This window comes from Mirounga leonina, unplaced genomic scaffold (genome assembly GCF_011800145.1).
Source record: "Mirounga leonina isolate KUSES-001 unplaced genomic scaffold, KU_Mleo_1.0 Mir_114, whole genome shotgun sequence".
NCBI lineage: Eukaryota > Metazoa > Chordata > Mammalia > Carnivora > Phocidae > Mirounga > Mirounga leonina.
Window position 1 is genome coordinate 26,905,927 of NW_023270265.1, and position 70,080 is coordinate 26,976,006.

A 70,080-nucleotide genomic window follows, 5' to 3' on the forward strand; every position below is an offset into this window, starting at 1 on the left:
GGTCCTGGGTCGTAGGCTGGGGTGCTCTACTGGGGTCCAGTGGTGGGAAACTATACTTGGTGCCCAGGGAGCCCTTCAGGAGCTGTCAGGGGATGGCAGCGCCGCAGAACTCTGTCCTCCCCTGAACCTCAGCCCACCCCCTGCCCAGCTCTATCCCCATTCTGGCATCCTGAGAGAAGACCTAGCATCAAAGATATACTCTGTCAAGGGCACCAGTTCTAGATGGTAGTATCTGGGGGTCTCCAGGCCTCCTTTGGAAGGGAGTTGGTCAGTGAGAGGCCTGAGGCCCTAGCTCAATGCCCAGAGGTGATGGGGCCAACAGCTTCCTTTGTGTCAGAAGCCAAGAAGGGGAGCCTTACAGGGCAGGGCCTAGACTTAATGACCCCATTGCTCAAGCAGACCTTCGGGTAGGGGCGGTGGGAGGAGAAGAAAGGTGCTGGCTCCTAACCTCGGTGACAGCTGAGATGTGTCTTAGAGCAAGAAAGGAGGTCTGTCCCCTGTCCCTCTGTTCTCAATCTATTTGGGGTCCCTCCACTGATGAAATGTATGCCTGTCCTTCCATGTTGGAGAGATCCTCAGTCCTTGTTACTCTAAGGATTGGGTAGGAGCACCTGGGGCTGGCCCTGGACAACCCCTACCCCCAGCCCTGAGAAATCACTAAGTTGTGTAGCTGGAACCAGCCTGACCTGCTCACCCCCCACTTCCTCAACCTAGCTTCCTAGAGAGAACACCCTCCTACCCTGGAGGTGGAGTGCCTTTTACTGGGTCTCTAAGTGCTTATGTCACCAGCTGCACCTGCCCCTCCATTTTCTGCCCCCTTTCCTGAGGCAGATGAGCAAGGCAGAACTGGCACCTTTGGTATTGGAAATCCAGATCCCAATGGCCCCACCATGAACTGCTTCATCTTACATATCCCCTTACACATTTCTCAGTTTGTTCTACCCTTTCCCTGCTGCATATCTATTGGGCATATCCTGTCACCTCCTTTCCACACCCACAGTCCCACATATGGCCATTTCCCTGACAACTACACTAGAAAATAAGACACCTCTCCCACAGATACCGACACACACACATCATGATTACACTCGTACAGTAGCTGAGGGATACCCTCAGCCCGTCATATATGCCCATTAGAACAGTTAGAGAGACACACTATCTGTTACAGAAAACACACATTCACTTGCATTCTTACACAGACAAATCCAGTTGTAAAAACGACCCAGACTCCCTTCCTCTCCCCCAACCCCCTTACAGACATGTTTTGCTTGCAGTTGAATCCCAACAGCCTAACGCTAGTACATAATAGACACCCAATACATATTTGTTGGGTAAATTTAAAAAATTATTCCTCAGAGACACGCCCAGTATATCTGCATGACCATCCTCACTGTCACCCACACTTTCACATCTGGCTTTCCCCTCATGGACACACAGTCCCACAAACACAAAGTAATTAAGTTATCACACACACACACCCCTAAGCTAAAGGACAACCCCTGGCCCAGGGGTCTCTCCCAGAGGGGCGGAGGGAACCCTGTGGGATCCAAAGGGGCCGCCCTTGGTGGCTGAGCCCTCCTGTTTCTCCTCCCCCAACCCCAGCCTCAGCCCCAGCTGCTCCTCTTTTAATTGGAGGCACTTCTTTATTCTGCAGGCTAGGAGAGTGGATGGTGCATGGGGAGGGGGGGGTGGATTACCAGGTGGCCTTAGGGCTGGAACTCACCTAGATGTGTGTGCAAGATACTCCTGCAAAGCAAGGGCCACATCTACCAAGTTTGATGTCGAGAAATCAGCTTCTAATGATTGGAGTCAGAAAAACAGCATTTGAGTCTAGTTCCTGTCCCTTCCTGGCTTTCAGTGCCTCAGTGTTCTCATCTGTGAAATGGAGATAACATCACAGGGTTACTGGTGGACAACATGAGATAATCACCGTGACTGAGGGTGCCTAGGATGTCACTGTGCTTTGTCCTCCAGCTTTCTTTTCCTCCCCTACTCCTTCCTAACAGGGCTACTCTACATGGCATGCAGAAACACTGGGGAGATGCAAATGCTGCACCACAGGAGGTAAGCTCCATGTGAGTCTCCTCCCCGTTCAGAAAAACTTTCCAACCTGCAGCAGTGTGCTCAGGGAACACTGCTTCCAGGAGGGGCGGGGGCCAGAACCCAGTGACTCCTGACCCTCTTGTCTCAACTTCCTAGGAAGAGAAGGGACTGAAAGGGTACCCCAGGCCCTCAGCAACTACCTCATTGGAAAACAAAGGCTGAGGTCAAGTTGGACACAAAGAACCTCATCTTGGGGGAGGCCAGCACCTCAGAACTGGACTGGGAGAAAAGTTGACTCTGATAAGTAGGAGCGATGGGGGGTGGAGGGGAGTATGGAAGAGACCGGTGAGGGGAGTATGGAAGAGACCGGTGAGGCGAACAGATGTAAGGGCAGGGGAAAGTCAGGATGTCCCTGGGTTGCAGGATTTTGATGAGAAGAGCATCCCAACAGTCTTAATGGGCCACTAGGCAGCTGTGACCTCTGCCAACCTTGGGCTAGGCCAGCAAGGGTGAAATCTCCTGCCAGGGACCCTGGCCAACTGATGCCAGATCTGAGGAGTTCAAGATGCAGTAAGTAAGGCAGGTGCCCAAATGGGCAAGGTCAGAAAGACATAGGTACTGGAAAGTTTCATCCAGAGGAGGAGGGAGGGAGGAATGGGGAGGGTGTTAGGAACATGCAGGGGGTTTCCTGCATGGGCCAGAGAGTGGCAAAGGGAAGTTGTTCTAAGGATAACTTAGAAAGACAGGGTTTTAATTGCAGCAGGCAGAACTGTAGTTAGTCATGAAAAGGACCAGGGCCACTGCGATTCAGCCTCAAAGGAAGCAGAAGCACCTCTCTCCATACTTTTCAGCCTCATCCAGGGAAAAGAGTTCAGATTTGGGGAACGCAGATCAATCTTCTTCTGTCTGTGGAACTTTGGGCAAGTTTGTTCATCTTACCAAGTCTCAGTTTTTGTTTTTTTCTTTTTAAAAATGAATATAATTCATATACCATAATATTCCCTTTAAATCATAAATTCAGTGGTTTTTAATATATTCACCAAGTTGTGCAACCATTATCACCATCTAATTCCAGAATATTTTCATCACTCCAAATAGAAACTTTGTATCCATTTGCAGCCGTCTCCTACCCTTCCTCCTCCAACCCTTGACAACCACTAATCTACTTTCTGCCTCTATGGATTTGCCTATTCTGAATGGTTCATAAAAATGCAGTCATATAATATGTGGCCTTTTGTGCCTGGCTTCTTTCACTTAGCATCATCTTTTCTAGGTTCTTCCATGTTGTAGCATGAATCAGGACTTCCTTTTTATTCTTTTTTTGGATGAATAATATTCCATTGTATGATTATACCACATTTTATTTATCCATTCATCACATGATGACCAACACTGCTATGAACATTCATTCAATTTTCTTAGTTATTTAAAAATGGGAGATTTTTCCATTAACTTCACAGATTTGTTGTCTTAAATGAGATCAGTGTGGTATGGTGCCTAGCACATAGTAGTTTCTCAGTAAAACACTTATGTTTATCTCTGCTTTGGTTCCCCCAAGACAAGAGGCAGGAAAGAGACAAATTTAGGTTCAAACAATATTTTTTGAAAGTTACAAAACCTTCCTTTATTGGCTCTCAAACTGAGTGAAGCTCTGATCTGTTGAGATGATCTGACGTTTACAGTGGACAGGTTCAAACAATTTTTGATAAAAGTTATGGCATCTCCTGGGTAGAGGTGTAGAACCTGGAGTGGGTGGATGGAGAGGAGCAAACTGGCAAGGGAGTAGAGCTCTCTCCTATTTCTGCTTAGTGTTTACAAACCACCACCTTCTTCACATCTGGCCTTGCTCTGAGTGGGCCTTTGTCCACCTGCCTGGAGCCCAGACAAGGTTTTCCGCACAGAGATGTGCTTCCAACCAGCAGCCAGGTTTCCAGACTAACCTATAAAAGCAAGTCAAATCCAGCTCCTCTGTCTTGATCAGATCACTTAGCCTCTCTGAAATTTGCTTTCTTACATCTATAAAATGGGGATAATACTCATCTTGAAGAGTTAGTGAAGTTCATAGTGTTCTCCATAATACTTATTGCCATCTGACGTAATGTATTTGATTCTTTGTTTATTGTCTAACCCCTTCTATGGAATGTAAACTCCATGAGGGCAGGACCTTTGTTTTATTTACTGCTATTTTCTCAATGCCAAGAACAATGCCTGACACATGGTAGGTATTCAATAAATAATTGTTGAATAATAAGATTCATTCTTTCATTTTTCACCCAGGATGAGTATATCCTGCGGTTTGGGGCTGTACTCCACAGCTGGGGAGGGGGGGGACTGAGATGAGCAAACCATTCCCTGCTTCCAAGGAGATCTCTTCAAGTGGAAATAACAGACATGACCAAAGCAAATAGACTGTAACGAGATTTGATGAGGAGAATGCAAACCTTCATATTCTAGCATCTTGCCTGATAGAGACAATCCCTCCTTGAAGACCTGTTGAATCTGATATAGACCAGAAATAGATCCCAAGTGATCCAACCTGCACCCTTCCCAGAGCTTGGCTCCTTCAAGGGAGCAGACCTTTCCCTACTGAAGAGGGAAAAGAGAGGAAGCAGAAAAAGGGAGTTTCCTCCTTCTCTCCTGGGCTCTAAGCCAGTCAGCCACAGGCTGACTTTAAACTTTAAAAGGCCTCAATTTGTCCGGATGCACTTTCCTGATCTTGGTCCCACCAAACCCAGCCCCCACTGCCTTAAGTCCCCTACGCCTCCCTCCCAGGATTCCAAAAGTAAGAAAATAACTCCTTCCTCTCACCACAGTCCAAGGGTTTTTTGCTTGGAATAGCCAGCCCTGGGCTAGTTGCTAGGTGAAAGCAATCTGACTGAATTCATTCACACACTGTGGGAACTGCTTCTTGAGGCTTCTATTTAAAAGGAAAGGGGTATCTTGAGGCATGGGCACCCTGGCAGCAGGCCGCAAGCCAACTCCCTTGACTTGTGCCTGCCTCTCAGGAAGTCTTCCTTTCCTCAGTTTCTCTAAATAGGCTGAGTTGGGGGTGGTTGTTGATTTTTCCAACAACATATAGCCAGTTGTTCATAGGCCTGTGTTTTAAAAAAGGACAAGCCTGAACTCACCTTCCCGCCTCAGGGGCCTGGGCTCCATACCTGGGGAGTAGACAGTCTTCTACTTTCTAACAAGCCAGACTTGAAGTTTGGAGTAAATCCTCTTGTGGAAGGACAGGTGCTTCCCAGCTGAGCCCTTGGGGAGGTTCTCCAGTAGCTCACGGACACCCTTCCCCAGAGGCCTAGCAAGCTGGACCCCTTTGGCCCAATTCAAAGTGGGGAGACTCCTGCCAGGCTGGGAAGAGGTCTCTGTCCTCCACCTCCTTGGGTCCGTCTGTTTATGGGTCTCTGGGAAGGGCCGCCTCCTGTTCTTTTTCTCCTTTTAAGTCTCCGAATCCCTTCTTCTCTCTCTTCCTGAACTACTTCTCCGAGCCTCGGTCTCCGTCCCTCTGTGTCTGGCTCCTGAATCAGTCTCGGCTCCCGGCCTCCCTCTCCCCCTCTCCGCCCCTCCCCCGCGCTGTCATTCACCCCGCTCCTCTCCACGCACAGCCAATGGAGAGACCCGGCCGAAACGGCTAGACTCGCTCGCACCGGGCTTTTTCGCCCGGTGATTGATGTCCCAGAGTCAACATCTAGCAAGCAGCCGGAGAGGGGAAGGAGCAGCCGGAGAGGGGAAGAATACGGCGCCCCCTCTCCCTTCCCCTCCCCCCTACTTTAGCCCTCCGCGCACTTCGCCTCCAAGTCGCCGCGCAGCCAGGAGCCGCTGCCGCCTCCGCGCCCCTGCGCGCTGCCCCCCGAGCCAAACACAGCAAACGCCGCCGCCCAGGCCCCCCCGCGGGGCCGGGGCCGGGGGCCAGCATGGAGCACCTGGGCCCGCACCATCTCCACCCGGGCCATGCGGAGCCCATCAGCTTCGGCATCGACCAGATCCTCAACAGCCCGGACCAAGGCGGCTGCATGGGGCCCGCCTCGCGCCTCCAGGACGGAGAATACGGCCTTGGCTGTTTGGTTGGAGGCGCCTACGCTTACGGCGGCGGGGGCCCCGCAGCCGGGGCGGGGGCCGGGGGCGCGGGGGCCTATGGTGCCGGCGGTCCGAGCGGCCCTGGTGGCCCCGCGAGCGGCGGCGGCGGCGGCGCCTGCAGCATGGGCCCGCTGGCTGGCTCCTACAACGTGAACATGGCCTTGGCGGGCGGCCCTGGTCCCGGCGGCGGCGGCGGCGGTGGCGGCGGCGGCGGCGGGGGGGGGCCCCTGAGCGCTGCGGGGGTGATTCGGGTGCCGGCGCATAGGCCGCTAGCTGGAGCGGTGGCCCACCCTCAGCCTCTGGCTACCGGCTTGCCCACCGTGCCCTCCGTGCCTGCGGTGCCGGGTGTCAACAACCTCACCGGCCTCACCTTCCCCTGGATGGAGAGTAACCGCAGATACACAAAGGACAGGTTCACAGGTGAGTCCGGCCCGCGCGCGCCCCGCCTGGCCGCGGCCCGGGCTCTGCGCTACCTTTTCCCCGCCCGGTGGCTCCCGGCAGCCCCCTCTGTGCACCAGGTTGCTCAGCTCCTCTCGGTGCTTCCCCCAAGTGCAGCCGCCCGCCACCTTTCCACGCTCGCGGAATCGCCATGCTCGAGAAGAATTCTCCCAGTCTGGGCCCCTCTCCGTTTCTCCCACAGGACCCCCACACTGAAAAGCGCTCCCCGATCCCCTCTCGGAGTCCCTGGGGCTCAGTCAGGCGGAGGAAAGGGGGATGTAGCTTGGGGACTACCTTCGCCGACATTTGGGGCTCGGTAATCTTGGAGAAAGGGGAGCGATGTGAACAAACTGTTTCTTCCGTCCCGGCCAACGTTCTCTGGCTGAGGCTGCGAGCCCCAGAATCAGACGCAAGGGAAGAACAGGTTCCCCACCTCTCGTTCCCTATACACAGACACACACACACGCACACACACACACGCGCACGCGCGCACACACACACACACACACACACACCACTTCGCGCTCGGAGCTCCAGTGCCCGTTGCCCTTGCCCGGCCCAGCAGAGGCCCCGAGCCTGAGTAAAGCAGCAGAGCTGGCGGGCCCTTCTTCCCGGACTGCGGGCTTCGTCCAGGTCGGTGGCAGCGTGAGGGTGAGCCTCCTGCTTCATTTTCGTTCGGTCGTGGCATGGCGTCCTCCCCTCGGGGCCCAGCCCTGTTCCCTCCAGTGTGAATAATGCACCGGCCTGGCCGGCGATCGATCGGCGGCGGCCGAAGGACAACTCCTGGGACGATTACGCACTCGGCGGCGGCCGGCTGCCGCCCTCTCGGCTGCCAGCTCCGCGCCTTCCTCCGCTCGCCGCGGCTCCCTCCGCTCTCGCCTCCGCTCTCGGCACTCAGCTCTCGCTCACGCGCGGGCCCCTTTCTCCGGCCTCACTTAGCCCCTTAGCACTCCTAGGATCTGAGGCTTGGATCCTCGATCCTCCCGCCCAGCCCCGCTCCCATGCCCGCTGAGAAGTAACCACGAGTTGAGCCTGGGTTCCTGGCCGGGACTTAGAGAGAGGAGGCGGGAGGTACGGGCCGCTGCGGATGGCGACGTGGGACTCCCATGGGGCTAGGGATCTGGGCCCAATGGTGGAAAGGAAATAGGCAGCTTAGAGCTACACTTTCAGGTAGGCGACCCCAAGGCACCCAGGCCCCTTGCTCCCAATCCGGCCTTGGAACCTTGGCTCACAGGCTAGGTCTGTGGCAAAGGGGGGCGGGGGCGGGCAGCAGAGGCAATACAGGCATTCTGCTCTGGGCCTCCAGGAAGGACCCTGTACTCAAGGGACCCCAGTCCCCACCCCAAGTCTTCTCAGGCCTGGGGGGCAGAGCCTGCTGCTCATTCCCCTCCCCCAACGCAGGCCAGGCCAGCCTTGAAGGGCTCTAATGGAACCCTCAGCCTAGAACCCACTGGTCTTGGGTCTCTGGTGAAAGAGTTCCACATAGGCCTAGGGGAGCCACAGCGCACCCTAATCTTGCTTCAGGCTTGAAGAAGGTTCTGAGGAAGTGAATAACTGTCACTTGTGTTGCCCCCTGTCCTGTATGTGTCTGCCTGTGTCCCTGTCCCCGTGTGTCAGACTGGGTGTATGGATCTGTAATTTACCCCCGTGGTATGTGATGTGTCTGGGGATGTTGCTGCGTATGGGTGGCTCAGGTCAGGACCCAGGGTCCACCCCGCTCCCCCCCCCACACTGACCCTTGCTGCTGGGCAGCTTCTCTGAGGCCGGAGGCCTGGGGCAGTGGGGGCCTGCGGCCTTTAGCTCGCCTCAGACATGCCCCTCAAGGAGACTGGGGAGGCGACTGCATGGGTTCTGGCTGGGCACGTGGGAGCCCCGGGCTAGAGAGGCCTCCGCGGCGGCGGCCTGGCGGGCGGGAGGGGGCCGTTGCCCGCCGCGGGCTTGGAGCTGAGGGCTGACGGGAGGATCACGGCCCCGCTCCTGGGGCCTGGCCGCTGCGCTCGCTGATCGCGGGGAGTCGGGCCTGGGACGCCTCCTGACGCTCTGCCGCTTGCCTCTGCCGTCTGTCTGTCTCCCGCTCCAGTGGCCCTCTCACCCTTCACTGTAACACGCCGTATAGGTCACCCCTATCAGAACCGGACGCCCCCCAAGAAGAAGAAGCCGCGCACGTCCTTCACGCGCCTGCAGATCTGCGAGCTGGAGAAGCGCTTCCACCGCCAGAAGTACCTGGCCTCGGCCGAGCGCGCAGCCCTGGCCAAGGCGCTCAAAATGACCGACGCGCAGGTCAAAACCTGGTTCCAGAACCGGCGGACGAAGTGGAGGTGAGCGCGCTGGGCGGGCAGCTCTCTGTCCCAGGGTCTCTCCTGGGGCGCTCACACCCCCTCCACTCGCCGGCTTCTGATCGGTTCCCTGCTAGGCTGGCCGGGAACGGGGAGCAACCGAGCTGAGGCTGGAGAGCGCCGGCTCTGTTTTACGGGAGGCTTCTTGGCTTTCTGGCCGACACACTCAGTGCCGGTGTAGAGGCGGCTGGTCTCTGCTGCTGCTTGGGGAAATGGCGGGGCTCAAGCACAGTCCAGGCAATCCGTGCTTTGGGGATCAGTGAGTCCTGAGGGACTTTCTGTTTGCGCAAACTCGCGCTTACAGAGATGTCTCCTCCAAATGAGACTGGAGGCCGGATGGCCCGCGCCTTGTTTCTGCGCCCCAGCCGGGGCTCCTAGCGGAGCCACCAGGCTCCACCGGCCTGGGTCCTGCTGACTCCCTCTCCCCAGGCACTCCGCGCGGCCCTCTGGCAGCCAATCCCCGACTCTGGAAAAGGAAAATCAATCCGCACCGGCTGTAGCGGGGTTTTGGAGAGTCCCACTGAAAGGGGGATCAATTAGGAGCAGATGGGTGTGGTGAGAGAGAAGGAGACACACACATTTACCCTTCTCCCGTCACACACCCACAACCACACTAAAATCCCCCCCACATACCTCTCTCTCTCTCTCTCTCTCTCTCTCTCTCTCTCTCTCTCTCTCGTAACGCGAGTCCCACACTCTGGCAGACTTATTCACCGCAACTACCGGCGCTTTCTCCAGCTGCACCCACTTGCACTCCTGCACCCTCTGGCACATATGGCTCGCGTACTCCGTTCTCCACACTTGAGAAGTTTCTCGCTAGTTCAGGCCTTAGGGGGAGAGCACAGGAGGGTCTGGGCGAAATCCGCAGCTCCGGGCCAGAGGGGCCTAGAGCTGGAGGAAGGAATTGGAGTTTCCTCTTTTTCTGAATGAAGGCGAGGAATCTGCCTGGGATTCTGCCATCGTGGCCACAAAGGAAGCCACTGCCCCACCACTCTGTCCCCCCATTCCTGTCTCTGGGGAAGAAATGGGGGTATGGCTTCAGACCTCTGGAAGGCTAAAGAGGTAGCAAGGGCTAGCTGAATAGGGTTTGGGGCACTAGTGTTCCCAAGGCCCCACCAGGCTGCCGCCTAAGCAAGGGGAGGGAGCAACACAAGCCCCTGGAAGAGAGGGGCACAGAGAAAGACAAGAGAGTGGCAGGCAGAGAGAGGGGAGGGGGCAAAGATAAATAGCCCACCCTAGGAAGAAAAGGAAAAACCAGGCAGCCTGGAGAAGTCTTAGGATAATAAAGGAAAGCAATGGATGATTAAATCTCCATTTTCGTTTCAAACAAATTCTCTTAATTCTGAGAGAACGAAGGGAGTGGGGGTGAGAGAAAATGGGAGAAAAAGACACAACGCCTAAAAGGAAGAGAACCAGTCAGGCAGTTTGAAATGCAGGAGAGAAGGGTAAGACGAGAGACGGAAAGACGCTTGGAGCAAAAGGCAAGAAGGGGCGGCGGGAAGGAGGCGGGAGTCCACCGCTGGGAGAGGCCCTTGCCGGCTTCGCCCGGCTTCATCGATCGCCTACAAATTGCTTCTGGAGGCCCCCGGGACTCCCATTAGGTCTGTCCACCTTAGAGACAGACGTTTGATCTCAGTTGACGGGGTGGAGGGAAGGCATTAAATGGAATAAGTGAGTCATCGCCTCCCCGGACCGCCTCGGAGGAAGGCGGCTGGTCCAGCGGGAGTCCCCGCAGGGCACAGGGCTCCGCGCAGGAGGCAGGAAGCCTGCGACAGGATCGCAGAGAAAAGGGCGAGAAGAGAGGTCAGGCAAGGCAGCTCCTAATCCGCCGGCCCTTGTCTCTGCCCTGGGCTGGTGGGGAGGGTGGGGCACCTCAGGCTTGGGACGGCAGAGCTGGGGAGAGGCAAGATGCCATCCTACCCCTGGCTGCGCCTTCCTAGGCTAGTGGGAGACGGAGAGCCCCAGATGCTTGGGCCTAGCGGAGTTTCCCACAGCTCCCCCGGGATGCCCGCGCTCCATTTACTTTTGGGGTTTCCAGTCTTTGTCGGAGTAGGACCCTCAAGATAAGGGTGTGTGTTAAAGAGGCCCAAGCTGGAGTTGGGAGCCGTGAGGGGGGCAGGGCTCCTCCAGGCTCTTTCCCGGGAGTACACCGAAGCGTGGGTAATGGCTTGTCCCCGGTACAGGCGGCAGACCGCCGAGGAGCGTGAGGCTGAGAGGCAGCAGGCGAACCGAATCCTCCTGCAGCTGCAGCAAGAGGCCTTCCAGAAGAGTCTGGCACAGCCCTTGCCCGCCGACCCGCTGTGCGTGCACAACTCTTCGCTCTTCGCCCTGCAGAACCTGCAGCCCTGGTCCGACGACTCCACCAAGATCACTAGCGTCACGTCGGTGGCTTCGGCCTGCGAGTGAGCCTGCCTGCCCCACCCCTCGAGAGCCCAGGTCCAGCCAAGGGGGCGCTGAGGCTGAGAACCAGGACGCTCTCCCCTCTCCCGCTTCAGACTGCATGCGGGAGGGGAACGCGGCGCCCCTCCGCACCGGCCCTCGAGCTCCTGCCGACGCTGTTTCCTCTTTGATGGGGGAAAGAAAAAAAGAGCGCAGGAGACAGGGACATGGACCTCCTTCCAGATGCCTACGTGGTCCTGCGCCCTCTGGAACTGTTCAGAGTCCTCTCCAGTTTGCGTCTATTTTATTTTATTCTGATTTTTAACGTGGGACTGAGAGAGGCAGAGGAGATGGGGGAAGAAGAGCTTCTGAGGTCCTCAGAGGACAGCATGGGCTGTCATTTGAACTTGCTCTGGGGAGACCCCCTCTGTATTCCACTCCCCATCACACACGACACCCAAAGGCCCTGCCAGAGGTGATTTTACTGTCCCTCCTGGTGTCACCCAGAGTCAAACACAGAGGACCTACGGCAGAGTGTCATGGCCTTCACACCCCTGACTCTATCAGGCATAAGCTAGGGGTGACCCAGCTTCATTGTGAACAGCATGGCACTTCTCACAAACACAAGGCTACGGCCACACTGTGACACACTATCCCACACACAACAGCTCCACGGCCTGCCAGGCCCCCATCACACATTAGCCGCACCCAGGTATGCACAGGCAGGTTTTCACACAAACTCAGCCTATTTCTCCAGATCCTGTTCATAGGGGAGCTTAAGTTATGCACTTATAAGGTGTTTTCTGTGTAACCATTTTATAAAGTGCTTGTGTAATTTATGTGGAAAAAAAATAATAAAACCCTCCGGATCCGGAGTCAGGGCTGCCTGCTCCTTGCTAAGCCCAGCAACTTGCAGCTATTTGGGCTTGGGGTGAAGGGGCACTGCTGGGACAGCTCGGGTGTCTGCGCAGGAGGGACATCTGGGGGCCAGGACCAGCGGGCTCTTCGGAGAGGGGAGGAGGGGGACAAGCAGAGAGGTGGCAGACCTCGGAAAGGAAGGAGTGCCAGGCTCTCCTGGGATGGCTAATGCTCTAGAGGATATGCTGTCTCTGGGTGTGAGGGTCGCGGGTGTGACTTGTGTGTTCGTGATGGTGTGGACAATCGGATGATACTGATAATGAATGTGATCGTGTTCAAGCGTGTCACTGTGTTTGCAATTATTGTAAGTGCTTGTTTCTGCTTAAGTTGCAAATCGAAACTATCACTGTACGCACGAACTTGCAGTGGTGCGTCTTTAACCATGTGTGAATGTGATTGTTTCTTTTTAGGTGATTGTGATCACCCACCCGTATTTGTGACTGTGTATGAATCATGTGCTAATGTGTGTGGGAGTACCTATTCGTTTCTCCTCGTGAATCTATGTTTGTGTTAAATGTGTGAATGTGTGTAATTGTGAATCATCTGTAATTGTATGAATATAATTGTGTGTGATATGTAATCATGTGTGACATTTAATCATGTTTGACATGTAATAATACACGAGATGTGTATTTTACTGTATATATGTGTGTGTGACAGTATGCAATGGGGGTGTGAATTAGGGGGGAGTGTGGATCATTGTGGGTGACCCTGCAGGTGAGTGTGTGTGGTTGTCACTGAGTGCGTGTAATGGTGCAAAGCTGGTGGGGGCGTCTAAGGTGGGCTATGCAGATACATCGGGGGACGTACCAACATCTGATAGGAGTTCCAGGGTTCTAGGCCCTTACCCAGCAAGCCACACAGGTTGGAGCATAGTGAGTCAGTAACTGGGCCAGGATCCTCTAAGTGGGACTTCCCACTCCCAGCACTAGTCTGGCCTAGGAGAGATCTGAATAGTAAGTGACTTCCCAGGGACCCGGACTACGGGGGCCAGGACAGCAGCCACGGTACACAACGCTCCCTATAACATCTAGTCCCCCACGCACTAGACTGGTCTCAGGTGCGCAAAACTGATTTGGGGCTGCTTTTCTGGAAGAAGCTAGGTGGTGGAGGGTCTGGGGACATGCCATCCTGGGGGCATAAAGTGGGGGGATAGGAGGCTCCTTCTTTGGGATGGGAGAGTGAAAGAACTTTGTGGCTAGAAGCTAGAAGCGAGTGGGTATGGGTCTTGTTCAGGCATACAGAGCTGTGTGTACCCAGAGGGTGCCATCAGAGACTCTGTCCTTCATCCCTGCCCAGGCTGCCATCCTGGACCTGATATACCAGAGGGGGACAAAGCACAACAACCTCACACCCTAGGAGGCCCAAAGGGAAATTTGACGGAGGGGCGGTGCTCATCCATCTTATCCGTGGCCCCCTTGGAGCCTGATCTCCTCAGGAGAAGAGGATTCTGGGTCCAAAGGACTAAGCCTGGACCTCCTGCTCCCGCCTCCCAGGCCCACTGGGTGACCAGGCAAGGCCCTAGCAAACTGTGTTGGTCTTGGGGAGAAGGTTCTGGCCACCACACTGGGTCTGCAGCTGGCTTCCCGCCTGCGCCAGCTGAAACACCCAGGACCTGGCCAGGAGAAATCCGGACATGGCCTCCCGGAACCAGCGAATTCGTTTCCGTCTGCCTGGGCAGGTCTGGAAGATCCCTCCTCTCCCGCGGGGACTGGAGCCGCCTGGCCCGCACCTTCTCTGCGTGGCCCCGTATCTTCTTCATTTGTGTTTTAAAGACGCACCTTTAGTGCCTCCCCGCTGTAAGATTCCAGAGTCTCTTTGAACGTCAGCGGAGACTGGAGCCTTCCTCCCACCTCCCAATCCCCAGGATCCCTCCAGAGGCTGCTGGCCCCAGAGGCTGCTCGATACTTTCTGGCGGTGGACAGTCCAGGTGAGGAGCCGAGGCAGGAATGCGGGCTACTGCTCGGCACAAACAGGGCCCCCAAACCCGCTTCAAAGTCCAAGCTTTGCCCCCAGCCCCTCGTCCCCTCTTACAAGACAAACTCTGAGCAAAATTAGGCATCATACACCCCTCCCCGAAGTACCTCCTGCTTCCCGGATCTTCGCAAACAGCTAGGGTTCACACTCATAACCATACGGGCGAATGCCCCCTCCGCGCCACTGCTCTCGGACCCGGTCCAGCTTGTCGGGGCCTCGCGGGGAAGTGGGCATCCGGCAGGCGGGGATCCCCAGCCCTGGGGCCGCGCGCCCATCGCTGGAGGCCACCCGGCTCGGCGCTCCGGCTCCCGGGATGGGCGCTGGCTCTGGCCGCTCCGGGGCGCGGGAGGCCGGGGGCGCGCGCTCTCCCGGGCCCCTCCCGCGCTCCCAGGCCCTCGGGCGAGGGGTCCCAGGGGTGCCAGATTCCCCCGGGGTGCCGGGGCTCTCGGCACCCAGGGGCCGCGCACGACTTCCCCGTCTCCGCGGGGAATTCGTTGGGACCGAATCTCGGTGAATCCCGGGTCGGCCGAGGGCCGCGGCGGCGGGGAAAGACCGGGACGGCGGCGGGGCCCGCCGGGGGGCAGCTGGACCCGCACACCCGGTCCCGAGTGGGGCGAAGGCTGGTGGGGAGGAGGCTGCGAGGGTCACAGTCAGGGCCAACTGCCCGCAGCCGAAAGCTCACAACTCCCGGCCTGCCACCGCGCCTGCCGGAAATGGTCGGTCTCTGTTCAAAAAATAGAAAAGGAATTCAGTAACCGAAGAGTTGTGTGGAGAGATGCGGAAAGAGAAGAGGAATTCACGAACCTGTCGGAGCAGAAAGGTCCGCTTCCTTCCTTGGCTTGAGGGAGCCGACTGCACTGACCAAATTCGGCGGCGACTGAGCCCGGAGCCCCCGCTCAGACCAGGCGCAGCCCAGCGTGGTGGCTGAGTGGGTGGCGGCCTGCGGGGCCCAGAAACCCAGGCAGGGCTGGGGTCCGAGAGGCCCGTGCCGTGCGGCCGGCGGTACACAGAGAATCTGGCTCAACCTGTTAACTAAAATAGGGCTTTGTTCCGATCTGTGCTCGGGGGCTGTGTGGGCATGGCCTGAGCACTGCCTTGTGGCGCCCCTACTGTGGTGGTAGGTGTGGGGTTTGCCCTGGGCCCAGGACTCCGGAGGGCATCCTGTTTATGGTGTGACTTGCAGGTGGGCAAGGTATGTTCCAGGTGTCTGAGACTACTAAGAGGGACCTCCCTCCGGGTTGTGCAGAGCTGGAGCCCTTGGTATTCCTTCCGCCTCAGCGCTGTGGGGAGGGGAGGGGAGGGGAGGGGGGCTGGGGCCCTGGGGCTGCCTGGAGGGCCCCTCAGGCCAGATGCGGAGGAAACCCCCTCTCTCTTGCTCTGCTCTCCCTGCTCTCCTCACACCCACCTTCACACACGACTCACTCCCACACAGCCCTCGGAGTCTTGCTCTCTAAGCAGCTCAGAGTTTCGAGCCCCACAGCCAGGCCGCTGCCCGGGCAACTAACAGGAGGTACTTCCGCTTTCCCCGCATGGCTCGAATGGGCTGCCCAATGCCAGCCCGGGGAGGCCCCGGCACCACTGCCCTACACACACCCCTGGACTCCTCACCCTGGGGAGCCCGATAGGAACAGACTGAGCAAGGGCTAGAGCCAGTTTGGATTTTCCAAGGAGCTCAGAGCAGAATAAGACGGTGTGTTCGATGGAGGGCGTAGGGTGGTGCGTGGAAGGAGCAGTGGGGTACCCACGTTGTGTTGGGGGTGCCTACAAACCCACATCTCCTCAGTCACAGCCTGCATCGCTGTGTGCAGCCTCACATGCAGCCTCCCACTGTGCCACCCCTGGGATGCGCGATGTTGCACAAGGGGAGGGAGCCGCGGGTGTGCGGGTGCTAGGCGCGCACACACGCGCACACACAGTCTCCACTGCGGGCATTCTCGGTTCCCTCCAACTCACACCCGCCCAGGCCCCATGAAGCTCCCACAGGCGGTTACCCCGCAGCCACTCCGCCAGGGGCACTCCCCTTCCCCTTCCCCGCCCTCCTCCCCTTGCTGGGAGGGGAGAGGCCTAACTCGCCCGCGGGCGGCGCGGGGTGGGGATTTCCTAGGCCCGTGCTTCTGTTGCCAGCCCTGCGGCTCCTGTGGGTGACGACACCCCAAGACGCTGAGGCTGGGCTTGGGGGCAGCGGGCCGCCAGGAATTCCAGCTAAGGACCCTAGCTAGGCTCGGAAGGTCCAGCGGTCGCCGCTGCCTCCCAGAAGCCTATGGAAATCCGGCCTCCTTTTGTGTGCTTGGTTGTTAGGGTCTGGGGAGCATAAGGGGTGCAAGGTCCCCACTGCTGCGAGCCGCCCTCAGGAAGGCTTTGGTGGGAGCTGCTCCTGCCCCTTCATTTCCGCCCTGTAGTCCCAGAGCCTACAGATCTTCCCTTCCTTCGGGAGGAGTCGCAAGACCCAAAAGCTGGAGGCGGCGGCGGCGGCGACTTCAGGAGTCACCCATCAGTGGGAGCCAGACCGGAGGCGCCAACGCAAAAACGCAGGACGAGTGAGTTCCGGGCGCCCTCTAGGGGCCGCGTGGGGAGAGGCGCCTGGAGGTAGGGCCCTGGGAACCTGGGTCTGAGGGAGCCCTTGGGAGTACTGGGGCGGCTGCTACCAGCCATGGTGGAAAATAATGATAATAATATTAAATATTTATTTATTTATTTATTTATTTATTTATTTATTTATTTATTTATTTATTTATTTATTTATTTGAGAAAGAGCGGGCGGAGGGGCAGAGGGAGAGGAACAAGCAGAGTCCCCACTGAGCAGGGAACCCCACACGGGCTCCCAGTACCCCCAGATCATAACCTGAGCCCTAGTTAGACGCTTAACCAACTGAGCCATCCAGGCGCCCCAATAACCGTAATAATACTAATAAATAACAGTATTGAGTGTTTGCTGTGTTCAAGGCACTACACTAGGTTTTAAAAGTACTAATACAGGGTCGCCTGTACATTTCCAACAACCATCCTGTGAGGTAAGTGGTATTTTCATCCCACTTTACAGACAAGGAAAATGGAAGACCAGAGAGGTTAAGCAACTTGCCTAAGAGCTTGCAGTTGGTAATGGGGCAGTATCCCGACCCAGGGTCTAACCCTAGAGCCAGGGTCTCTGGGAGGGATGGCTGAGTCCAGGGGTGCGGTGGATTTGGGAAGGATTGGAGGTGAGACCACACCAGCCTCCTCATTGGATTTCTCTTATTGTGGAGGCTCTTAGCCCAGAGATCCACCGGGAGATTGCCTTCTGGGGCTCTGGAAAAACCACCTCCAATCCACTCCAGTCCACTGGGCCTCCTTCAGCTCTGACTGTCCCCTCCACCCCTCAAGGACCCATCCTGGAGCACTGCCAGCCCTGTGAGACCTCCTCCTCCTTCTTCCCCATACTTGTCTAGCACCCATCCTCTGGGCCTTCCCAGCCTGGGCTTGCCTCCTTCTAGGAGCCCTCTAGGATTAGAAGGAGGTTCTCTGCACTTCCCCTCCCTCTTCTGGGTCAGCAGGGTGGGAGGATTCAAACAAGCAGAAAGTTAAAAATAGAACCAAATGAATTACGCTTTATTAGACAAAGGAGTAGAGAACCAGGAAGGAAAATCCTTCCTCTCCTTTTCCATCTGCTCTGTGCAAAGCCTATAGCTCTGGGCTGGAGAATGGGCGAACAGGTTGGGGTGGATGGGAGAGTGCAGCTTGAAGTTCTGAGAGCTGGCAGGGATTTTTTTTTGACCATTTAGACAGTAAGGTTCAGTCAGAATATGAAAGGAAAAGAGAGCATGGCCTTCCCTTCTTCCCCGCCTCCTCCAGAGTTGTAGGGGAGTGTCCCTGGGAAGGTTCTTTTATATACATTATAAGGTGTATTCATTTTTTAAAGTAAGCTGTATGCCCAACAAGGGCCTTGAACCCACAACCCTGAGATCAAGAGTTGCATGCTCTGCTGACTGAGCCAGCCAGGGGCCCTTTTATTTGTATGTATGTATGTATGTATGTATGTATGTATGTATGTATGTAAGCTCTATGTCAAACATGGGAAGGTGTATTCACTTGTATTAACTTATATATAAATAGATTCTGCCAGTGTCTTAAACTTGAATATGTTGGAATCACTGGGGATCTTGTTAAAATGCAGATTCTCATTTATCACATCTGGAGTGGGCCTGGATCCTGAATTTAGAACAAAATTCAGGTGCTGTTGATGCTGCTTGGAGGATCAAGGTCGTAAATTATCACCCTTTGAGATTTAATCCTGGGTTCTCCAACTTGCCTGTCACATATGGCCTGCAGCCTTATTTTATTGCCCAGGAGTATTTTTTTCCATTTTATTTAAAGAAATGAAATATATAGACACGATTGATACCCCTTCTGATATGTTTTAAAATGCATTCTTCCCAGGGGGTGCCTGGGTGGCTCAGTCAGTGAAGCATCTGGCTTGATCTCAGCTCAGGTCTTGATCTCAGAGTCTTGAGTTCCAGCCCAGGGTTGGGCTCGTCGCTAGGTGTGGAACCTACTTAAAAAAAAAAAAAAAAAAAAAAGGCACTCTACCCTATGCCACATGCCTCACCCACTCCCTGTTATCTTGTGTCCTGCCCCTTCCCTGTCACCTACAGTGGCCCCCTCCGATCTCCCATTTCCTCTTCTCCTGCACCTGTCCCTCTTTCTAAAATCCTCTTTCACTCCTAGGCGGCTGCTGAGGTGGCTTTGGACGTCGGCCTAGGTTTTGAGCTCAGCTTCTCTGCTTCCTAACCTCGGGCAAGTTAATTAAATTTTAGGAGGCTACCGTTTCCTTGCCCAAATTATAGAACCAACCCTTCCCCGGATTACCGAAGGGATTAAGGAGATAATGCAGGTAGAAAACGCTTGGCTCTTGGCTGGTACTCCAGGAAAGGCGCAGGGAACCCCGGGGTGGCTTGACCCGATTTTTCTACGCACCAGGCAGGGGTGGGGCGGTAGGAGGCACGTCCTACGAACTGCAGGGGCGCCGCCCTCCCCATCCCATTCCCAGACCCTTGATTTCCTGGGGAAAGTGGAGTGGCGGGCCTCCCCTCCAGGAGCTTTCCCTCCTCAGCGCCTCCGGGGCGGGGGGAGGGGGGCTATTGTGCATTAAGTGCTCTGCCCGCCCCTCCAAGCAAGGAGATTAGCGAGTCCCCCGCTTTCACAGGCGCCCGGCTGTCCGTGGGGCGGGCGGGTGGGGAAGGAGCTGGTGCTGATCCTGTCCGGCTGGGTGGAGACCCAAGGGAGGGAACCCTCAGTGAAGACCCACCCAGCCCTAGAGCCCTCCCGGCCTCCAGGCGCCCGGCAGGGGTGGGGTGGTTGCCGGAGCCGGGCTCACCACTCCCCCACACAAACCCCTCCGCGCGTGTGCACAATGTCACGCTCAGGCTGGGTGTCAGCCTGAGACCCCGTGTCCACACAGCTCGACAGTCGTGTTGCGTGTCTAGACATTTACCCCCTCGTTCCCCCAGAGGTCTTGGTTACACACCAGCTGCTGTTCCAGACCTCACCCTCACATTTGCCTCCAGTCCAGGCAAACGCAGGAGGGCGTGCATTCACCCATGTGGTCCCAGGGGCCACAGGGCCACCACCCGACGGCACACAAACGGCGGGGCGGATGCTGCGGGTTCACAGGAAAGCGCTTAAGGGGCCCTCGCGCGGTCTTTCACCGGTTCCCTTGCCGTCAAGGGGAAGCCAGCTCCAGCAGGCTGGCACACGTGTTAGGAGCCTGGCCTGCGAGCTCACAGACGCTCAGGCAGATACTCTTGAACCTATTTCGGAATATCCACAGGCTTTGACTTTCCCTTTCATATCTCAGGCCAGAGATTGGGCTCCTCCCGGTCTGCACAGGAGCGGCACGGTTACCGAATGGGGTGGATTCCGCTGAGGGCTGGGCAGGAGGAGAGGGAGAGAAGGCAGTTTATTAACCCCACAAGTCCCAAGTCACCTCTGCGTTTTTTTAACTACTGTCCTAGGGCGCGGTGAGGTGCGGTCCTTCACGACAGGCTCGCAGGGCACTGGCCCGCCAAGGCTCCTCCAGCCCGCGTACAGGACCGGTGAGAGCAGCCGGCCTAGACCCGGTGGGAGAGGCTTGTAGGGCAGAGAAAACGGAGGGGCGGCGGTGTGTGAGAGACGCGATGTTTCTCGAGAGGCAGTCGGCTGAAGCGGCGGGTCTTTGGAAGGCCTGGGGGCCTTTGGTTGCGCAAACTGAGCAGAGCTCCCAGTTCCAAGGAGGCGCCCTGCAATCCCTGAGCCTTCTGCGCTGGGGGGTGGGCTCCCCGCTCCCTTCCACGCAGCAGCCTCGCTTCCTCGCTTGCCACCGGGCGTCGCTGCCGGTTCACAGGAGCCCGGGGAGCGGCCACCTGCAGGGAGCGGCCCCGCGGTGCGCCAGAGACGGCCCAGGGCGTGGGGAAGCTCCGCTCCCGGCGAGCCGCGGCCTCCCGCCCGTCCGGGCGAAAGCTCTGTCGGGAAGGTTAGGAAACGATTCACAAGCGTCCGGCCTGTCGGCGCCCGGACAGCAAAGGACACTCGGGCAGGGGACGCCGGGTTGCAATCTACCAGAAGTGCGAAAAGGACGAGAAACGGACGCTCATTTTGAGGCCCGGCAGGCCGTCCGGGAAGAAAACGCCGCCTGCGTCCAGCTATTGGTTCCGACCGGTCTGCAGACTCGAGCCTCCCCCCGGCTCTGGCCGGGACTCCGCCGGCCGGGAGGGCTGCGGGCCTGGCCGCCTCGACGCCACGGCGGCCGGAGAGTGCCGCAAACCCGGCCGTTTCCTCCGCGGCGGGTCCCCCCGCTCCGCCGCGAGAGCCCGAGCGCGCCAGGCTGGGAGGGACTCCCGCCGCCCTGCGCTATCCTGGGCTGCGGAGGGTGTCCCGGGAGGCGGCGCCCCGGGGCCGTGGCCGAGAAGGGCTTGCTTTCTATTCCTGCGCTCCAGGGCCCAAGGCCCAGGCCGCACGGCCCTCTCGAGACCAGCCCTCGGGTGCTCCTGTGGGTGCATCGCTTCCTGGGACAAGACCCGGGCCTGGGCAGGAGAGGACGCGGCTCCCTCGCTTTTTCTGCCCGCTCCGGACCAGCCCCCCGACTCCCCTCCAGTATTGATGGGAAAGGGGCGCCGAGCCATGCCCTGTCCCGCTCCACTGCGGGACCCCGGGCCGCAGATTCGCTCCCGTGAGTTTGGGGCAGAGACTCCAGCGCCGCGCTCCACCGGCCCGGACGTGGCACCGCGCCTCGGCTCCCGGGAACCGGACGCGCCCAGCGGCAGAGAGGTAAGCGCTTGGGAGCCCATGAAGGAGTGCGGGCCTTCCGGTCAGGATTCATCCAGTGGCCAGGAGGACAAGGGCGAGGGCTCCAGGGCTCCAACCTGGAAGGAGAAAGGCGCACTTCCACGTGGCTCTCGGATGCAAAGAAGCACCACCCAGAGCCTCCTCCTCTCCAGTCCCACCTGCGTCCTGCTCCTCTAGGGGCCAGGCTGAGAGAGAAGTCCAGGTGCTGTTGTTTTCGTCGAGCAGAAAGCACAGCTGCGCCTGTATGGCTGGGAAGCTGCCCCGCAGCTGGGCTGGGAGGGTCCTCACGGTGAGTGCTGCAGCCTCCTCGTTACATTCCTGGGAAGGGCAGGAATCCTAGGGGAAAGGGAAGAGCAAACCCAGCCCTGACCGCTCTGCTCCAGAGGGCTGAACTTTCCCTACATCTCTGCCTTTATGGCCCTTGGAGGTAGGAGTAGGCGGTAGGAGTGCCCAGTCCTTTGGATCGCTGGGCCGCAGGCCTGGCACCTGTCAATAGCCACCCCAGTTGTCCTGATAAATGGGTCTTCTTAGTGACCCGAGTCCACAAAAGAGACCTGGGGGAAACATCAACCCCCTCCAACCAGTACAGGACAGAAGCCTGTCTCACCTACACATGGTTCAGAGAGTACTTTTCAACCCTAGCCTGCAGAGAATACTCCCCTTCCCTGAACACTTGATTTTCCCCAAGCCCATCAGTGTGTAAGTCTGGGTTCAGCTAACTCAAGGGAAAAATTCACTTATTGCAGGGATACTAGGAGAGGCAGGAAGGCTGAAGAATTAAGGAAAATCCATTTTAGGAAACACCACAGGGTCAAGGGGCAGGAAAGCTTGAGTAGGGCACTGCTGCGGGCACCCCATCACTAGACTCTGGGCATGGGCATCACTGTGTATAATTTCTAGTCTCCTTGCATCCTTAGGACCTTCACTCCCTCAAGATTCCAAGCGTTCTGTGGGATCGTTTGATTGGCTAACTCTAGGACACACGTCCAGGCACCAGCTGTCAGAGATGGGGAGAGAACAAACATAGTCCCTTAGGTTTCTATATGAAAAGCTGCAACTCCTCCACCAATATTTACCTCATTTGGGGAATGTCTCCCAAATCAGGAAGAGTGTTCAGATGCTAGGTTTAAAAAGAAGAAAGTGATAATGTCACGGGGCGCCTGGGTGGCTCAGTCGGTTAAGCGTCTACCTTCAGCTCAGGTCATGATCTCAGGGTCCTAGGATGGAGCCCAAGCCCAGGGTGGGGCTCCCTGCTCAGTGGAGAGTCTGCTTCTCCCTCTGCCCCTCCGCCCGCTCATGTTCTCTCCTGCTCACTCTGTTCTCACTCTCACATAGATAATCCTTTTTAAAAAAAGAAAATGATGTCACTACAGTCCACCCCTTTGGCTCAACATCCACATGTGCCTTTCTTTCTGAATTTACAGTCCTTTCCCCCACAAAATGCTCCCATCCAACATATGCTGCTATCTATCACTCATACAGACTATATTCAACTTGCCCCCAAGGAGACAATCCAGACCTCATAGCTCTAGGTTGGGTCAGGATCTTTATTTTATTCCCCTTCTAGTTCCGTTGGAATCTTGTCTCAGTATTCTGCAACCTGTGGACTAGACCAAATTATAAGGTTAATCATCATCATACATAACACAACAGCAAGGGAATAAAAACTGGAAAAATGCAAGTAAGTTAAAATATACAAGCATCTACCATGATAAAGTTTAGGAGGTGAAAGCCCCTATCTTTCTTTCTGCAGTATGAGATTCTATTTTGTATTTATGACATCCCTCCTCCTTTTTCCATGCCATGTTTCTTTTGCCTTCAGCCAGCACCTGAGCGGGTTTGTGTTCTCTACTCAGGGAAGAAGCAAGCCTTTGTTCCTGAGGATCTGAGCCCTTGATGATCCTGCCTATGAAGGCTGTGGTGGTCTTCCATTAACTTTTACCACTGGACATTAACAGCACTGGGAGGCAACCCAAGTTGGTTCCATGAGTACTTCTTGTTGCCTATTGTGTAGAGTAAAAATCCTAATTGACCTTGATATTCAGAATTAATCACCTTCGCCAATCCCACTATCCCCTTTTAATCTATCCATCCATTGGCAAGAGCAACCGTAAGTGACCAGGCAGCAACTTCTGCTTCTAATTCAGTAAAAATATTGTTTCTCCTGGTGGGAACTTTCTTCTCTCCAAGACTCTCTAACTTTAATGCAGCAGAAACAAGAGTCACAGGAAATGAGGGGGTCAATGGGTACTTGTAGAAAGTGCCACCCCTCTTTCTGGAGCTCTGGGAGAAATAGCATCCTGATATTAATCTCTGGTTCAAAGCATATACCCCCTCCTTGAAGTACTGCACCCCACCACCACAAAATTCTAAGTTGTTCTAAAAAGACTCCAAAAACACAATGGCTCAAACAAGATAAAAGTTTATTTTTGTCTTACAACTAGGGAAGAAAGATAGCTCTGCTCTGTGAACACATCTAGAGACCCAAGCTAATGAGGAAACTCTGACAGCCTCAACAGGTGCCTTCCAAAGTTGCCAGTCCTGGCCGGCAGGAAGGAAAGGGTGCAGCAACTCCAAAGCAAGCTCTTTCAGAAGATGACTTGGAAGCTGTACCTATCAATTCCACCCACATTCCATGGAGGAGAACTAGCCATGAGGGAGGCTGGGACATGTAGTCCCTGGGTGGACAACCATATGCTCAGGAGGAAGGGAGATGGAGTGTGAGGGGACAAGCCATAGTCTTTACTACACTATTCCATGGATCTATAAAGTCAGCTGCTTCTGGATGATGGGATACATAAGTAAGATCAGTGAATCTCATGGACATTAGCTTCTTTTTTATTTTTTAAACTGCAAAATGAATTCTTTTTTTTTTTTTAAAGATTTATTTATTTATTTGAGAGAGCGAGAATGAGAGAGAGAGTACATGAGAGGGGGGAGGGTTAGAGGGAGAAGCAGGCTCCTCGCCGAGCAGGGAGCCCGAGGCGGGACTCGATCCAGGGACTCCAGGATCATGACCTGAGCCGAAGGCAGTCGCTTAACCAACTGAGCCACCCAGGCGCCCTGCAAAATGAATTCTTAAGAAGCCATGCTGTGGGGAAATCAGATAGTTATAAGGCATAGAGTAAGTCCATGGATGATAGTATTGGCAGATGACACTCAGTGAAGGCATATCCACTGGATAGCTCCCTGGTCTCCCTGGGGTTATAGAACAGTATGGGGGACTTGGGGTTGATGGCTGCTGCTGGCAATTTGGGCATCTTGTAGTGATGGTAACCAGGTTAGCTTCGGTGAGATGTTGCATTCATACAGAGCTTTCATCTCCATCTTGGGGCCATCTGTTCCAAAGCAGGCCCTGAGGTTCCCTGGGATAGGAGACTGAGATCGGGGGGGGGGGGGGGGGTATCTCCATTTGATGATTAAGAACGCTTTCTGTAGTGGGAGGTTTTTAGTGACCAATTCCCTAAAACACAAATATTTTCACACTCTATATCCATCCCCAAAGATTCTTTTTTATGCTTTTTCCTTCCTCTTCCTTGCCCCAGAATCTTTAATTTCCTTCCTTTCAAGTCCTTGCCATCTGTATTCAGCCACCGCCCATACACTCTATACAAATGCTTACGTCGGGCCGCCTCTCCCTACAGACTGAGTGAGCCCCAAAAGATACTGTTCCGCATTCTGCCCACGGGGAAGCCTTCTCTTCTCTTCTGTACAGCAATGGGCCGTTTCTGGCCAGGGTTGGCGTACTGCACTATAAATTAGACTTGAAATTTTTCTTTTTCTGCCATCTGGTGTTAGGGTATTCCCCATAGGCTCAGAGATGTGGAGTGAGGGGTGGCACATCACAGTGGGGGGGGGGGGCCGGGCAAGTTGGCTGCCTGTGGTAAAAAATGTAAGGAGGCCCTCACTGTCAGGGTCATGCAAATATTGGGTCAGCACCTGAGTGAGGGCCTCAATAAATTTACACCTTAGGCCTGTCGTCCACCTCACCCTAGTCCAGGCCCTGGTGAGTAGCCTGCATAGGATGCTTGCTTATGCCTTCAGGACCTACTTGGACCTGATCCCACAGATTCCATTTCTACCTGATGGACTCTAAAGGATACAGCCAGCACATGGCTAGGTAGACCAGATAGCAGCTGGCTCAGTCCATCTTGGTGGCTCATATACACCAAGTGATTTATAGCAAACCCAGGCCTTCTTCTGTAAGTAGCTATGTTCTTCTTTATTTTTTTAACGTAGGCTCCGTGTCCAACATGGGGCTTGAACTCATGACCCTGAGAAGATTAGGAGTCACATGCTCTGCTGACTGGGCCAGCCAGGCACCCTGTAGCTATTTTCTTTTGAGGGGAAAAAAAAGGCTCTTGGTTCTTTATTGGGCCATGAGAGCTGCCTCCACTGTGACGTGCTATAGGCCCCATACAGCGCCCTGATGGGCCATAGAAAATACGAACTTTCTCCAAGGCTCATCCATGTCCTACCATCTCTGATAATTAAATGGAGACGTGAGAGGAAACATCACCCTTCACTTTTAATGTCTTTTATGGTGTAATTTTTGCAATTCCTCTAGGATATAGCTTTTTAAAAAGATTTATTTATTTATTTATGATTTATTTATTTATTTGTCAGAGAGAGTGCACAAGCAGGGGGAGTGGCAGGCAGAGCGAGAAGCAGGTTCCCCGCAGAGCAGGAAGCCCAACGCAGGACTCAGTCTCAGGACCCTGGGATCATGACCTGAGCTGAAGGCAGACGCTCAACTGACTGAGGCAACCGACTGAGGCACCCAGGCGTCCCTAAAGATTTATTTATTTATTTGAGAGACAGAGAGTGAGCACGGGGAAGGGCAGAGGGAGAAGGAGAGAGAGAATCTCAAGCGAACTCCCCACTGAGCATGGAGCCCGGCATGGGGCTCAGTCTCATGACCCTGAGATCATGACCTGAGCTGAAATCAAGAGTCTGGTGCTCAACCGACTGAGCCAACCATAAGCCTCCACTCTGACTAATGGGGCATTTGTGTTAGCTGAAAGCCAGTGACTAATAACCTCTCAAAGGGTAAATGGTTCTTTCTCTAGGTCTTAATTCCTCTGGGAATAGTTGAGGCTTCCTTGAAGGAAGGTCAGTAGGGGAATTCAATATAGTTCTGTGGTCAAGAGCACAGATCTGGAGCTGGCCTGGGTGTGAAATCTCTCTGTGTCTTAGTTTCTTAAACTGTAGAAATGGGATGGTAGTGCCTACTTTATTGGGTAGTTTTCCCCCCTACAGTCAGATTTTAGATATAATTTGCATGTAATAAAGTTTGCCCTTTTTATGGGCAGTTCTGAGTTTTGACAAATGTACCCATTTGTGTAACCATTGTGGAGACTCACAGATTATAACAGTATAGTATGGTGAATGCCACTGTTGGTGAAACCAGTAGGAGGTGTTCCCAAACTAGCTTGGGAGGGGCAACCAGGGAAGACTTCCTGTAGGAGGTGATCTTACAGCTGCACACTGATGGGTGAGAAGGAGTTTGTACAACCAAGATATAGAACATTTTCATCACCCTCCCTGCCCCCCCCCAATTCCCTCATACCCTTTTGTAGGCAGTCTCTCCCTCATCCCCAGCTCCTGGTAACATTTGATCTGCCTTCTGTTCCTATTGTTTGCTTTTTCCAGAATGTCGTGTAAATGGAATCATACTGTATGTAGCCTTTTGAGTCTAGCTTTTTTCATTTAACATGATGCAGTGAAGGTTCATTCATGCTGTTGCATGTATCAGTAATTCATTACTTTTCGTTGCTGCATAGTATTGCGTTGTATGGATATACCACAGTTTAAGCATCTATTCATCAGTTGAAGGACATTAGGGTTATTTCCTGCTTTTGGTAATTATGAATAAAGTCAATATAAACATTCATGTTTAGGTTTTGTATCAACATAATTTTTCTTTTTCTTGGGTAAATACTCAGAAGGGGGGATTGCTGGGTCATATAGTAAGTATGTATGTATGTATAGCTTTATAAGAAACTGCCACACTGTTTTCCAAATGCCTCTGCCATTTTGCAATTCCATGAGCCATGTATGAGAGTTCTAGTTACTCCATATTCTGGTCTACACTTGGTATGTTCAGTTTTAAAAATTTTAACCATTTTAAATTAATTAATTATTTTTAAAGATTTCATTTTTTGAGAGAGAGAGATTGAGCACAAGTGGGGGAGAGGGGCAGAGGGAAAGGGAGAAGCAGACTCCCCGCCGAGCAGGGAGCTTGATGTGGGGCTCAATCCCAGGACCCCGAGATCATGACCTGAGTCAAAAGCAGACACTTAACCAACTGAGCCACCCAGGTACCCCTTAACCATTTTAAAGTAATGGTATCTTATTGTGGTTTAATTTATATTACCCTAATGATTAATGATGTTAATCATCTTTCCATATGTCTGTGTCTCTTCAAATAATTTGCCGATTTAAAAAATTGGATTGCTTACTTTCTTTTTATTGAGTTTTGAGACCTCTTTATATATTCTGGATACAAATCCTGGATCAGATATGTGTTTTGCAAATATTTTCCTCCAGTGTGTTGGTTTGTCTTTTAATTTTCTGAGCAGTGTTTCTTGAAGAGTAGAAGTTTAAATTGTTTTATGAAGTCTATCAGTTTTCTCTTTTATGGATACTTTTGGAGTCATAACTAAGAAATCTTGGGTAACCCAAAGTCATAAAAATTTTCTTCTGTTTCTTCTAAATGTTTTATAGTTTAAATTCTACATTTAGATCTATAATCCATTTTGAGTTAATTTTTGTACCTGCTGCAAGGTATTCATCAACTTTTTTTGGCATATAAATTATAGGGAAGTTTTGAGGATTAAATGAACTAATACATGTAAAGCGCTTGGAATGGTGCTTGGTTCATAATTAATGGTAGCTATAATTATTAAAGAACATTATTGTGCTGTTATTACAGAATTCCTCATTACAAATGCTTAATTTCCCTTTTACTTAAGGGGCTTTGGGTCTGTGAAATGACTCAGGTCTGGGAATCAAAAGAGATGCCTACATTCTCTGTCATTGGGGGCTTATATCTATCGTCATTGCTTAGTTACTCACTCTTTAAGTAACAGAGACCTAAAATAACAGAGACTTAGACAAAATGGGAGTTTATTTCTCTCTTATATGACATCCCAAATGTAGGCTGTCCAGGGGCTGTAGGATGTCTCTACTTCACAAGGCCATCCAGGGACCTAGGCTCCTTTTTAGCTTGTTTTGTCACCATCACTAAAATATTGCCCTGGTCCACATTCCAAAATGTCTCATAACCACTTCTATATTCTGAGCAGCAAGATGGAGAAAGAGGAGGAAAAAAGGATATAACCGCTACCTTTAAAGACACAATCTGGAAATTATACATATTACTGTCATTCACATCCTATTGGTTGGAGCTTAGTCACATGGCCATACCTAGCTGCAAGGGAGGCTGGGAAATGTAGTCTTTATTCTTGGTAGCCGTGTGTTCTGCTAAAAATCAGAGGTCCTATTTCTACGAGAGAGAAGGGGAAAAGAGATATTGGGAAACAATTTGTAGTTTTTGCCACAATAACTCAACTCAAACTTCTACTCACCATTTTTTACCATTAAAAAAATACTGATCAAGTGGCACCTTATGGGCTATTTTAGTTCCACGCACTTAGTTAGAAGAAGCAAAAATAATTATAATGGTCAGGGACCTCTGCTGCCAAATGTGCTATTGACATTTGCCTCTGCTACTTAAGTGTTGCTACTTGGTCTAAAGCACACAGAGTTTGGGTTGTCTGGGTGGCTCAGTCGGCTAAGCCTCTGACACTTGATTTTCACTCAGGTCATGATCTCAGGGTAATGAGATCAAGCCCCTTGTTGAGCTCTGTGCTGGGCATGGAGCCTTCTTGAGATCCTCTCTCTCCCTCTCCTTCTCCCCTTCCCCCCCGCTAAAAAAATAAAAATAAATGAAGCACACAATTCATTTCTTTGAAACAGAGAGCCACTCACCATCTCTCGGTAGCATCTCTAACCTGCAGAGAACGGCTTACTAAAGTGCTTTTTGGTGCTTCTGTTATTTCCTTCACCAAAGCACTTTCCAAGATCTTTGAGAATTGAAACATCTGGGACCCTTTTCAGGGACATAATGTGTGGGTGGTCAAGTTGCACAGGAGAAATCTTCTCCAATGTTCCTATCTTCATCTGTCTTCAGATTCCTATGAGCCTATACTGCTTGTGACGTTGTGACCTTAGAGCAATCTGAATGGATTGATGTATGCATACTTATCAAAGATCCTGAAGTTGGTGTTCTAGTTTGGGCAGCTGGCAGTCCAGGTTTGTCAACAATGTGCTCCTTCAAACAGGACCACCCGCCAAAATTGGCATGCTGAGATTTGACATATCTAAAGAAAATGTTGGGTAGGAGGGGTGGAGCGTGAAAATAAATGGTGTCCTCTTGCAAGGCAACTTCAGGAGAAGTCACATCATCAGTCAAGGGAAGGGCATTGCCAGACAGTGGGGAGGAGCTGCTTCAGCTGGTGAGGGATGCTCAGTGATAGTTGGGGATTTCCTCTAAATGTCTCTTATGTAGCCCTGTTCTGGTTCTTGGGGTTCCCTTTTTTTTCTAATCAAATGTTCTAATTTTATAAGACTATGATTTGTCTAACATTATAGTTCAAGAACCATTAAGATCAGATTCTTGAAATTGGTTTTCATTTATGTCAGCCCTGTTGATACAAGAAATAAGGTATATTTTCCAGCAACAACAGGAAGTCCATGGGTTTAAGTTAATATTTTGAGCTGAGGGAATAGGGCTTGAACTTGTTATCCAACTTCTAGAAGCTGTTCTGTGGTTTTAGAAGCAGGTACTCCTTTCCCTATGGTCTCCTAAAGCCTGTCCTCAGTGGATACTTCATTCTAGGTGATCACAAGCAATAATTTAATAGATGGTTTGTACTGTATGGCATAAGCCACTGAATTCCCATTCCTGAATTCCAGTAGACCTATAGCCCTAACTAAGCCAAATAACTCACCATCTCTCCTTATGATCTTTCACCTGCCATCATTTGTGTGGTACCAATTTATGTACCAGTTAGGGTTCTTGGCAGCAAGCATAAAAATTAACTTTGGCTACCCTAAATATAAAAGAGTAAAGAGAGTTTTTTTGGAAAGAGTTGGGTAGCTCAGGGACGCCTGGGTGGCTCAGTCAGCTGATTATCTGCCTTCAGCTCAGGTCATGATCCCAGGGTCCTGGGATCAAGTCCTGCCTGGGCTCCTTGCTCAGCGGGGAGCCTGCTTCTCCCCCTGCCTGTGCTCCCCCTGCTGTGTGTACCTCTTGATGTCTCTCTCTGTCTCTGACAAATACATAAATCTTAAAAAAAAAAAAAAGAGTTGGGTAGCTCAAAGAATCCATATAAATGCTAAAGAACCAGTGTTCAAGAACTAGGAAGGCAAGAAATACAGCCAAGGTCAAACCACTAGAATATTCTGGCTGGAAGTCCCCACTGAACATTGGTGTCTCTGCCACTGAGCACTCAGTGCTGCGGGTGTTGTGTTTCCTTCCCCAGTGTTCCCACTTTGAATAACTTTTCACCTGTCCCTGCATCTTTGAGTCATCCCTGGGAGGAGCATTAGTTGGCTTAACTTGGGTTGTGTGCCCACAGGCTGGCAGATAGTGGGATGGAAAGAGAAAGCTCTGGCCCCTTTGCTTTTCTAGTGGCAGATGAGATTCTGCCTTCTTCCAAGTCACCCACAAAGGGGGGTTCCTCCCAGATTGGAGTGTGTCCAGATGTGGAATAGCCAAGCACACATATACACACAGCTGTTCCCTGTGGTTGGAGACTTCCTGGCTCTCCTTCTCCTCCATATGGCCAAGAACCCATCTCCAGCTGCAGCCTGTCCTTGCATTTAACCCATGTCACTGACAAACCCCAGGCCCAAAGCCACATCACCACCGCATGCTTTCTCTTCCCCCAGGCCACAGAGCACTGCTGGAGAAACTCACACAGGTAAATTCATGGGGTCCAGCTTTTGCTGAATCTCCCTAGGGCTTAGAAATCCTTTTATGTCAGATATCATACTATTTACCTCTGAAAAATAAGATTCTTTTCATATGTGGCTCAAATTAACAATAATTCTTTAATAGCATCTAATATCCATCCCACATTCAAATTGTTCCCCAAATCTTGTGAAGGTGATCTTTCTGTAAAGAAAATATGGCTACATCACTTCCCCCATTAAATTATTTTAACATATCAGTTTTGTGTAATAATGCAAATGCAAACAGTGCAAAGTGGGATGGGGTAAAAAGGAAGAGTGCCCCTCTTCCTCTTCTCCTTTCTCTTCTCTCCTCTCCTTTCCAGTCCAGTCCAACTCCTCAAGGGCTGATTTCTTGTGTTTTCTTTCAGTAAGTTTCCAGACATTCACACGCAAGCAGGTGCTTATATGGGTATATCCTTAACACAGAATACAAAGGGATCACACTACACACTCTCATGTGACTTGCTTTATTCATTGATAACCTATCTTGGACATCTTTCCATGTCAATAAAAATAAAAAGTTTTTCAGTGGTTCCTGTGTCCCTGTCTCACTGGAGTGCCAGCTCTCCAAATAGCATGCCGTTCCCTGAGTGCACCACCCTCTCTCACATGGCCCTGGCCATGTGCATGCCATTTCTTCTGTCTGGAATGTCTTCTCTTTCATAGGACCCAGTAAACTCTTACCCTCTGCAAAGCTTTCCCTGCCCTTAGGAAAGAATTAGACTTTCTTCTCAGTTCCCAAAATGTCCTTGGTACTTGTCTCTCATCACACTCATCATGAGGTTTTGTGAGTGCTTATTTACTTGTCTTTTTCTCCCATGAGACCATAAGCTCCAGAGGCCAGCCTCTGAGTTATAACCAAGTCTGTCCCAGTGCCTGTCTCAGGGCTGAGTCAGAAGTGGTGCTTAATAATAGTTGTTCCTGGGCTCCTTCTCCCATCCACAGAGATCAAGAACATCTTAGGATAATAGAAATGCAGGGCCACTGCCCCCCACCACGTTGTTCCATCAGCAGGATACTAGGAGACAAGACCTGGAGAGGACCGAGGATTGAGGTTCTCCAAGGCTGGTCGGCATTGAGGAGAATCCTCTGAGTGACAATAAGCCAAGATTCCTCTGTTCTGGGGCTCTCCTAATTAGGGTCTATTGTGTGAAGGCAGAAATAGTTGGGGACTTGGATAACAATGACCCCAAGCCCACCAGCCTGACCTTGGCATTTCAGGGACAGGCAGAGTGAGAATTACTGAACATCGGTTGTACCCAGAGAACAAGGCCACATTTCACTAAAACAAATAAGATGTCTTTACAATTGGTGGGATAGGGAGGGTCCTTCTTCCCTGAGACAATTAGGCCAGGGCTAAGGTAGAAGGGGGTTGTGGGTATGGGCTAGCTGGGTTGAGTCCATGGAATTTCTGGGAGGGAGGATGGAGTTCCACTTTCAGTGGAAGGTGTGGTAGACACTATGAATTAGGCCATTAAACGTTCATCCAACCTTCTGCTAGTGTGCATTCCCCTCACAAGGTTGCAATCAAGGTATCTGGGGCTGTGATCTCATTTGAAGCCTTGACTGGGGAGGGATCTACTTCCAAGTTCATTTACATGGTTGTTGGCAGAATTCAGTTCCTTATGGGTTATTGGACTGAGGACTGAAGACCTCAGTTTCTCGCTGGCTGTTTGCTGGTAGCTTCCCTCAGTTCCTTGCCATGTGAGTCTCTCCGTAGGGCAACTCACAACGTGGCAGCTGGCTTCATCAGAGCAAGTAAGCAAGAGAGCCTGAGAGAGCAAGCAAGATGGAATACACAGTCTCTTCATAACTTAATCTCAAGAGTGACATTTCTCACGTTTGCCATATTCTATTCATTAGAAGCAAGTCTCTAGGTACAGCCCACACTCAAGGGGAGGTGATTCTACAAGGGGAAAGAGATTACACAGGAAGCAGGGATCACTGGAGACCATCACAGAGACTGCCTACCACACCCCTAACTTGTAAAAGCTCCCAGTACCAGGACTAACTCCTTTCTCCTCCCATCTGTATCCCCACTCTCTCTCCCTATGACCATGGCCATACAAGGCAAGCATCCCCACAGCCCTGCCTGCCTCTCCTAAGTGAGGATCCAGGCCAGCTTCAGAGAGATTTTGGTCTCAGAAGACAGGGACCCAGAACTCAGCTGCCCCAGCTGATGGAACAGGTAGATATATTTGATATGGCCATTGTCAGTGGTTAGCAGACAGGCCGGATGTGGAGTAGAACCAGGGGCCAGACTGGGGCCTGGAGGCACTGTCTTTCTTGGGGCTGGTCTGATCCATAAGGCTACATCAGGCCATAAGTCCAACTCACAGTCTTTCCCAAATGGGGAGGGGCTGCAGGGATAGCTCTCCTTAAGGGCCAGCCCTGCCCAACTTGGCTAGATTTGAGCCCCACTTACTGGGTGCTAGTTTGAGCATCACTGTCTTAGTTGCAAAGTGAGGGGTGTCTGGGGACAGACAGAGGTCTGTGAACCTGGAGAATGAAGAAAGTACAGTCTTTGTAATTTTCCCCTAGGCGTGATCCCCATTTTGGTGGACCTACTTTTTTCCATCTCTGATCCTTCCTTCATTGTTGTTTTTATTTTCCCAATTCCCTTTTCTCTGACTCCTTCTATTTCACATCCTAAAACCCAGGGCACAGGATGCCTCTAAAATTGAGCCTCTACTCTGTAGTAGGGGGTGCCAGGATTTGGGAGGACTCTTCGCCCATGCCTTTACCACCTGAGGCAAAGGAGGGGTCTTGAGGGTACCCAACTGAGCACCAGAAGACCAGGAGAGGCTGTCTATCCTGGGTTTTCCCACACTGCCTTCACAGAGATCCACAAGCGGGTGCCCTCCATTCTGCACCTGTTCCTACCATCTCCAACCCGCCTCCCTGAACACTACTCAAATGAAGACTGACAAATGGGGCAGAAAACTGCCAAACACAGGAAGGCTTGGGAAGGGCACAGTGCGGCATGAAGAAGAGTGTGGTCCACATGAGTCCCAGCATCCTTCCAGGAGCTTGCAGAAGGTCACTCCTCAGACCAGTTGGCAGCCTCAAGTTTCCAGAAGCAGAACGGCCAGTACTTACTTCTTCCATGCCCCGCTCACCATCTCTGCCAAGGTGCACACTCCTCCAGGGGGGAAACAGGTCCTATTCATCTTGGTGTCCTCAGGGCCTAGATGAACGAATGACCAAAAAAACAAATGAGCAAACAATCAAAGCCTTAAGAGGCTTTGATGTGTTATATATGCACACGTGTGAAATGGCATGTGTACCAACATATTCGTGGGAGCATTATTTGCAGTCTCAAGGATCGGAAACAAATCAATGTCCATCAGTAGAGGCCCAGGACAATAAATTATCAGTGTAATAGAATACAGCCATGAAATGAATGAGACAGCTCTAAATACGTGGATGTGGAGCAAACTCTAGACACAGTGTTAGGTGTGAGGAACAGGATGCGGAATAGGGCACATGCGAGGTTGCCCGCCACATGTGCTATGTGGGGAGAGAATATATATGTCTGAATATGCATAGAAAAGCTCAGGAAAGATACCCAAGAAAATTATAGCTCTGGCTCTCTGGGGAGAGCAACAGAATACCTGAGCTAGAGGATGGAAGGTAGTCTGACTCGTCACTGTTTGGAACTGTTTGGATTTTGTGTTGTGTGAGTATATTATTTTTTTTTTAAAGATTTTATTTATTTGTTTGAGACAGAGAGAATGAGAGAGACAGAGAGCACATGAGAGGGGGGAGGGTCAGAGGGAGAAGCAGACTCCCCGCCGAGCAGGGAGCCCGATGCGGGACTCGATCCCGGGACTCCAGGATCATGACCTGAGCCGAAGGCAGTCGCTTAACCAACTGAGCCACCCAGGCGCCCGTGAGTATATCATTTATTCAAAACAGATTTTAAGAGCACACATTTGGAGCAAAGACTTGGATCGCCATCGTAGTTCTGCCAATTACCAGCTGTCTGATTGTGAGCAAGTTATATTAGTCTTTGAGTAACAGTTTCTTCATCTGTAAAAGTAGACTGTAGAAGTCTGCCCGGTGCTCTAAGACTTGCCGGAGGTGTTTCCGTGGCACACTTGGGGAGCCCAAGTTTTTGCTGATACTGCTACCATTTCTACCACTACGCACAGGTGACAAATGAGGACAAAACTCTGACCAGGAGAGGCCAAGGTCATGTATGGGAACCTCATAAAAGGCAATAGTGAGAGATCGATGATGTGATCCTTGACCCTACTGATCTGAGCCCCAGGATCCGGGACCAGTTTAAAGGTCCTCTTAGGGGGCACCAGCATGGTGCAGTCCATTAGGCATCCACCTCTTTGTTTCAGCTCAGGTCGTGATCTCAGGATCATGAGATCGAGTCCCGAGTTGGGCTCCACGCTCAGCATGGAGTCTGCTTGGAATTCCCTCTCCCTCTGCCCCTCCCTCCCCCTAAAATAAATCAATAAATCTTTAAAATAAATAAGTGTCCTCTTAGGGTTCACCTGCCAGGGGTCATTACCTAATGGATTCTCTTCCCCCATTTCAGCAACCACGGCCAGGACCAACCTTCTCCAGGACCCTGTCTCAACACCAGACAATTATGTCATAAAATTCCTTGATTGCTTCCTCTCTCCCAGGATCTCACCAGTGAGAGAACAGTGCAAATACAGAGGAATATAACATGTAGTCATCTGGGGTTTTGCAAGGGGATGTGCTTGAGATTTCAAGGTTAATGGCCTTTAGAGACACTCTCCCTGAAAGTGAGTGCCAGCTTCGGGCACGGCGTCACTGCAGGCTGTGGTGTCCCTGGCGTCCAAGCTATACATGCCAGGAATACTCTCTCATTCATCACATATTCATCTGGTTCCTTCTCTCAGTCACAACCGTAAAGGAGAGTAAGCTGCCCGAGGAAGTTATGGCCCATGGGTGAAGGTACACCATTAGATAAACTAGTAATAGTAAACAAGCGTCAGAGAGCCAGCCAGGCTTTCCAGAAGTACCAAGCAGAGGTACAGGACCCCGGACGGGGGACAGCAGACCCCTCGGGGAGGAAGCCAGCCTTCGGCTCACACCTGGGGATGGAGGGAGGAACAGGCGCTGATGAAGAAAAGCGGTTTGGGGCCTGCTGTTGTGAAGGTGAGCCGGTGGATGTAAATGGCTCGTGCAAGACCCAACACACCGTGGGCGCTCCGGCAGTGCCAGCCCGGCTGGGAAGGAATTTCCCCAGATGCCCAGGCCAGAGCTCGGGGCTGCCATTCCCCGACGTGCCACAAGGCGGAGCGCATCAGCTGTTCTAGTGTGTTGGGCTCCTGTCCCTCGACCTGCAGTGTGGCCGGTCTCCCGTCAGAGGCTGGTTCTTTCCACCTTACCCAGCTGTTACCAAGCACCCCCGGACCCTGGCAGCCCCCTGCGAAGTGTAGTGCATGCCAGAGCTCAAGTGGCTCCTGACAGCCCTTTCCTTGTGTTTCCTCTTAAAGCCCAGGATTGCTTCCTCTGGACTCTCATCACCTCGCGATAGCTCCGATTCCCCCAAATAGCCACCAGTTTATGTTCTTTTCACCCTTCCCCGTTCTTTTTTTTTTTTTTTTTAAGATTTATTTATTTATCAGAGAGAGAGCGCACACAAGCAGGGGGAGCAGCAGAGGGAGAGGCAGGCTCCCCACAGAGCAAGGAGCCCGAAGCAGGACTCGATCCCGGGATCCTGGGATCATGACCTGAGCCAAAGGCAGATGCTTAATGGACTGAGCCACCCAGGTGCCCTTCCTGGTTCATCCCACCCACTCGAAGCATCCACTGGGCCCACCCCTAGAGCAGCACGGATGAGACGAGGCACTGGCCCCTGGCACCCCTGGGCCATCTAGGCCAGCAGAGGTTCATTTCTCTGCACAGACCCCAGTCTCTCTCTGGAGGGGATGAGAAGGTATTTTCCCACAAGTCTCCCTCCTGAGTTAGAAATGTACTTGGTTTTGAACACACACACCCCCACCACCCCACCCTGATGGCTTCTGGAGAGGGTTGGGTGGCTACATGCTCTGGAGTGAGATAGATCTGTTGTGCAGTCTTCACTCTGCTGGTGACCTTGGGCAAGTTACATCACCTCCATGGTCATCTTACACGAAATAGAGATTAAAAGAAGAGATCTAACATTTTACTTTATGAGATGCTAAGGAATCAGTTGTTCCAGGAAAAGGGAATATTCACGAGCCTCTTTAATGCTTTTCTCCCCTCACCCATGGAACATCTTTAAACACACACTGAAACTGACATACAGGTAACTTCCCAAAAGGAGAGGAGGCCGCCTCTTGACAGATGACTTCAAGCCAAAGAGGTGAACCTGGGTTCAGGTGGGGGCTGGCAGGAAATCCACATGCTCCCTTTCTTAACTCTCTCCCAAGAGGACTCTGGCTGAGGATGAGGACTGACAAGCACCGGACCTGACAAGGTCAGAAAAAGGACAGCAGAAGGATTTCCAGGCAGAGTAAGCACATGGATAGACTTCACAGGTCAGTTACTGGGGTACTGTCCGGCCTCTCGAGCAGGCAGGACATCTGTGCCCAGCTCAGTGCCTGGCACTTAGAGGGCAGCCTTCTGGGGTCAAGAATGACCAGAACCGGGCGCCTGGGTGGCTCAGATGGTTAAGCGTCTGCCTTCGGCTTAGGTCATGATCCCGGAGTCCTGGGATCGAGTCCCGCATCGGGCTCCCCGCTCTGCGGGAAGTCTGCTTCTCCCTCTGCCTCTCTCTCTCTCTCTCATGAATAAGTAAATAAAATCTTTAAAAAAAAAAAAAAAGAATGACCAGAACCTTCATCCCTTGGCCTTGGTTTTGTCACGACTCATTACAACCACTGATGATTTAGCCCACTTTGGGAGCTGACAGAGGCCATCCCAAAGATGCCCCACACAAACTGCAGTTTGCTTCTCAGTGGAACAAGGGTTGGACCACACTGAAGGTTTGAAACTGTGTTTTTCTGTACCCCGCAGAGACAAGGAGGCAGGGAGAGGTATGTGGCAAGGTGAGCACCAAATGTTCAAAGCCCCCATCCCCATTTCACTAGAGAAGCTCCAAAAAAGGTCATGTTTTGTTTTTGGTGGGTTTTTTTGACAATTATTTAAGACCTTTATTAACGGGTGCTTGCCGTTTGTTGATTTTTTTGAAAAAATCAAGTTGTAAACTTTTTATTACAAATTAAAAATGAGGTTCTCAAAAATCTCAACTTGACCAGATATGAAACAATTTAAAAACCTTTAAAGGTGTATTGAGAAAAACCAGGTTGTTGTTTTTTTTTTAAAAACACGTTTGTCATTACCAAAAAGAGACGTCTTTAGGTAAAAATAATAAAAACCCCATGCTGCATAGATAATGCAGATAGTTCTATTTATCTGGTCAGTCGGCAAAAAGCAAGCACTTAAGGTCTTCAGCTCCAATCTTTTGTTCATTTCTTATTGCTGTAATTTCATCTGCATTTCTTCGTGTTGGATGACTTAAACCGGATGATGGTAGAGATGGTAAACCGGCATTTACTCAGCCCTGCCCTGCTCAGCCTCGGGAGCGGACGAATTCTCAGCTGGTGGATCTGCTGCTTTTGTCTCTTTGCCATCTTGTGGTTTGGGGTTTTCTGGGCGTCTGCGTCGGTAATTGAAGTTGCGGCGGTACCAACGTTGAGGTGGCTGCTGACCTTGGGTCTCATCTCCTTGCTTTTCCTTATCTTCCTCATTGCCGTCCTCTCCAGGCTGTCTTTGGCGAGGAGGACCCCTGCGGAATCGTGGTCTATAACCCCGATACATATTCTGTCTCACTGGTCTACCTTGTTCTCCTGCACCCTGGTTGTCAGCACCTTCCATCACTTCTCCCTGCCCAGGAGGGTTGGAATCCTGTGGTCGACGCCCATAGGGTCTCCGCATGTAGTAAGGTGGGAACCGTCGCCTGCGGTAGGGTCGGCGCTGTTGGGCCTGGCCTTCGGGAGCACTTTCCCATCCCTCGTTCTTTTCCCCACTCTCACTATTCTGGTAATTCTGCTGGTAATTGCGTGGAGGACCCCTGCGACGTGGATAGCGTCTATAATGGTTACGGTCTGCTGCATATTTACTGCCTTGCACTGGGACTCCACCAGGGCCTGTCACATTTGCTGCCTCCGCACCCTTTTCTCCTTCAACAACATCAAACTCCACAGTCTCTCCATCTCCTACACTGCGAAGGTACTTCCTGGGGTTATTCTTCTTTATGGCAGTCTGGTGTACAAATCCATCTTCCTTGGTGTCATTCCTGTTGATGAAACCATATCCGTTTCTTACATTGAACCATTTTTCACTGTTCCCAAAACCTTCGTTGCGATGACTTTCTTGTCCCCGCCAGCAGGCGCCGCCGATGTGAGGCCGCCCGGGCCGCCGCTCCCTGCGCTGCTGCCGGTGGTGCCGGGCTTGGTGTCGGCCGCGCTGAGGGCGGGGGCGGCGGCGGGGGGGGGGGGCGGCTGCTGGGTCTCGGCCTCGCTCGTGGTTGCGGTGATGGTAACTAGGCCGGCGGCGGCGGTGGGGCTGCTCAGGGCTCTCTGGGGTCCGCTCTCCCCTCCCGCTACCGATCGAACTCTGTTTTTTTAAGAGAGGGGAGAGAGAGAGAGAGAGGGAGAGAGAGAGAGAGCGAGAGAGCGAGAGCGTGCACAGGAGCAGGAAGGGGAGGGGCAGAGGGAGAGTAAGAGAATCCCAAGCAGGCTCCCTGCTCAGCATGGAGTCTGACACAGCGCTCCATCTCACAACCTTGAGATCATGACCTGAGCCGAGATCATGACCTGAGCCGAAATCAAGAGTTGGACGCTTAACCGACTAAGCCACTCAGGCTCCCTAAGAGGTCATGTTTTTATTTATCTATCTATCTATCTATCTATCTATCTATCTATCTATCTATCTATCTATCTATTTATTTATTTTTGTGAGAGAAAGAGAGAGAGCACGAGCCAGGGGGAGGGTGGCAGAGGGAGAAGCAGACTCCCCACTGAGCAGGGAGCCGGATGCAGGGCTTGGTCCCAGGACCCCGGGATCATGACCTGAGCGGAAGGCAGACGCTTAACTGACTGAGCCACCCAGGAACCTCAAGAGGTCATGTTTTGAAATAAGATGTAAAGAACAATAAAGAAAAATCAACACAACTTGTACAGTTTACCGATTAGTTATAAAGTGAATACCCCATCATGCAAGTCAAGAAATAGAACATTGCCTGCACCCCAGGATCCACCTTAGAGGCCCCAGACTTGATTTTAAGGGAGCCAAAAATCTGGCACAGGATGTAGCTTTTATGCGGTTGTGGCAGGGGGAGGGGAGCCTTTGGCTGGGGTGGGCCTCAGATGCAGAGTTGAATCCACCATATTCCCAGACCATGCATCAGGATCATGGGCTCATACAGGGCCTTCTCTTGTGTTCTTTGATATGCTTAGTTTTCTTCCCTTCATCTCTATCACTGCTCATATTTCCCCTTTCTCCCAAAGACAATTAATATATAGTATTTGGCTTATGTCCTTAGCTATATATAGATCTTTGAAAAATATATTGTGTTTTGTATATGTATGCATTTTAGATCTCTTTCTAGTCCTTACTTTTTTCCTGTTATTCTATATATCTCAAATCTATTGCTTCTAACTGCTTCCTGTTCACTCCACAGAATGCATCTCTCTCTCCCGTTTACCTGTCCTAATGATGGATACTTAGGATGCCACTGAGTCCTCTGTTGTAGCCAACAACACTCCTCTGTCCCCTCGTGGAGTCCAGACTGAGTTGCTCTGAGGCACGTGGCCAGGAGGTGATGATATAAGGCAAGGTAAGCGGGCTTAGGCTTGGCTAGTTTAAATAATTTCAGCGGGCTCTTGTGTAGGGGCTGTCCCCAGTAGCCTGGTCCCTGGCCCCCAGGGGGAGATGGGGGCAAAGAAATAGTAGCAGCCAGGGGTGGGAAGGGCTGGCTAGAAGAGGTAGAGGGATGTGGGCTCTGGACCTGTTAGTTTATATGTGAAAGGCGTGCTCACAGGTGAATCCTTTGCTGTCTCTAGGAATTGGCTGGGCCTCAGAGGTCAGGCTCCCCAGGACTAGCAATATAAAGAAGCAGAATAAAAAGACATGTGTAATGCAATGGGCAAGAGCTTCGTTCTAAAGCCAAAAGAGCTGAGAAAAAATTTTAAAAGGAGATGACTTTAATTCTCATTCAATATATTTTCCTGGTTGTTGGCTTATTTTCTATTTCTTCTTGTCCAAAGTTTGACATTTTACATATTTCAATAAACATTCATTTCTTATGGGCCCAGTGCTTCTGGAAAGCTAAGTCATGGCTTTTCTGGGACCCTCTACCTCCTCTTTGTGACCTTTACTTCTCTAGCTCCCTTGACAACTGTGTAAAGTCTAATTCCTATAATAAATCATTGATTGCATGATATAGTGGTTCCGCTTCCCCAACTGAACCCTAGTAGATAACTTCCCTACAGACTTAATGGAGCAGAATTTTTGTACCAACCCTGCCTCTCTAGCTCTGGACCTTTCCCTGAGAGAAGGAAGTACATTCCTCTCTTGTTTAAACCACTGTTACTTTGTCATTGTTGTTGCTTTTTAAAGATTTTATTTTTAAGTAATCTCTACACCCAACATGGGGCTCAAAATCATAACCGTGAGGTCAAGAGTCACACGCTCTTCTGACTGAGCCAGCCAGGTGCCCCTAAACCACTGTTACTTTGATCTGGCTTCATGGAGCTGAGACACCTACTCGTTTTGGACCCTGCCTACTGCTAGAACTTTACAGGAGAGAAAGCACTTGTATCTTATTCGACCCATTGCATGTTTTTGGTTTCTTTCTAACAGGAGCTTAGCCTGTAGCTTAAATAAATCCGCCCTCATCTGCGCTACCCCACTCTTCACCTGGTTGAATCCTGCTCATCCTGCACTTTTTTCTGACCCCTCAGTCTGATCCCCTTATTGTAAGGGCACTCTCCTCATGCCCCTCTCCTAGCACATGCATAATCTAGGAAATATTTGTTGCCCATCTGTCTCCCGCACTAGACTAGACCTTGCCTCTTATTCCTGCCATAGCCCCAGCCCACAATGCAGAGCTGACACACAGCCAGTGGCCAAATGAATGAACGCTCTCCAGGGGAGCTACAGAGAGGAGAAATCTTTTGGTGCATTTTGTTAGGCGTGTGCGGCAGCCCTGAACTCCTTGGGTGGATGGAACCTGGCTCGTCAGACTTTGCTGCCCAGACATTCTCCCCATCATCCTTTCCAAAGCCACCTATGCCAAAGCCTTGAACTACTCTCTAAGTGTTAGGTGCTTCACAACCAGTTTTTGCCCATGAAGAGGGGATAATATGTGTGTGCCAGACATCAAGGCCACTGAACCCCCACCCCCACCCAGCTATGTGTGATATGTAGAACCCCTGGTGGGGTTCTAGCTGGCTCATGTTATCTTCTCTAAGAGCTGCCTACCAAGCCCCTCCGTGCTGGGGTGTGGGCCCTGCTGGGTTGCCACTAGCCCATGGGATGCTTTACTAAGAACTGGGGAAAAAGTGCCCCTTTCTCGATCCATTTTATTGCCATCTGCCAAAATAGTTTCATGATGAGTATGCATATTTACCATGTCTGTAGTGTGACTGGGACCCCTTGGAGTTATGCATTGCACAGTCGGCCTAACCATATGTGGATCTATGTCCTGTCAGCCTCCCCATTCGCCTTGTCAGCATCATGTTCCTCTGCCTTCTTCTGGAGCCAGGCTGATTGGTCCAACCTAACTTCAACTGGCCAATCAGATTGGTTGTCTCAGAAATTTAAAGTTGGGATACAGAGCTCTAGTTTGTCACTATTGAACTGGGAGAAAATGCAGAGTCATGGCTGGGATAGCCATTTCCAGACATGTGTCAGTTAGAGTCCCTGACAGCAAGTAACAGAAACCAACTTAAAGAGCTACCTGAGCTTAAAGAAGGTGGGATGTGTTGGAAGGAGTCTGGGAAAACCAGAGAACCCAAAAGCCAGGCAGGAGGAACAACAGGAAAAGCTTCACACCAGAGCAATCTGGCCCATGCCCCCACTGCCCAGAGGAGGGGACAGGAAAGGTGGGGCATGGACGATGGCAGACACTGACATGGACAAGGGACTACTGTCCATTTCCTCCTTCCTATCTCTCCATTAGGACTCAAAGGCTTGGGCGAGAGCATCTGATCAGCCATGCAGTGATGGTGGGAAGGTGCTCACATCGGATGGGGGACCACCCAGCAGTGTGGGCAGTGAAAGAATTCACCTGAGGCAGAAAAAAGGAGATAGAAGTTTATTGAATACACCACAAGGGAGCGGAGGGCAGGACAGCAAAGGAGAGACTGTCTGCCACCAGGCGGTGGTGGGGGGACCACAGTTCTAGGGCAGAGTGGGGACTATGGGAACATATGCAATTTTCCCTTTTTTGGCAATCTAGGAAACTGTGCTTGATCACGATTGGTCTATGGTTATTTCGAGATTTGTCCTTTAATGAGCCCGTCTGCATTCAGCTCGGTGGTTGCTGGGGTCTCTTCTGCCTTGATCAAGTTTCCATTGCTCAAGCCTGTTTGCTGCCTAAAAGCAGCCTCTACAGGCTCCATCCCTCTGTTGTTCTCTTCTGAACTCAAAGAACAATTTTTCATTTATAAAATTATTTAGAACACATTAAACAAGGCAACATTTCTTTTTTTCTTGCCTTCTGGTACAGGATCTTGTGGTGGCTCCTCCCCTGTGGCACCTCTTCCAGCCGGCCTCACTGTCACCAGCCCCCCTTCCCACGCCCTCCCCTTGTCCTCAGGAGCAGACGTGCCTTCTTCATCATTCTCTTGGCTTTCTGTCATGTCTTCCAAGTGTCTCCTCTGTCGCCAGGGAAATGCTTTTTAGCTTATCTCCTTTCTTTGGTTTGGTTTGGTTAGCTGCTCGCTCTTCCTCAGGAACGATACTGCTCTGACCCTGGTCAACCCAAGCTGCTGCCTCTCTCTCCCTCTCTCTGCCTTCTGCAGGTTGGTCCCTCTGCCTGTGCAATTCCAACTGTGGTTTTCTCTGTATCCGCTTCCACCCATGAACCACACAGCCTTTCAAGTTCATTGTTAAATGAATCTGCTTTCCAGGAACTTCTTCTTTTCCCAGGGTTGCTCCTCTATGTGAAGAAGTTCAGCTTCTAGTTTTCACTGATGAATGGTTAAGAACTGAGCTTGTTGTTTGAGATCCTGTATTCTAGCTGTTGCGACAAGTGACTGGACATCTGGCCCCACACTCTCACTAGGTATCCTAGCGATGAGGTGCTGGTTGCTCTGGAAAGAAGTGGCTGTGTGCTTCACTGAAGAGCCATCATCACAAGATAGGTTAGGAGAAACCCGAGGTGACCTAGGGTATGGCTTTAGATATAATGCCAAAGGCACTCTCCGTGAAAGAAATAATTGATAAGCTAGACTTCATTACAACTACAAACCTCTGCTGTGCTGGGGCTGTGGGGGCTCCGTCGGTTACGTGTCCGACTCTTTCAGCTCAGGTCATGATCTCATGCGTCATTGGATGGAGCCCCAAGTCGGGCTCCACACTTAGCTCAGAGTCTGCTGGGATTCTCTCTCTCTCCTTCTGCCCCCCGCCCCACCCCCCCCACAGGCTCTCTCTCAAATGGATAAATAAATCTTAAAACAAAACAAAACAAAAAACTCCTGCTGTGCAAAAGACACTGTCAAGTGATTGAGAAGACAAGCCACAGACTAGGAGAAAATATTTGCAAAAAACACATCTGGTAGGGGCGCCTGGGTGTCTCAATCATTAAGCGTCTGTCTTCCGCTCAGGTCATGATCCCAGGGCCCTGGGACCGAGCCCTGCATCAGGTGTCCCGCTCAGCAAGGAGCCTGCTTCTCCCTCTCCCTCTGCCTGCTTCTCCCCCTGCTTGTGCTCTCTCTCTCTGTCAAATAAATAAATAAAATCTAAAAAAACAAAAAAAACCCACATCTGATAAAGTCCTGCTATCTAAAATATACAAAGAACTCTTCAAACTCAGAAATAATAAAAGGAACAATCCAATTTAGAAAATGGGCAAAAAGGGGCGCCTGGGTGGCTCAGTCGTTAAGCGTCTGCCTTCGGCTCAGGTCATGATCCCAGGGTCCTGGGATCAAGCCCCACATTGGGCTCCTCACTCTGCGGCGAGCCTGCTTCTCCCTCTCTCACTCCCCCTGCTTGTGTTCCCTCTCTCGCTATGTCTATCACTGTCAAATGAATAAATAAAATCTTTAAAAAAGAAAAAGAAAATGGGCAAAAGACCTGAAAAGACTTCACCAAAGATACGCATATGGAAAATAAGCACACGAAAAGATGCTCTACACCCTATGGCATTAGGGAATTGCAAATTAAAACAATGAAACACCCCTGCACACCTATGAGAATGGCCAAAATCCAGAACACTGATAACACCAAATGCTGGTGAGGATGTGGAGCAACAGGAACTCGAATCCATTGCTGGTGGGAATGCAAAATGGTACAGCCACTTCAGAAGACAATCTGGCAGTTTCTTCCAAAGTTAAACCTACTTTTACCATATGATCCAGCAATTGTGGTCCTTGGTATTTACCCAAATGTGTTGAAAATCTATGTCCCTATAAAAACCTGCACACGGTCTATAGCAGCCCTTTTTATCAATGTGTAGCTGACCCACAATATCGTCCCAGTTTCAGGTGTACAATAGTGAGTCAACATTTATATACATTAGGAAATGATCACCACAATCAGTCTAGCTACCAGCCTGTCCTCTGGTATGAGGCCAGTGCGGCTCTAGCCCTGATGCTCTCTCCTCTACTCACTGGGCTCCCTCTCACCTTGTTTTCCTTCTCCCCCACGTTTGATCTCAGGGGTGGGGTTTCCTTCTGCAGAGCAGGGGTGGAGGCAGGGATCCTCTGAGCCAAGTGACCACCTCTGCCCACCTTGGGCATCCCTGCAACCCAGGCTGGCAGCTGCTGGTTCTATAACTGCTGATTCTCCCAGCCCCAGGTCTTGCCATCTTCCTTTTTTGCCTGAATTCCAGCCCCTACCTTTGGGAACTGTCATCATGTTTAATCCTGCCTGGGTGAGCCCCCTCCACTTCCTGAAATGGAAGGTATTCCATTACACGGTAAAGTGTGGTTTAAGTAGCTGTGGGGAAGTGTGACAGAAAGTCTGTCAGCTGGGCCGGACTTGCCAAAACTTGGTGTAGTGTGGGCACGCTCTCACCGTGCCTCCTAAGGAAACCTGAGCAGAGCTGAGGCTAGGCCAGCAGGATGTTCCAGGTTAAGAGGCAGGAAATGGTGTGGGGGTGGAGCAGATGAAGCTCAGGCGGAGAAAGGAGGATGGGGGCAGGGACTTCCTAACAGCGTTAGGGTGGGGTGGGTGGGGCCCAACTCTTGTTGGGGAGGGGCTGAAGGAGGGAGGTGGGGGGGGGAATGGGTGAGGGGGTAGGGGGAAGACAGGATTCCTCTAACAAACATTTCAGCCTGGGGCCAGAGGCACCTGGAACCCCCAGGAGAGGCCCGCCCTCCAGAGAGAAGTAGGTGCTTCTGGGTGGAGAGGGCCTTAGCCTTGGGGCAGCGGGAGGGCCCAGGGCTGGCCAACAAGAATATCCTATAGGATGGTCTAAGCCCAAAGACTGCAACTCAGCAAATACCAGAAACAGGCCCAGCCAGACTCCGAGACTTTGTGGAGCCTCTTTTCAGGGTCCTCCTCCCCATTCCTTTGTTGGATCTGGGCACTTCCAGCCTCCAGTCCCCTCTGCCCTTCTGCACCAGGTGGTCAGTCAGGGCTTGCCTGGCTTCCTTCCTCCATCTCTCATCCCTGCCATCCCCCACCCCTCCCTGGTGGAAGTCGGGCCCTCCTCCCAGGACCCACCTTGACCGAGCCAGCTCCAGCTGGGACATGGTCTTTCCCGTCCCAGCAGGCTGAGGCACCTGAGGCTTTCATTGTGAGCCACTTCATAGTCTTTCTGCAAGCAGGTGGGAGATAAAGTGTAAACACCACGTGGGTGAGTGAGTCATCTGGGCCCTCCCAGCGCCACAGGACGGGACTATCCTTGCTCCTCCGACCCACGGGCCTCTCCAGGAGCCAAGCACTGGTTCTGGCCGCAGGCAGATGCTACCCTGGGGCTGGAGCCCTTTAAAGCTCAGTTGCTCACCATCACCTACACCATCCGGTGGGCAATAACCCACCTGGGCAAAGCACTTTCCGTGTATTAGTCCATTTCATCCGCACAATCTCATGAGGCAGATACTCTTCTGTCCATTCCACAGGTGACAAAAGCAAGGCCTACCTAGAGAGCTTCAGGGATTTACACAGAGTTACACAGGTTAAGAGAATGGACTCAGGCTCCAGTTCCAGCCATCCGACTCCAGAGTCGGGCTTAACCACTGACGCACCGAGGAGGACATGGCACCATTCACGTGGCATCCCTTTCCCAAAGGTAGAAATGGAATTGAATCATAAGAAACCTGTCAGACATCCCAACTCTTCCAAAAAGTCAATATTATGAAAGGCAAAAGAAGTTGAGAAGAACTTTTCCAGAATGAAAAACCACAACCCATAATTCTGGATCGGTATCGGACCTGAGAAAAAAACTGCTACAGAAAACGGCGGGGGACAAAGGGCAAAATTAGAACAAGGACCGTATATTAGATTATAGTGTGTATCAATGACATGTCTTTAATTTGGTAGTTGAGAAAATGTCCTCGTTCTTAAGAGATATGTGCTGAAGTATTTAGGGATGAAGTGTGATAACGTCTGAAACTTATCCTCAAATAGTTCAGAAAAAAAATACTAAAATGATTTACATCCGTGTGTGTGTGTAAGAAAGAGACAATACAGCAAATGTAAAATATTAGTGAATCTTGGTAAAGGGCATTTGGGAGTTTATTATACTATTTTAATTTCTCTGTACGTTTAATATTTTCAAAATAAGAAGGTAGCTAAACGGAAGTTACTAAAGTAACACAGCCTGGCACTAATTTAGATTCTGAGTGATGCTATTCCACACCTTTGCAGGACAGTGGGTCCCAAAGGCAGCACAACCCCAGGCCGTTAGTGAGACCCCGTGTCAAGGTCCTTGCCCATCCTCTGGCTTCACTGAGGTCCCCGAGCTTCTGCTTTCTCGTCCACTCTCAGAATCTTCTTGCACAGGGCTGGGGGCGGGGCCTGGGGGGAGGGGCAGATAGGAAGTCATGGCCAAGGTGTGGGGAAGTCTGTCCTTCCCTCAGCCCCAAGCATTGTATCTTTGGAAAGTCTGGACAGATTTGTCCACGTGTATTAAGTGGTTTGTGCTGAGGGATTTGCAAACAGAAAAGGTACTGATTGAGAAGCAGGAATGTTCTTCTGGCTCATTCTCCTGCCTCTTGGCAATGCCTGCGCCTCCGAGCACCAGGGAAGTGCTACACAGACCCGCCGAGGCATCACTCAGCCCTGGGGAAGCCAGCCTGAGTGTCAACACTCTGGCAGAGAGAAGTGCTAAAATGCATATTTGAAGATGTCTGAGCAGACTTGTTTGAGAGACAACTGGAGTTGTGAAGTAATCCTGATGTCTCCCCATGTCTCGGTTTTGAAGGCAGAGTTTGCCTGCAGGCCTCTGACCTCTAATGTCTTTCTATTATTGTTAGCATTTGATAGAACTTTGCGTAAAACTTGAGATGACAGAAGTCAACACAGAGAGGGGCTTACAATTGCTGCTGGAAGGGCTGCTCGGAGATCCTCTCAGGGACAGAAGTCAGTTCAGCTCGGGATCCTCTGGGCCTAATGCCTGGGCCAGTGATGCTGTATCAGGTACAGACCATTTCCTCCATGAACTGACCTCCTCTGGCCCCAGTGGCCCCTGCGAGCCGAGGCCTTCAGCCCCAGTGGGCAATACCAACCCACAGGGAGAGTTACAGGCTCTTGCTCAGATCTTCCTCCAGAGTATAAGCGAGGGCTCAAGAGCCAGTGGGCTGAGGCCCGGCAGAATGAGTCACAGTGGAGACTAAAGTTGCAGGGAGCACAAGAATAAATCAGAATAGCTCTGGGCCCAGTCTGGGTCAGTATTCACCCCTGACCCAGGGGTGAATTCTTGTGATTTATTCAGAGCAGGCTGCTTTGGGTGGGTTTCCAGCCACTGCCATTAAATAGAACTGATGAAGACAACTGCCAGTAGCCTTGGGATGCCGGTTTGCCCCTCACCTCTCCTCATTGGAAGGTGTATGGCTCAAGGAGTTGTCCAGCTGGATCAAAGGGCGGGTTCTTCCCAAATGAGAGCAGAGAACATTCTTCCACAATGATTCTCCTGTGAACAACCAGAATTGGTGGTGGTGGCAGCCGACTGCCCCTCCCTTCCCCCACCACCCACTACCACCCCTGAGGGAGAACTGGTGACATATTACCGGGACCCATCATGCATCCTGTGCAGGGTGGCAAAGAATCCTACAGAATATTCCACAGGCAGACTCCAACCTGGCATGTACACCATAATTTGCCCTTTCGGTAAGGACAGATACCAATATTTCACTATCTCTGGATGATCCTGGAACCAGACAGACTTACCACCGAATGGAAAATTCTGGAAGTTAAAAATGATTCTCGATTTCATGAGGGGAGGCAGGTAGTAGGGCTGTAGGGCCTGAGGCAGGCCAGCATGAGTCTTGGGCACCTCTTCTCACCCCTGTACTCAGGACTCTAACGACACCACCTCCACCCAGAGGCCAGAGTTTCCTTTCCTGCGTTCCCAGTCTGCTTGGAGGAGCCCCTGTAGTAGGTCTTTAACTTCTCTTTCTTCCATGATCACTTGGTGACGTCTCCCTAGGGCGGGGATGGAGGCTGCCGCAGAGCACAGGCAGATTGAAGGCTCACGGTGGGGAGGACAGCAGAATGTTTCCTATTTGGTCTTACTATTCATTGAAAATATCACTGGCGTGTGTTAAGGCAGAAGCATATAACTGCTCCCTAACATGACAAAAGGGATGATTCAGAATTAAGAATAAAATACACAGAAATGCAAACACTCGGGCATGTCTGGATACCTCCCTCCCTCGCACGTCCAGTATCGCCCTGCTCCCGACCACTTTCTAATCTAACTAATTTTCTCCTTCCTCCCGAGTAGAATATACTTTCCTAAATCATCCGGAGCATATCTTGGCTTGTTCAAAGCCCAACCTCCTGTTTGCCTCCAGGCCCTGGTGGGCAGCTTCCATTTAGCTGTCAGGCTTCGTGCTGGAGGGACACATGGGGCTATATCAGTGTTTCTGTTGGCAAAGGATGTGTTTCAACAACACACCTCGCCAGTCACGAAAGCATCGAGCAACAACCTAAATGGCACAGGAAGGAAGCACTGGAGAGCGGGGCGGGGCTGGGGGGGGCTGTTGCACGGACACACGGTTGCACAAACATATTAACTACTAAAACAATGGCAAACCACCAGGACGGGGAGCTATAGAGACTCAGGGAGAGGAGAAAGGGAAGGTTAGGTGGGGCAGGTGATCAAGTGTAACATCATCAGCGATGAGTCCTGTTGGTGACATGGCCCCCTGTGTGATATGATGAGAAGGGCACTTCGCCTCTGTGGTCATCTTCCCCAAACCCACAACCCCAGTCTAACCATGAGAAAACCACCAAACAAGCCACATGGAGAGACCTTCTACAAAATACCTGACCAGTGTTCCTCCAAACTCTTAAGGGCATAAAATGAACAAACAAAACAAAACAAAACAAAGTCTGAAAAACTGTCACAGACCAGAAGACACTAGGATGTGGTGACTAAAGGCAGTGTGGGATCCAGGATGGAATCCTGATTAGTGGAAACTCTAGGGAAATTGAATGCAGCGGAGTCTGGTTAGAAGTGATACACCACTATTCTTGCTCAGCTGGGACCCACGTACTGAGAGATATTAACAAGAGGGGGCACTGGGTGAGGAGTCCATGGGAACTCTGTGCTACCTTTGCAACTGTTCTGTAAATGTATAGCTATTCTGAAATTAAAAGCTTATTTAAAAAAAAAAAAGGTAATGCAGGGATGTAGGGGAGGGCAGGAAGACTGGCTTTCTGGTCAAAAGGGGAAGGAAGGTTTAGAAGGGAGAAATCCCAGGATATCTGAAGGAGACCAGAGAGGCTGCCATTCTGGAAGGAGACAGGCATCCCTGCCCCAGCATCCCTGGGGAAGCGGCTTCCTACAAACCAGGTTAGCCAGGGTTTTCCCTTACCTGTAGCCAGCAGAGAGATCCAAAGCTGAACTTCCCCAGTTCCAATGTGCACATGAATCTTGTTCAAATGTAGATTCTGATTCAGCAGTTCAGGCTAGGGCCTGAGCTTCCACCTAACTGGCTCCCAGGTGATGCCGAGACTGTGGGTCCCAGGACCACACTCCGAGTTGCAAGAAGCTGGAGAGTCGGATGCCACCTCACCTGGGAGGAGGGGAAGAGATGCTGAAAGGGAAGCCATGACCCTGCAGACACAATTCGAAACCTGGCCAGCCCAAGGAGAAGGGCAAGCTGGCCGTGGTGGCCCAGTGGGAAGAGCCAAGTGTGGGCTCTGATTCTGATCGCCTGCACACTGCCCCACTGGGCAAATGTCCCAGCTCCCCAGCCTCATGTCACCTTGGCTATCAGGGGCATCCTAACTCCCGATGCCTATGTCTTGAGGTCGTTCCGGGAATTGAATGAGGGAGTCACGTGTGAGGCTCTGGGCACACACAGCGCAACCACTTGTTGAAGTGACTCAGGACCCCGCCAAACGAGCTTCAGATGACTTACACGTATGGCGTCTCTCTGTTTTTTATTAACATGGCCGAACCCTCGTGAAGCCATTTTGCTTTATTTATTCAGTCATTCAAGTCAACAGATATACATTGAAAACCCATCATGGGCTTCCAAAGAGTTGGTTGTCTGCAATCTCTTGCCTCGTGGAATCCAGATTTGCAAATGGCTGGAGTTGAAGAGAAGCAAAAAGCCAGCTAGAGTTTACCCCCTCACTTGCTGAGGCGCAAGTCCTGCTGTGTCTTTCTCGGTCCTCTGTGTTTCCCTCACTCTGACCTCCCTCTCTGGCTGGGGTCCACAGAACAGTGAGCCGCCCCTCTTCCTCCAGAGAGCCTCCTGCTGGTAAAGGTACGCCCCCCCCCAGCTCCCCCTTCTCCCTGGCCTTGTTCTCCCCTTTCTCTGGCCCAAATCTCAGCCTCATCCTGAGGGCTGTCCTCCAAGGGGCAGGGGCTCCAGAATACCTGCTCATCTTCAAACTTAACTTACACAAACATTTATATGCAGTCAGGAGCTTCAGAATCAAATCAAGATGTTTTCCTCATAGCAGACTCGAGGAAAAGAGAAGGACATTTTTTTAAAAAGATTTTTATTTATTTATTATTGAGAGAGAGAATGATAGAGAGAGAGCATGAGGGGGAGGAGGGTCAGAGGGAGAAGCAGGCTCCCTGCTGAGCAGGGAGCCCAATGCGGGACTTGATCCTGGGACTCCAGGATCATGACCTGAGCCAAAGGCAGTCGCTTAACCAACTGAGCCACCCAGGCGCCCCAGGACATTTTTTTTTAAGATTTTATTTATTTATTTGAGAGAGAGACAGAGACAGCAAGCAAGGGGAGGGACAGAGGGAGAGAGAGAAGCAGGCTCTCCCTGCTGAGCAGGGAGCCTGACAACAAGGATGTGGGCTCCATCCCAGGACCTGAGATCATGACCCAAGCCAAAAGCAGAGACTTAACCCACTGAGCCACCCAGGCACCCAAAGAAAAGGAACTTGATGCTATTAACTTCTGTTGGGTCACAGACCTTTTAGGAATCTGATAAAAGCACTCCATATCATCCCCACTCAGAAAAACAGTTAAGCACACACCCACACAATTGTGTCCCCACTTGCCGGGGATACTGGGCCCTGGGTAGGAATGCTAGGTCTAGAGGCTCCTGTAAGCTTAAGGCTACTGGCAGAACACAGCCAGACAACAGGATGAGATGGTGGGGATGACGAAGGTCCCTAATTTTCAGTGTCATCACACTGTCCCTCTGCCTTCAACTTCCCAACTCCATCAGGGGCCACCTACAGCTGCCCTTTGCACAGTCCCCCAGGTCCAAGTGCAGACTTACCCAGCTGGAGCATCCCTGTCAGCCACTTCTCCTGGGATCCTCAGGAATCTCAGTGCATTGTCCCCAGTGACGGTGACATAAAACCCAGGGCCACTTCTTTCTGGCCTGTGGCTGATTCCCCTCTCACTGCCCAGGACTCCCCCAGAGCCCCCCAGCATACTCTCAGTCTTCTTCCTCTCGGGCTCAGGCTAGCACACAAAATAATATACCCTTTCTCCCAGCACAGAATGGCCATTGACCTTTACTTGGAACCCAGAGGGAGCGGCAGGAAATACACAAGATCCAAATGCATAAAAATGGTCCCCTTACCCATGACATCTCCCTGGCCCCAGGTCCTGGCACAAGCTGGCAGCCCCAGTCTTGGTTTCTCCCCTTCCATCAACTTGTCCCTGTTTCAGTGACCTCCCTTCTTAAGTGATCCCTCTTTGCTTTTTTGTCCTCAGGCTCCCCCTCACTACCCCCTCTGTCACTGTCTTCCTCAGGGCTGTATGTGAGTAAGACGCCCGGCTGCCCCTAGAAAGAGAGAAGGAAGTGCTCATTTTCTACCAAGATCTGTTGTCGCCTCCTTTCTTTAGCATGCCTGAGTTTTAGCTGGCACACGATCACACAGCTGAAGAATGTACTTCCCAGCCTCCCTTGCAGCTTAGGTGAGGCTATGCCACCAAATCATGATTGATGGCCACCAAGAGGTCAGAGGTATGCCACTTCTAGGTCATGGCCTTAGAAAGAATGGAAAAGTGCTCCTTTTTCCCTTTCCTTTTTCTTTTTTAATTTTTAAAAAGATTTTATTTATTTGAGAGAGAGGGTACAAGCAGGGTGGGGGGTGGAGGGCAGAGGGAGAGCGAGAAGCAGATTCCCTGCTTGATCCCAGGACCCCGAGATCATAACCTGAGCTGAAGGCAGACACTTAACCAACTGAGCCGCCCAGGGGCCCCATTGCCCTTTCCTTCTTCCCACTGACTGGGAGGCAGACGTGATGGAAGGAGCCAGAGCAGCCAGTTTGACCTCACTGATGGGAGCCACCATGGGCTCAAACAGCAGGCACTCAATAAATACATTTTTGGAGGGACTTAACTCATTTAATCTTCACAATCATCCTCTGAGGTAGGGTTACTATGTCATGTCTATTACCATTCCAACTTTACAGATGAGGAACTGGAGACACAGAGAGGTTGAGTAACTTCTGTAAGGTCACAAAGGGCAGGATTTGAGCCCAGGCAACCTGGTTCCAGAGTCTGCTCTTAATTATCACAGCATACAGAAGAGAGATCTATACACTACAATGTTAGGTGATGGACAATAGATATCCATACCGTTTAGCCTCTGTATTTGGGGCCCCTTTGTTACAGCAGCCTAGATATCCCTTAATATGCCCTCTGTGCCACCCCAGAGGTGACCATAGATCCCTCCCTTGCCTAAGTCCCAAGTATGAGCCCCTCAAAGGCCAGTAGCCAAGGAGGTGGACTCCTGGGAGTGGCTCTCTAAAGGCCAAAGGCTCCTAATTGAGTCCCCCCTTTTCATTCCAGGCTGTATATAATTAAAAGCCCCCATCACCAGCTCCTGAAGCATCCATGCATGCTCACCAACCCTCCCTTTCCTCCAACATATACACACACACTATACTCCCATAAGGACACAGCCCTCAACCCTCTCCAAAGGGTAGTGTTGTCTCTTACTTATTTTTAGTTTTTTAAAAAGATTTTATTTGAGAGGGGCGCCTGGGTGGCTCAGTTGGTTGAGCGACCGCCTTTGGCTCAGGTCATGATCCTGGAGTCCCTGGATCGAGTCCCGCATCGGGCTCCCTGCTCAGCGGGGAGTCTGCTTCTCCCTCTGACCCTCCTCCCTCTCATGCTCTCTGTCTCTCATTCTCTCTCTCGCAAATAAATAAATAAAATCTTTAAAAAAAAAAAGATTTTATTTGAGAGAGCGAGAGAGAGCATGAGTGGGGAGGAGAGGGAGAAGCAGGCCCTCCGCTGAGCAGGGAGCCCAACGCAGGGCTTGATCCCAGGACCCTGGAATCATGACCTGAGTCAAAGGCAGATGCTTAGCCCACTGAGCCACCCAGGCGCCCCTGTGTCTATTATTTAAGTCAAGTAACATTTTGGGATGCCTGGGTGGCTCAGTTGGTTGAGTATCTGACTCTTGGTTTTGGCTCAGGTCATGATGTCGGGATCCTGGAATCGAGCCCCGCATTGGGCTCTGCGCTCAGTGCAGTCTGCTTGCCCTTCTCCCTCTCCCTCTGCTCCTCCCCTTGCTCGTGCTTGCGTGCTCTCTCTCTCAAATAAGTAAGTAAAACTTAAAAAAAAAACATCAAGTAACATTTTAACAGTTTTGCAGTTTACACTTTACGAGGTACCACCACAGGATATCAGCATGGAAAGATATCCAAGATCTCTCATTCAATGAAAAAAGTAAATTTCAAAACAAGACACATGTTCTGCACTTACTTCCACACACATGTGCACATATGTGTGAAGATGCAAGCCTCTCTTTGGACATAGTGGCCACTCAGGACCACTCTGGAGCAGAGCAGTTCTCAGTGTCTCCCCCATTTTACAGATGAAGAAACTGGGGCTCCAGGAGGTCCAGGAAGTTGGCCCAGACTATCAGGCTAGCATGAGTGAGACCCCTGCAATGCTCTCCAGCCCCACACCTCAAAGCCCAGCTCCTTCCATGAGACCTGCCTCCTGTCATACTAAAGTCAATGGTGGTTGTCCCCCTAGTCTGCCCAGCTCACTACTCCCCACCTCAACCTCAGCCTCTGCCTTAGAAGAAACCAGAGACAGGAAGTCTCTGGGGGAGCTTTTCTGGTAGGGCCTCACTGCCTGCTTCTCATTAATTACACTAGGTATTCTAGGGTAGTGGGTCTTAGGGACAAAGGAGTCCTAGTTGCCTGGAGACCGTGATGGAAATGTACCAGTCAGGGCCCTTCCCCTTAAAACTCCTGAATCTGGGCTCAGCCTGTGTTTTGTTGTTGTTGTTTAATCAAGATTCCCCCAGGCAGGTGAATTTGACACTTAGTCCCTTTGTTAATATTGAAACCACTAGATAAACCAATTCCTTTATGGGAAGGGTAAGGGTACAGCTGTCCAAAGAGATCAGTTACTTCTTTGGTGGGAAAGGTGGGCTGGGAAGAAACAGTGGAAGCAGTTTCAGAGAAATCCCAAAGGAGGGGCTTGTCTCCCCTGGCCTGGGAGACTTCTAGACTAATTAACACCTTACACCTGGCACTGAAGTTCTTCAATAATAACCAGCATTTGTACTGAAATGTGCCTCTTAGGGATGGCTCAGTTGGTTAAAAGCATCTGCCTTCAGCTCAGGTCATGATCCCAGGGTCCTGGGATGGAACCCCGAATTGGGCTCCCTGCTCGGCGGGAAGCCTGCTTCTCCCTCTCCCTCTGCTGCTCCCCCTGCCTGTGCTCTCCTGCTCTCTCTCAGATACATGGATAAAATCTTTAAAAAAAAAAAAAAATGAATTGTGCCTTTTACAAAGCCCCTTTTGGGGACATTAGGTTCATCTGGTCCTCAGTGCAAACTCTGAGGCAGACATTACTGTCCCCAACTCACAGATGAAGGAAACTCAGTGGGATGAAGTGACCTGCCCAAGTCCCACAGCTAGGAGTTTACAGGGTCAAACTGGGATGGCTGGTTCCTGCTGACAGGCTTGATTTCCTCACCTGGCACCTGTTCTGGGAGGAGTGGGTAGAAAGGGGAGAGCTTTTGCTCTGCTCACAGCTCAGTGACTTTAAGAATCTGGGAAAGAGGGGCGCCTGGGTGGCTCAGTCGTTAAGCGTCTGCCTTCGGCTCAGGTCCCTGATCCCAAGCATAGGGCTCCTTGCTCAGCAGGGAGCCTGCTTCTCCCTCTGCCTGCAGCTCCCCCTGCTTGTGCTCTCTTTCTCTCTCTGACAAATAAATAAAAATCTTAAAAAAAAAAAAAAAAAAAGTCTAGGGGCGCCTGGGTGGCTCAGTCATTAAGCGTCTGCCTTCGGCTCAGGTCATGATCCCAGGGCCCTGGGATCGAGCCCCGCATTGGGCTCCCCGCTTGGCGGGAAGCCTGCTTCTCCCTCTCCCACTCCCCCTACTTGTGTTCCCTCTCCCGCTGTGTCTCTCTCTGTCAAATAAATAAAATTGTTAAAAAAAAAAAAAAAAAAAAGGAATCTGGGAAAGAGGGGCACCTGGGTGGCTCAGTCGGTTACGCGTCCTACTCTTGATTTCGGCTCAGGTCATGATCTCAGGGTCGCTCAGCAGGGAATTGGCTGGAGACTCTCTCTCCCTCTCCCGCTGCTCCTCCCCACCCCCACTGGAGCATGTGCTCTCTCTCTCAAATAAATAAATAAATCTAAAAAAACCCAAGAGTCTGGAAAAGAGGTAAAGAGGGAGCGGGCAGCTACATCACAGGGAAGATTTGCAGGCCCTGCTCCCAGGAATTGCAGTGGCTCTGGAGTAGGGCCCTGAAATCCGCATTTTCTCAAGCTCAGATTAGCATAGAGCCAGGCACCTCAGCATCCCCTCCCGGGCCCCCTCCTCCTCCTCCACCTGTGTGCAAGAGAAGGGGATGCCCGAGTATCCGGGCTGTAAGTGCAGTGACTCCAAGGACCTCAAGATGTCCACACTCTTGAAAGAAAGAGGCAGAGGCACTGCCCCCTCATGGGAGACTGAAGACCTCAAGGGAGGGAGGACGGAATAAAATGGAAAAGAGCAGAAGACTCCCTTTCACCTCTTTCCCCATCTAAGGCTTGGGTTTAAGGATTCTCATTTTCTCGGGCTAGAGTAAGCGGACATTCCCAGCACCGTGGCTCACTCCGATCGGCGTCAGGACGAGAGTTCTGCATTTTGGGCAGGAGGGGCCCTGGATCCGAGCTCTGAGAGGCCTATCCACAGTCAGAGCATCGCCTCAAATGTAAGGTTGTCACCATATCTCATGTCATGGGGGAACCTTCAAAGTCCTGTATCTGTCCTTCTGTCTCTCTCTCTCTCTCTCTCTCACACACACACACACACACACACGCACATCGCCCTCCCTCTCTCTTCTCTTGGATAATCACAAAATCAAGCTTAAAGACTCAGAGTGATCTTCACGGACTGCCTTGTCCCCCACCAGCCTAGTGTTCCTGCCCATGCTGATCCTTGCGTCTCCTAGTTGTCTGGGGCTAGGAAATGTTCTGCCATGGGAGATCTGGGGAGAGGGTCTCTGGGCCAGAGTGTGGCTGTGGTCAGGGGGTTCAGCATCGATAGATAGTGGCAGCCTGGGTCAGCGTGAGGGGCTATTTGGCGTATCAGGGAATCAGGGTGTGTCAGGCGTTGTGAGCGCCCTCATGGGGGTTCTCCACCAGGGAGTGGCTATCACCCAGAAACGGCTGGCACTCTCCTCACCTGACCTTTCCATCGGTAGAGTGCTAACGAGGGAATACAGCCCCTCCTGTCAAGCTTAACAATCATACTGTAGAGGAAGAAACTTCTAACTTTCCAGGCACCATATCAGCTGGGGGGCAGCTGGCCCAGCAGCAGAATGGGAAGAGCTAAGTTTGGCACAGAACTGACAGTAGGCGTGGAACTCAGCAGGGCGGAGTCCTTTCTTCCCCGTGCAAACCCATGAAGAACAGGGAAACCTCTTCTGCCCATCTTGGGAAAGGATATCCTTCCTGAAGGCCGAGGGATGGCTAAGATGACCGCTAGCAGATCAGATCTGGATCTGAGAGGCAGATTCTGCTTCTGGTCTGAATTTTGCAGCCCCGTGGCCTGGCAGCCTGCAGCAGTACCCAACAATGGACAGCAGAGGGAGCCCTTGCCTAACCTTCCAGCGCAGAGGCCGTTGCAAGAACCTCAACTTGTGAGAGCCAAGAGGGTTCTGATCATTTGCTTCTAGTGTCCAGGTGCCTGCAGAGGGCCGGGCTTGGGTAGGAATAGGGATGACTAGGGGCTCATAATTTTCCCTTTAGGCGCTCACCTAAAAGAAGAAGTGTCCTCTTGCGATGCCCCAAGGAGGACCCTACCCCCCCGCCACACCAGCAGAGACATGAGGCCCCTTTCTCAGCCCCACGCGATACCCAGTTCCTTGAAAGAGCGTCGTCCCCAGCATCTGCGGGTTTCCAGGGAAGCCCCCCAGCCATACGCCTGCTCTTCCTTGCCGTCGCCTTTTCCTAATGGCTCAGGGCCAGGAAGTGGAGGTGAATCGTGCTCACGTAAGGGCTTGTGGTGTGAGAGTGGGGTTGCGTCGCTGTAGGCGTCGGGGTTCCAGGAAGGGTAGGAGAGGAAGACGTGGCAGGAGGGCGCCGGCCGCTGTTGTACGTCTCTACACATGCCGCTAGGTGGCGCTCGAAGCCCGCTTCATAGAGAAGCGCAGGCTTTCTGAAGAGCGGCTCAGGTGGAGGGGGCTGGCTTGGAGACCCCTCGAGGGCTGCAGGAAGGAGCCAGCGGCGGTCCAAGGACCCTCCTCACTGAAACTGGGGAACAGCTCAGTATTTGGGGGCCTAAGGAGCAGCCATGGCTCTCCTCCTCATGGCGAGGAGAAGATGGGGCAAGAAGGCACTGCTTGCGTTGGCGAAGACAGAGGAAGGATCCCCCAGACCTTCCCCAGGAGCTGCAAAAGGGTGGAGGATCCTCAGTCTTTTAGTCTGCTGTTGGTCCATCTGCCTCTCTGGATTTGAGTTCTGTTTTGAGGTCACTGGGAGAAGAATTCGGAATCCGAATTCGACCCAGGAATAAACAACCCAAGAGCATGCTCATGACTCTGTTTCCTCCAGGAATTGCTCAGGTCTGTGTATTACCTCCTGCTCTGGGCCTTCCAGACTCCACCATGGGCGACGCGGATGGAGTGGGCTGTAATCTCTGAATCTTTGATTTCCTTTCCTTTGCTCTTCCTTCGGATACCCCCTGCTGACACTGGGAAGTCGGCCCCAAGCTTTGAGAAATGGCCCCCTACCCCCTCAGAGCCCGGGAGGAAAGGGAGAGGGGCTCTAAACGAATCTGACCAAGACCCATTCCCCAGGTCAGGGACAGCCCCCGGGCCATGCGTCCTTCTCAGTGTGAGGCCTGCCCTGAACTGATTCTTCGTGCCCCCGTTTGGCTTCTCGCCACCGCCCTCAAATTATTGACTCTGATGCCCCGATCTTGGGGTCCTCCCTCCAGACCATCCCGGAGGTCCCATCCCTCCCCAACTCCTCACTTTCCGGGTTCAAATGGGAGCCTGTGTTGAGGGAAGGGAAGACTTGGAGAGACCCAGGGTCGCGCTGTCGGCAGGGCAAGCGTTAATCCCACCGGGCCGTCTAGGAAATCGAGGTCCGATGAGGGGCGCTAGAATCTGCCTGCGTCCGGGAAGCACCAAGCAGGGTCTGGCTTGGCGGACTGGAGCTCCTCGGTGAGACCTGGACCCGCCGGCTTCCCGTTCTAAAGTAGGGGGTGGTGGGGAGAGATTGCATTCTTGTTGAAAGGGAGGTAGAAATCCGGAATCGGAGACTAAAAGGGGAGAGGACTGGGACAGTGTTTCCGCCCTCCCCCCACTCCCGCCGTCCAGGCCTACCGGCCCAGCTCCATAGGCCTTAGCAGCGTCTTCGGAGGGTGCCAAGCTCCTGAGGGGGGCGGGGGGTAGGTGGGCTTGAAAGGACTCTAGTTCTCTCTTTGAGGGCTGCAATGTCCCCTCAACTCCCCAGGTCCTCGACCCCCGCCCCAAAAAGGGCAGCGTGGCTGGGGCTCCAGACTCCGCGCGCTGGGATGCCGGAGAGTGTAGGCTTGCGGCGTGGGCTTCCCGGGACCGAATGAATCCAGGGGGAAATTGGGAGAAATTGGGAGAAGTGGAGGACTGGGTGTCTGCCGCCCCAAGGTGCCCCACCCTTTTCGAAGCTCAGGCGCCACCCGCCAGCCGGGCCTATGGGGGGTTGGAGCCCGCCCCTGAGAGTCCCCGCCCCCTCCCCGAGGCCCAAGGTATTAGTGCTGCTTGATCGGACCTCATTTCCTGCGAAAATGAAAACATATCCAGGGTCCTTAATAAAGTGAATGACGAGGCATCGGGTGTAATTGGGCTTCCGGTTGGTGGCTATTTCCTTAAACTGACAGTGGGAAGAATGTAAGTCCACAGCGCCCAGATGTAATTATAAGATTATCAGAAAGAGGTGCAGGAAGGATTCGCTGAGACCCGGAGACAATCTGAGAAATGGGCACAAACGCTTACCCAGATTAAGAGACCCAGGAACCCCGGACCTCCACACCGACCCCGCATCCGAGCGCGCGCCTCCTCAAGCTTCGGCCTCTCCTCCCATCCTGAGACCCGCCCTGCCACTGCCATCGGAAAACGGGGGATCTTTATTTATACGCTGGGGCGGGGGTGGGCCTTTTCCTTCCTCTGAGAGGAGGAGTGTCCTCCAGGGCAGGGGGGTGGCCTGGCCGAGAGTCCCCGGACCCATCCCCCGGACCGCGCACGCTGGCTGCCTATTTCTGTGCATAATCCAATTTTCTCCGTGACTATCTAAACTCTTTAACAACAGCTACATAATTAGAATTTGGATTCCCATTAATTTTCCCTGGGCCTCGAACCATTTGCAGCTCACACTGGTAATTAATGCGATACATCACTAACTTTACCCAGCGCCGGCCAGCCGGGCTCAGGTCGCTCGGCCCGCGCGCCTGGCGCCCCTGAGCCGGGCCCTGACTCCGGACCCCGCTTCCGGAGTGGGGGCCGTTTCCCTCCCTCCGAAGCCAAATGCCTCGGCCCGCGCACCCAAAGCCTCTTTCCAGGAAATCTCACAATTAAAAATATTTATCGGGAGCAGATTTACGTTTCTGGGTTTCCAGTCTCGGGGCGTCTGGGTAGGCTATTAAGAGTAATTAGCATCTTTTGCGCATGCAGATTTACTTCGCTCATTGCCACATAACTCATCCCTAAAAGCCAGCTCAGGCGAACACAAGCGCCTCCGCCAAAGCTGCTGCCAGAGCTGCCGCCCCCGCCTGGGTCTGACTGGGGCTCCCCGGGCCCTGGGCCCCCATTACGCTGCTCGCTCCTAGTTTCTCTGGCCGAGCTGTCCGCTCCAGGCCCTGGAGGCTGCGTGCCGACCCTGGAGACGAATGAAGCAAGGGCAACCTCACGCGGCGGGGGGGAGGCCCAAGCCAGGTTTTCCGGGCTGCGCGGGCCGCGCCGTCTGGACCCGAGGCTTCGCGACCCCGCCCCTGGGTGCACGAGCAAGAGGGCGTGTCCGTGTATGCACGCTCTCGTGCACGCGAGTGCACATGCCTGGGACTGCTAATGCGCGTTCCCTGAGAGTGAGCGAGGGCGAGCATGGAAAATGAAGTGATCTCTATCCCCACCGCCCACTCCTCACCGCCCGCGCCCCACCTTCGCCCCCGCCTTCCCGGGACCGCAGCTCAAATGCCAGTCCTACGCCAACCCGCTAGGGCACTGTAGTTCAGAGGGAGACTCCGGCCCCTACCTTGCCTCGATTTCCCTTGGACAGAGCCGTCCCTACCCAGCCAGAGAGTCTGGAACGGGCAGCGCCCAGCGGGAGGGAAGCTGGGTGGCCCGACGCCCCGCCGCGTCTGAGCGCAGGTTGCCTACTGTTGGAGAGCCCGCCAGAGAGAGGCCAGGCAGAGCAGGGAGTCACTGAACAGCGGCTTTTGGGACTGCTGGAGGGCGGCCAGAGACGGTGGGACCCGGCGGCGGTGGAGAATGAGGGGTGGGAGTGGGGGCAGGCGAGGGACAAAGTGGTGGTGGGAGGACCAGAGCCAGGGCGCGCGGCTGTGGCTCCCGCGCTCCAGGCCGAGGCACCCACTCCGGCTTCGTTATTAACGCGCTGGGAAGTCCGCGAGCCGCCCAACTTTCTTCTCTTTAATGAGCCTAGAAGAAGAGGCTGCCCTGAAGGGGTTTGTTCATTAAAGATGTAGCTGGAGGAATATTGTCTCATTAATTATCTGGTTTTAATTACACTCCTACCCTTTGAATCCAGAGATGGGAAAAGTTGATTCAGTGGTGCCACCCCCTTTCGCTTAAAGAGTCAGGCCAGGCAAGGGGACCTGGAAGGGGCTGTGGGACTGTGTGTGCCAGGGAGGGGGTGAGCCGGCATTTGATGTGTGTCCAGCTGCAAATCCCCATGCGAGAGGGCCTCCCTGCCTGGGTGTGTGTGGACGAGGTCTGCGTGTGGATCTGAAAATGTGCGTGTGTCTGAGTGTGCATGACCACATGTGCCTGAAAGGCCTTGTGGACGTGACTTGGGTGCCTATGTGTGCTCCCTGTCTGTGTGCGGTTCTGTGTGTCTGGGTGTACTGTGGGTAGCTGAGTGTGTCTACAGACAGACCCAAGAGCAGGGGTCTAAGGGAACAGGAGTGTGACTGGGTAGCTGTGTTTGCACGTGTCTAAGAGGGTGGCTTCCTGCCCATCAGCTCAAGTGACAGTGTCTGAAGTGTCTGGCCGTGTCTCTAGGTCTCTGCTGTGCCTGCATATGTCCCCCCCCCCGGCCCCCCACGCGGGTATATGAGTGTTGGTCGGGGGGCGCTGCGTGGCTAGAACATCACAAGAACTGGGACCTCTCCAAGGACATGGCTTGGTTTCTGAGGGTTCCCAGAGCTGGGGTGCATCCGGAAACCATGGTCCTTCTGGAAGGGGAGTTATTTAAGGGGGTGCTCGTCCCTGCCTCGCCCCTTGTCAGGCCGGCGGCGCAGTGCTAAAGCGGGGGCCGTTTTCCCTTTAAATCGCGGACACTTTGACAGGGGACATTAAGGACCCGGCTGCTCAGGCTGAGCAGATCATAAAACCGGACAGGCAATTTCTGCTCCCGCCAAATAGCCGGGCAAACTCGTTCTGCATCTTTGGTTTTAATGCACTAAACTGGCAGCTAAGCAGGGAGCGAGCAAAGGGGGGGGCGGGGAGCCCCCCCCACACAGGCGCACACACTGGCACAGGAGCAAACACCCCTTCACACCCTTACACCCCACGCCCCGCCCCCGCCCCCCCACCAGCGGAATTATCAACTAGAATTTGATTAATATGCAAATCGCAGGCAAACAGCTCCATATAATTCTTTCAGTGGAGAGTAATTAATCACCAGTTAAAGCAAATTAATACATATATCAATTTTGTCAGAAACATGCTTAGTTCAATCGCCCGTAAAATTGAAGTTTGAAGTATTAAGAGGCTCTGCAGAAACGCCAGGACTAAAACTTTCAAATTGATCCTATTTAGTAATCAATCAGGCTCTCCCCTCAGGTTAATCTGCCTAATTTTTCATCTCAAATCATACACTTTACTGACACGCCATCTAGCAAACAGTCGATAAAAAGTTAACAAAAATGATAACGACTCCAGCCAGAGCCATTGTGCAGGGTGGCTAGGTGGCAGGCAGCTTTGATTGCATTTCTGAGGTGGTTGGGGATTTGGTGTTTTCCTGGGCCAAGGGCTGGGAGCTCCCCCAGACAGCCGGAGCCGCCCTGCCCCACCACCCTTGTCTGCTATCTGCTGCCCTCCGCTGCTGTTGGACTCCTTTCAGAACATCAGAACATTCGCCGCATTTCCCCCAAAGTCGCCTAAACCAGCTAACTCCCTACCCACGCCTGTGGTTGCACAGACTGTCTGGAAGCGTGTGCATTGTGTGCTTGTGGTAACTCTGGGCTGTGCCTCTGTCGCTGTGTGTGTCTGTATAACGGTGGGGATGGTGTATCTGTCTACCAGCAAATGCTTATCCGTTTAGCTGTTTAACTGTGCACGCGCTACTGACCGCCTCTTTCTCAGTGCGTGTGCTGTGTTGTATGTGATCACACCGCTTCTGGGCGCCCCGTACGTCTGTGTCATTGTGGGTGTGCGCTGGGTTTCTGCGCAGTGGGTCTGCGTGACACTGTGTGCCTGTTGTGTGTGCTCTAGACTGGCCATGCGTGGTGTGCTGAGAGCCTACCTGAGCTTGCCCTTTATCTGTATGTGGGCGCGTGGTCCCAGCGGGGCTTCAGGAATCCAGATCAAAAGGCCCCATCACAGACGTCAGGGGAGGGGAGACAGTCCCTATGGAGACCTCGCACTTCACCTTGAGCAGTCTCTGAGAGATAGGAGGGGTCACCTCTTCCCCACCCTATCCCCCATTGCAGCCTCTGTGTGGGGCACGGGTGGGAGGGTGCGGGTAAGGAAGGGCAAGTGAAGGCCTCCCTTTCTTGGTGGAGGGGACTCCCAGACTCTCTGTGGATCCCTTTCCACAGAGCCCTGGACCCACTGCTTCTGACTTAGGCCCCTGAATTTGGTAGGGGTGGGGGTGCAGACACCCAGTTAGGAACTCCTCTGTCCCATATCATCTGATGCCACTTCCACGTGTGATGACAACTTAATCTCAAACCTCTGTATACACATGCTGATAACTAAATCCACACAGGTCCCATGATAGTCACAGGTAACTAATCTTCCTTCCCCACTGAGTCCACCCCTACTCCCAAACAGCTAGCTGCATCCAGCTCTCCATGGGGAAGGCTGCACTTGTCCACATGCACACACCAATGCACAGCAATCCCCGCACACACACTCACATAACACAAAGCGGATTCCAAAGTGGGAAGGACTCAGTCAAGCCCAACCCTGCTGGCGGCATTGCCAATCCACCCAGCACACATGTGCATATTGCCATGTGTACCCTCTCTGTTTAAGGCAGGGCTGAGCCCCCACGGGAAGGAGGAACTTCCTTTGAGTGAGCTGGGGGAAACTGGGCCTTCAGGGGAGTCCTGGAACTGGTAGGGCCAAAGGTAGGTCTGCAGATTACTCTAGAGACAAAGGTTCAGCCTGGGACCCAACTTGAGAAGGAAGGGGCAGGCAGGACCGCCGGCCTTTACCCAACAGCACAGCAGAGGACAGCCCCCCCACCCCTACCCCAAGCTGTTCTCAAACAAGCAGAGTCTGGTCCTACGTAGTGTTTATTCACTGACCTCAGCTGCCTTCAGAGTAGACTCATGCCCAGGCCAAGGCTCTTCATCCCACCTTCTGCTCACTCCTTTCACGAGCCCCCTCCCTTCAGGCCATGTTCTCCTCTCTCCACCGCCCCCCCTTTTAAGTGAAAAATTGAGTAGCCAGCCTAATCAAAGCTGTTCGGAGCTAGGATTCTGGTCGCCTGTCTGTAGCTTCAGTTCCACATCAATGTTCGTTCTCCCGGTTATCTGCTCACGCCAGCTCCCTGCACACATCTCGCACCCCGGAGAATCACTCACCTGCTGGTCACACCCACCCCAGTGACAGATTTACTCCTCTCCTCCCCATTGCACAAACTTAGTCACACCTAGTTGCACACACTAGTTTGCAACAATTGGTTACACGAGCACAGCAGCACGCCCCCAGCCACCCCCAGCTGCGCATGCTCTGTTTCCCTCTGTCAGCCGCACATGCCCAGCCTCTCAGTTGCACACCCTCTCTGACACTCATTGGCACACCCTGTGGATGCCTGCAAAGCTCGCCATGCACACACCCCGCCCCCAGCCTCAGGTCTCTCTTGGGACCGGCAACCGTTAGGGGGAGAAAGCAATTAGGATGGCAGCCACGGATTGTGAGTGCAGAGGTGGGGCCCGCAGGAAACTCAGGGTGGTAATTCTCCCTCCAGCATATTGCTCCCCACTCGTGAGCCTGCCCCAGGCCGGGGGGGTCCCCACCTTCCTTCACTCCAGTCCCGGGAGCCATTCCTTTGGGAGATGTGGCCTGGGGACCCACTCGGGGTCAGGCTGCAGCTCCCTCAGGCCTGCTGACCTCTGGCCAAGGGGTCTAGGCCTGCCCATGCAGCTCAGGGATGCACCCATTGCCCACACAGCCTAAGCACGCACAGTTCTACATTCCAACCACCAGCACCCAGCGCCCAGCACCCAGCAGTTCTAGTGGCCACTCGCATCACCTCGCTGCCAGCCCAGTGTACTTCTCCGCCTGCAGACAGCAGCCTCCTACCTGCTGGCCCTCCTGACCCCACTCCTCTCAGGTTCCAAGCGCCCTGCAGCGCCCCACCCTCTCCACTCTGGGCCCCTTACCCAGTCACTCCTCCTTCACCTCCTAGGCTCCCTTATACCCCTTCCCTGGTGTGGTGTTTGGGGGAATATCTGTAGTCTCAGCACAAACCACTTTCTGGGCCCCAAGAAAGAGGGGTTGGTTGTGGGGGTAGGGGGCAAAGCCAAGGTGCCCCTGGGTTCACGTGGCTGAGGACATGCACGACGGGGTGAGTGGACTTCCCTGGACCTGGAGGCTCAGGAGGGTGGGGAGGAGGGGGTCCCCGAGGCGACCGGCAGGGGCGGAGGGGAGGCGCGAGGCCCCAGCCCGTCCCTTTCAGGGGGGACTCATGCATCAAACTTCAATTTTCCGGACGATTGAATTAGTGATTTTTTTTCTCCTGAACTAAAATACACTTAAGTCTTTGGGATTAATTACCACGTTCTGGTCCCTCAGACTGGAGTATTACTTATCAGAGCTGCGTCTGACACCGGCCCGACACCTCGTAAAATAAGGAACTGAGCCTCCCGGCCTCACCCGGCGCCGCCCGCCGGGCCGGCCGGGCCGGGGCGGGCAGAGCGGGGAAAGCCGAGACAGGCGGCTCGCGCGGTGGGGCCTGGCCCGGCAGCGCGCCGCGGGGTCCCAGGCCGGGAGAGCAGAGACCGCCCGCGTCCTGGAGCTTGGCAAGCCCCGCCGAGGCCCCGGACCAAACAGGGAAGGAAGAGGCAAAGCCAGGCGGTTTTCCCCGCGCGGCCAGGAACCGAAAGCGGGTCTGCAGAGAGGCCAGAGCCCTCAGGGAACCTGCCTGCCACGGCCCCGGGCGGTGAAGGAACACTGGCCACCGGGCGGGTGGCCCAGAGGGCCCCGAGCCTTAACGAGTCTCGCCCCGAGAATGGGCGCAGGGCCCGCAGCCCCTCACGCCATCCACGCCACACTCACACGTACACCACACGCGGGGAGTACCACGGAGGGCGTGCGGCCTGCGCCCTCGGAGCGCACGCAGGCGGTGAAACGGCCCAGCGGCCGCCCCCGAGGCAGGCCCGGTCGGCGGCCGCTAAGAGGCCCAGGGCGGCGCTGGGATTCGAGGCCCTCTCACAACGCAGGTCCCCGTGGTAGCGACCGAAGCGCGGCCAAGGCCACCCAAGCGCTCCCGTCAGAGCCAGGAGAGCTGAGGAGAGAGTGGGTGGGAGCCCAGGCCCCCCGGGCTCCTAGCCCCAAGCTCCCGCGTACAGTCGACCCCTCAGCCCCTGCCCACGGCCGCCGCCGCCTCCCTGCGCCGGGGGGCCGGGAAACTAGCCCACGCCGCGGTGCTCGGTCGGACGGAGACTGGCCGAAACGCCCAAGCGCGCTGGCAGCCGGGCTCCGGAAGCCCATAGGCAGCCTGGCGGAGGCTTCGCATCCAGCAGAGCCGAGGAGACTGATGGGGGACCGGAATTCGCTCCCCAAACTGTGCGGGACCCAACGCGCGGCGCGCTCTCCCCAGGCCTCCTCGGCTCGGCTCAGCCCAGGGCTCGGGCGTCCGCCTCTCTCCGCTTCCCACCGACCACCGTCCTGCCCTTCCTTCGCCCGCCCTTCTTTCTGACCTATAGAAACAACGAATTCCTTCTCATCTTTCAAGGCCTGGGTCCAATGCCACCTCCTCCGGGAAGCCCCCAGCACCCCGAGCCCCGAGCCGGCTCTCGGAGCTCTGCGAAGAGCGTTTCCCTGCCCCTCTGCCCAGGCCTCCTGATAGCGCCAGGGGGGTGCGACGGGTCTCGTCCGCTAGACTGGGAACTCCTTGAGGGCAGGAACTGGGTCTGATTCGCTTCCTTTCCCCAGCCCCCAGCGCGGCATGGCGCAGAAAAGACGCACAATAAACATTTGCTGAATAGAATGGATTTTCCCTTTATTTTATTAATCCTTCTCCTTCCTTCTTTCCTTCTTTCTTTTCCTCCTTCCTTCCTCCCTCGTTATTTTTTATTTCTTGGTTATATTCAATTGTCATGTTTTTCAGGCTCATTAAATCCATTTAGAGACAAAAGAATAAAAGGCAGAAGGGGGAAGGAGGGGGAGGAGGGAAGGGGGAAGGGAGGGGAGGGGAGGGGAGGCCGGAGAAGCAAACAAATAACCCGCTTTAACTAGACGGGCGGATAAATGGCCCCGTTTCTCCTCAGCCCCGATGCGCCTGCTTAGCTGCGCGCCCCGCGGGCGCCGCATCTCTGGTGGGCTCAGCCCCGGGGCCGCCGCCCCCAGCCCGGAGGGACCCAGCAGGGCCCGGCCCGGGGCCGCGAAGCTGCGAGCGGCCGGAGGTGCCAGGGCCGCTTCATTGGGATTCATGGGCGTGTTGGGCGGGCGGCCCCGGGCTCCGGGCGCGGGGCGGGGGCCGGGCGGGGGCGGGGGTGCGCACGGCGGGCGCAGATGCCCGGGTGACCGCCGCGCCGCGGTCCCCGCGCCGCCTTTGTGCCGGGGAGGCGCGCGCGGGGACCTAATCCATCAAATTGTCTACAAATTGTGAAGAAAATTCAAAAACCATATGGTCGCCAGCTCCGGCGCGCTCTGGGCTGCGGAGGGCCGCGGCCGCGCCCGCACCCGGAGCCGCGGGGGGCTGGGCCCGGCTATTGTCGCCTGTCAGCG

The 70,080-nt window shown here is 52.9% G+C and overlaps 2 protein-coding genes across 2 annotated transcripts; one reads left to right on the top strand and one right to left on the bottom strand.

Annotated features, from left to right (window-relative positions):
* Positions 1 to 5,957: 5,957 nt before the first annotated feature.
* TLX1 (T cell leukemia homeobox 1) lies at positions 5,958 to 11,300 on the top strand. Its single transcript, XM_035020656.1, has 3 exons — positions 5,958 to 6,540; positions 8,675 to 8,876; positions 11,078 to 11,300. Exons 1-3 carry the CDS (start codon positions 5,958 to 5,960, stop codon positions 11,298 to 11,300), a joined length of 1,008 nt encoding a protein of 335 aa, XP_034876547.1.
* A 27,467-nt stretch (positions 11,301 to 38,767) lies between these two features.
* On the bottom strand, positions 38,768 to 59,852 carry LOC117998190 (Y-box-binding protein 1-like). The gene is given in 3 exon segments (XM_034986855.1): positions 38,768 to 39,794; positions 39,797 to 39,999; positions 59,735 to 59,852. Coding segments are annotated over 3 exon segments (1,107 nt in total). The 3' UTR covers positions 38,768 to 39,008.
* Between the last annotated feature and the right edge of the window lie 10,228 nt (positions 59,853 to 70,080).

Coding starts and splice junctions, on each gene's coding strand:
- TLX1 (XM_035020656.1), top strand. CDS start 5,958: ATGGAGCACCTGGGCCCGCACCATCTCCACCCGGGCCATGCGGAGCCC. Junction 6,541..8,674: donor CACAAAGGACAGGTTCACAG/GTGAGTCCGGCC, acceptor CACGCCGTATAG/GTCACCCCTATCAGAACCGG. Junction 8,877..11,077: donor AACCGGCGGACGAAGTGGAG/GTGAGCGCGCTG, acceptor TCCCCGGTACAG/GCGGCAGACCGCCGAGGAGC.